Here is a 60,948-nt window from a genome sequence, read left to right as displayed (position 1 = left end):
ATTGTAAATGAGCAGAATTTTATCATCCCTCTGCTTCCATTTTAGATTTACCCTGTACTCTTATTTACAAGCTGAATACCAAGTGCTAGAGTAATCAGTAGGTGATCAATAACACCAAGAGAGGCTCCTTGGGCTGCAGCCATTTGAAGTCAATCTGTTCCCTTGCACACAGGTATGGAGGCTGTGTTTTGGAGGAAAGGTGCTGTGGGAGAGCCCAGCATGGTCCCCTTTGTGCAGATGGAACCAGGGGTCTGGCAAGCCCCAGCCCTCCCCCTGTGAGCCACCAGCCTGGCCATGAACTGAAAGCTCAGCACAAGCCATGGTTTGGGGTGCTGCTGTCATCATATTGCAAAAGTCCCATACCTTCCTGGTGATTTCTCATGGGCATCTCCTCACCACACTGACTCCTTCTTCACAGCACAGCCAACAAACTCCAGCTCCCTTCTCAGCCAGCTACCCCACTGTTTTATAGCACTCATCCTCACTGGAGACAGCTGTGCCCTGTTCCTAATCTTTGGGGATTAGCACAGCTGCAACTCCTCAGGGGTGAGACTGCCTCCTGCACTATCTTTATTTTCTTACATTCTATCCCCCCACAGGGGTGGGATGCAGTTGAACCTTCTCCAGTGGACCCCCCCCCCTTCAGGGCAGGGGGACCACAGGCACCAGCTCTGCTCCTCCTGACCCCAGTGCAAACCAGGAGCTCCCTCAACACAGGGATGTGCCTGGGGAGGCAGGACCTGTCCCTAGAGCCACAGGAAGCTTGGGCTGGTGTGCAGGGGAACACATCATCCCCTGTCTGCTGCTAATTAGCACGACTGCCCTCCATGGGATTGCTAATCTTATTATTTCCTACCGCCCTCTCTTTTGCATTCATCTTATCTGAAGATGCTGGCAACGCCAGTGCAGTTCTAATTCAAAATAAAGATATATATCTGAGTTTTTAAAAGGGCTGCAGAGAGGACACAGAGAAGGCTTTTGCCATCTCTTTGTTACTCTGTAGTTCAGACCTGGCAAAAGCCAAGTGGCTGAATTCAGATGTTACCTCTTGTGTGAGCACCCTGAGCAGGGGGGCCAGGACACGGGTACTTGCCTGAGCTGCCTGCCCACCGCCTCCCCCTTCCAGCTCCCACAGTGGCTGCTGTGAAAAATGCGTATTTTATGACTGGCTTTTTGCAAATATTAAAATGAATATTATATGTGTTATGTTAGAAAGTTATGCTGTATTAATTTTCTTAAGTAGTGTGTTAAATATAGTTTTAGGTTATAACAAAAAGTTAAAATAGAAACTATGTATGTGGGATGCTTTTTTAAAGGAAGGAATGAGGTACTCACATGGAGATAGCAGCCACAGGACACCTAAATCTTTCAGAGAAAGAGAATTTATTGCTCCATTATCAGAAGAAATGAACTTCTTCCCACCTTGCTCAGGCCTGAAGACCCCGTCAGGATTCAGAGGAAGCAGCTGACACTGCCCAGACAGAATCCTGTGTTTGAATGGAATTTATGCATCATGTATGAGATGTATGAATATGCAACAGGCTATTGCTTTTAAGGGTTAATCCTCTGTTAACGTGGGTCCTTTTTCAGGCTTATTTTGCCCAGAAAGAGGTACCCGGATGTTCATAACTCTCAATTCTTATTGTCTTGTATTGTCCTAATCCAAATTGTCCAAATTAATATTACTCTAATTATATTACTATTTTATAACCATTTTATTATTATTGAACTTTTAAAATTTTAAAACCAAGTGATTGGTGTTTTTCACACTGGGAAAGTGCCTGCTGGGTCCCAGCCTGTTGCTGCCTCCCTCTCCCCTTGCTGCCTCCCCCTTTCTCAGCAGCAGCAGCAGCAGCATCTTCCCCAGGCCATCCATCAGCACGGATTAGCCATTAGCACAGTCACCCATTGGCTCCTGTGGATGGTGTTAGCATTCCAGCCACCACAATGAATGGCCTGACATCGGAACCCTTTTGGATCACGGGGAGAAGCCAATCAATCCTTTCACTCCCCTGCCTGCTGCCAGCACCCGGGCTGGAGCATGCTCTGATCCCTTAATGGCATTTTGAAACACCGTCAAGAGAGTGGTGCATTTCATTTCCCTCTGTGCATGGCCAGCGCCAGGAGGGTGTTGTCACAACCCCTTGGTGGGACAGGCTGTCCCCTGATGCTCCTGACTGTCCCTGCACCCCTCTGCATCCTCCCAGGGATGCACAATTTAACCCCCCTGCAGCCACCTCCTGCCATGGGAAGCACTGCAGGCAGTCCAGCCTCCCAGGCAGGCAGAGGAAAAAGGAGGAATGGTGTGCAAAAAGGAAAGAAAAAGCCTTAATTGGAGTGCCCTGTCTCTCAATTCACCTAAAGCCATCAAGTTCCCAGCAGCAGCGTGGCTCTTGCTCAGTTCCCTTCTCTCATGTACAAATATAGCACAATAATTAGATGAGGGCTCTTTGCCCTCTCATTGGCATCTTGTCCTGTGTGGAGCAGGGTCAGGCAGCCAGCAGGGTGTGTGGGGCTGGGCACAGCATCCTCTGAGCTCACAGCCTCAGCCCAAACACCCCTCCATCCTGGGAAACGGGGGGGACAGCCCCCAGGTGTGGGAACCCAGAGCACAGGGAATGTTTCTCTGCCTGTCCTGAGATGTCCTGACCCCCAGGAGAACACTGCTTTTAACCCTCACCCACGGAGAAAGTTCCAAGGCTTTGGGCTGAACTGGAATCTAGGAAGAGTGTTAAATAGATAGTGGTAGTGTCCTAGGTTACAATATAAAGATATACTCTATTCCCATCCTCAAGAGCTGCTGAAACCAGGAGGGGCATAGTTTTTTTCCTTATCTCCTGTTAATAGGCCCATCAATGCCTTTCTCCACAACTCAGAGATAATTCCCTCCAGGAGCCATTTCTGTTTAATGGACCACATTGGACCACAATGGATCACATAAATCAGAGAATGATATCAGCCCACTGTGAGATGCTCCACCCAGGGGGAGGAGCTAAGCATCCCCACCTGGATATAATCCGGGATTTGGGACAGAACAGTCAGTCTTTCCACTGGATTCCCAGAGGAACAGTTGCCTTTTCCACCGGATCTTCAGAGGAAGAGACTCCACCCTTCTACAGCATCCCTGCTCCCACAGAACCACCCCTGACACTGCAGGAGGGCTGAGCCACAATTCCAATGGTTCTGCTGCCAACACCCTGACCCACAGGGTGTCAGGCTGGGTTCTGACTCTGTCAGTGGTTTTTCTTTTTATTATTGTATGTATTTTGGTTTTCCTTTTCCTAATAAATTGTATTTCTGACTTGGAGTCTCTCACTGCTTTCAAACCAGAACATATAGTTTATCACAGGGTGAAAAACTCAGAGTTTGGGGTTTTTAGTTTGGAGGTGGATAGGAGACAAGATGGAGGGTTTTGGTGTTGTCTGATCTCCTTCCTGCTCTTCATCTGCTCCATTTTCTGCAGTGTTGGTGGCACGGGGTGATTGGTTAGAAAGAGCCCCAACGCAGATGTTGTGTGAACAGACAAATAATTAGTTAATTGGTAGAAAGATAGAAATAAAATACATTCCAAGAGTTAATTGGACAAAATAGTTTTACAAGACCTTGAACCTGTGTGTCTTGTGACTTTTGGTGCCTTTCCCTTTGTACTCTAAGTCTGACATGCAGACCCTGTGCTGAACTGTTGATGAGAGAAAAATAAACAACAACCTGAAGACTGAAAAAACCAAAAGTCTGTTTGTTTCTCAATCCTGGCACAGAACTATTTAGGGGTCTCCCCATCAGGGGATCCTAGAGGGAGTTTGCACACCCAGACGCTCCCAGGGACACCACACAGCTGGGTTTGGCTGCTGGGTGTGGGTGACCAAAAGGATCCCATGGTGTTTAAAGCACTGTGTCCTCCAAAGAGTCTCCCCAGAGAGCTGTCCCAAAGCCACGATCAGTGGGTGGGATGAGTGGAAGGACAGTTTCCCTGCCCACTGCCCCATTTCTGCAGGGAGCACAGCTCTTGCTGGTGCAGTCAGTGCTTGCTGAAGGAAATCCTTGCAGCAGTTTCTGCTCCTGGGGCTGTGTGTAAAGGGAAACAACAGGCTGGGGAATGCTGAGGCTGCTCCCAGCTCCCCTCAGCCTGCATTAAACACAAGTTATTTCAGGACAAACCCTCCCATCTCCTGGTTTACAACACTCACGTTCAGAAGTCTCGAGCCCTTTGGGATCCAGAGCAGATGCTTGGTCCCCTCACTGAGCTCTGCTCCCACCCCCAGGAAAGAGAAGCAGAGCTGCTCTCACACAGTCAGGGGACTCTCAGCTGCTCTCTCCTCTGGGTGGTGGCTGTGAGAGCTTTAATGTCTTTGTACCCACCTAGAAGAGTTTTCCACTCTATAATGATGATCAAAGTGAAGGAATTGCCAAAACTGAGCTCGACATCAAGGCAAGCAGTGTGGGGCCTGATGTTCTCCTGGAGATCACATCTCAGCTGGGCAGCAGGGCTGGGGAGAGCATTGCAATCCTCCTGTGAACAGCAGGACTGCAGGGCTTTCCTCTGTGCAGCTGTGGAGAGGCAGCCTGGATGGAAGGCACCAGCTAAATATAAACTCTGATTTAAAAGATAAGTGATGGTAAGTGGTTTCATTGTTTGGGAGCAAGGACCTCCAAACCATTCACTGGAAAAGACTCAACCAGCCTCAGCAGAGCCAGTAATTAAAGGTAACTAGCCCAAAGCAGTCACAGCACAAATAAAGCAAGGAAGGAAGATTGCACTCCTGTGGTGAGCTGACCTTGGTTGGATGCCAGGTGCCCACCAAGCTGCTCTATCCCTCCCCTCCTCAGCAGGAGAGGGAATGGGATGGGGTGGGAGGACAAAAGCAGGTGGAAAAACCACTCCTGGGTCAAGATGAAGGCAGTTTAACAAAGTGAAAGGCTCAAACCAGCAAAGATCCTAAAGCTCAAACCTCCTAAAGATCTGTGTGCCCAGGGAGGCCACCCCTGGCCATCTCAAGCACCCGTGGCAGTGCTCTGTCCAGCTGCCACCAGGCTGCCCATGGGCACCCCACAGGGAGAGCCATCATCTTGGTCATGCTCAGCCTTTTCAGGTCCTGGACTGGGCTGCAGTGTCTAAACAAGGTGAAAAAAGAGATTTAAGACAGTAGGAGGCCTGTTGAAGAGGATGAAAGGAATAATGTGCAGAGATGGAGAGAAGAGACAGCACTGGGAAGGGAAGGGAAGGGAAGGGAAGGGAAGGGAAGGGAAGGGAAGGGAAGGGAAGGGAAGGGAAGGGAAGGGAAGGGAAGGGAAGGGAAGGGAAGGGAAGGGAAGGGAAGGTCTGGCTCTGTGAGCCAGTTGGGTGCTCACAGCCCAAGGGAAGCTGTACATGTTCAGTGTACAGCAAAGCACATCCCCTGAGCTCCTCCCAAAGCTGATTTGCCACCCATCCACTGGTCAGGAGTCCCCACAGGTCCTGGGGTACTTCACTGTCCCTTGAAACTCCTCTTCAGAGCATCCAATGCCCTTTATCTGAAAGGCAGCTTTGCCACAGGAGGAGCTCCTGGTGCAGGCCAAGGAACACCTCCTGGGCTGCAGCAGGTACAAATCCCCAAGCATCCCAAATCCCCAGCTGAGCTCTCCAAACCTCTGCCAGCCCTTTTCTGCACAAGGTAGAAGCACTAGGCCAGGGAAACTCAGATTGTAGCATCTCTCCTGTTGAGGCAGGCTGAGAAAATTTTGATTGCTCAGCCTGGAGAACCTCTTCAATGTGGAGAATGCCCTTCCAGTAGCTAAAGGAGCTCCAAGAGAGCTGGAGAGGGACTTTAACAAGTGCATTGAGTGATAGGAAAGGGGGAATGGCTTTAAACTGACAGAAGGCAGGTTTAGATTAGACATAAGGAAAAAATGGTTCACAGTGAGGGAGAGGCCCTGGCACAGGGTGCCCAGAGCAGCTGTGGCTGCCCCATCCATGGAAATGTCCAAGGCCAGGCTGGATGGGGCTTGGAGCAGTCTGGGATAGGGGAAGGTGTCCCTGCCATGGCAGGGGGCTGGAGTGAGGTGGTTTTTGAGATCCCTCCCAACCCAACCATTTTATGATTTAATGCAGTAGCCTCAATCCTTCCTTGGGCTTTGCAAGCCAAGTCCCTGTGCTCTCAGCCATGCCCTGCCTCCTCTCCCTCCTCTGCACTAAAGCTGGACCCTGACATCAGCAAAACTAAGTACCTGTCCAGGAGAGGAAAGCAAGATTGATTTGACTCCAAATGCTGCCAAGTGCATAAAGCCAACACACTGGGAAAAATAAGGTAGGCAATTTCATCCTGGTTGCCTTCAGCAACAATGACATTAGGTGTTATTTGATACAAGAGAAGAGCCAATATTTCCAGACTGAAGGGCAATTATTTAAACCTGGGTGTTTAGAGGGTCTGGAAGCTGTTCAGAGCAGGAGCACTGGAACAGCTTCTGACTTGGGATTGTGTGGGCCCAACACTGTTCTTGATGGCTTCATCCTAGTCCAGACTTCACATTTAAAGCAAGCTTGGGGCAAAGTTTCCAAAAGCAATGCTATCTCGATTATTCTCCACCATCCATAACCATCAGCTGGATCAGCACTAAAAGTCAAGTGCCAAAAGTTTTTGCCAACCCTGTATTTCCAGCTAGGAGCACAGGAAGAACCCTGCTCACCTCGCTGAGCACAAGCTCTGGAGCCCCAGCCTAATAATGTAAATGTCAGTGGCTGAACCTCCAGCCAGCCTTTGTCTCTGGCACAGGAATGCACTGCTGGGGCTGTGAAATATTAAATGAGGCATTGGAGTCAAAAAAGAACAAAATTACAAATCCAGAGGCTGCTTTCCAATGCCCCTGGGCTTGGCTGGGGCTGCCTGTGATGTAACCAGGGATGGATTTATGGCAAAGCCACCAAGCAGGGGCACAGGGGCTGGCAGGGGACAGGGTCCTGCATGATGGTAAGAGTGAGGAAAACCCAAGTACGGTTGGATTAGATGATCTCCAGAGGTGCCTTCCCACCCTAACAACTCTGTGATTTGGTGATAGCGGCAGGATATTGGGATAGGAATCACAAATAAATTCCAAGCAGTTTGTCTGTTTGCCTGGGTGAATTTACCACAAGAACTGGAGAAGTTGCCACTGCAGCCCCACCTCAGCCCCTCTCTGGGCTGTAAGGAACCCTTAGCAGCTGTCTCCCTGAGTATATATTGCTCTATCACAGGCTCATGTTGTGCAACTGCTCCTTTTGATTTCTGCCCAGCATCTTTTAGGACTGATCCCTTCACTTCCAAAACCCTCACAGGTATTTTTGTCACTGACTCTTCAGACAAAATTATTTCTGCATAAATAGTCCCTGCTCTCTGCTTGCAATCATTGTGCTTGGACTGGAGAAAAGAAGGTCCCTGCAGCCAAGACACCTCTCCTTGAACCTGAGAGCACCATTTCTGCACAGTGCCAGACTTCCTTCAGCCTCACTGGGTCTGAGTGAGTGAAATCAGTCCTTCCCTGTGCAGCCAGATGCTGTATTGTGATGCTAGCCCAGAGAGAAAGCAAGCAGCTTAGCTTTACTGACAAAAGTCCTAATGGAATAATTAAACTCAAATAATTCAATTAACACTGCAATTGAGTAATTGCATTTGGAGCATGGCTGTAATTGAGCAATATTTGTATCGTCCCAGCCATGAGGATAGGCAGAGTCTCCTTTCAGCAGGCAGAAGGAGACAGATGGTGCTAATAAAGGGCAGGAGATGGATGTGAGGTCACCAGATTAAGTGTGCTTCCTTTTTTTGGCCAGAGAAGGAAGTCAAACCACTGTGATCCCGTTGCCTTTAAAAGCCTAAGTAACAGAAATAGAAGAGACTGCAGGACTGCAGGAGTCTGCTTTACCATTAATTACTTTTTATTGAAAGCTCCCAGCCTGCTTGGCATTGCATCAGCAAGAGGGCAGCCGTGTCCCTGCCCACAGAGCCCCTGATCTCCATCGAGCTCAGACAGCAGCAGCAAGTGCTGAGACCTGGGGAGGAATGTCTGCTTCCCTTGGCAACTGAACCAGCCTGCAGAGCTCAGGCCAGGAGGCAGCAGACAGATCTCGGTGAGATAAAGCAGAGACAGGAAAATAAACCAGCGATTTGGGGCTGCCTCACTCGTGCTGGTGTAGCTGCAGCCTGAGATTGCTCAGAGCAGGGAGCGGCTCTGGGGCAGGTAAATTCCACCCCTGACACCCCCACTTGCACTGGAGCCCACTTTGAGGAGTGGCTGCTCCACTGCCCACTAACTCTTCTTTCCCTACAAAGCAGAAGCAGCATTGCAGCAAATGAAAAAGCTGCCTCCATTTACCTGTGAGTACAGGGGCTGCAGGTGCTGCATGTGGGTCTTTCACACAATTCACAGAATCACCAGGTTGGAAGAGACCTTCAAGATCAGTGAGTCCAACCCAGCCCCAGCCCCTCAGCTAAACCCTGGCACCCAGTGCCACATCCAGGCTTTGCTAAACACACCCAGGGATGGGGACTCCACCACCTCGCCAGGCAGCCATACCAGAACTTTATCACCCTTTCTGTAAAAGCCTTTTCCCTGCTCTCCAACCTGTATTCCCCTGGTGCAGCTTGAGGCTGTGTGCTCCGGTTGTGTCAGTGCTGCTGGAGACAGAGCCCAGGCCCAGCTGAGCACAGGCACCTTTCAGGAGCTGCAGAGAGTGATGGGGGCACCCCTGAGTCTCCTTTGCTCCAGGCTGAGCACCCCCAGCTCCCTCAGTGGCTCCTCTCAGGGTTTGTGCTCCCAGCCCCTTTCCAGCCTCTGGATGTGCTCAGTGTCCCAAGGTCCTTCCCAAGCTGAGGGGCCAGAGCTGGGCACAGCACTCAGGGTGTGCCCTCACAGTGCCAGGGACAGGGGCAGGATGAGCTCCCTGCCTCCCTGCTCCTGCTGGGCACACCATTCCTTTGCTCTCAGGCTGATGAGCAGCCTTGGGGAACACAGGCAGTTGGGCTTTCAAGGATTAGTGTCAGCCAAACCCCAGCTGTGGCTCACAGCTTGCCAATATTTGGGGATGGGGTCTTTCCTAGGAATTCAACTTTATCTGGTAGCCTGAGGCGCTGGGAATGGAAAAATTAACAGCTTGGTTAACCCTTTCCAGTCTGAGAAGTCACTGCAAGCATGATGTCTATCTTCTCATCTTCTCTAGCTATTCTGAGCTAGGCTCTTGGCAGCTTTGTTAGAGTACCACAAATCTGCCACTCTCTTCCTTCCCCAGAGCAACTGCAGTTGGGTTCTTTAATTTTAATTTTTTTTTAAATTTCCTACTCCCAAAGCTTTCTAAGCAATTTAAACTTGTTTGGCAGATTTTATTTTTTTTTTTAAGAAAGAGGCAGCTGATGCCAGTATGCTGTTTGCAGCTCCTCTCCCCTCCCACTCTCAGCAACATCTGAGCTTGGTGGTTAATGACTATGAGACCTCTCTGCCTCTGTCAGTGTTAGCTGGAATGATGGGTTTACACCATGCATGTCAACAAGCATCTAGATGGAAAATAAACCTACTGATGCTCCCACTGTTGGGGAAATGAGTGTGCTGATTCAGGCATCTCAATCCACATGGATGACAGGCACATCCTGCTCTGCAACAGAGCTCTGATCACTGAGGGCCCTCTTAGATCCTCCTGTGTGCACTGAGGGACAGATCCATGGAAAACAGGCTTTGGTAGCTCAGCACCTTGCTCTCATTTGACAGAGGTTGTTCATACAAGCAAAATTGACTCTGTTTAACTTTTCCCAGGCAGGAAAAGCACGAGACCACCTCCATGTAGGAGAGGGCTAACACCCCCAGCTTTTCTTCCAGCCCATGCCTCAGGAGGGCATTTTCACAGAATTCACAGAATGACTGGGTTGGAAGAGACCTTCACAGAATCACAGAATAATGAGGTTGGAAGAGACCTTCAAGATCATTGAGTCCACCCCAGCCCCAGCCCCTCAACTAAACCCTGGCACCCAGTGCCACATCCAGGCTTTGTTAAACACCCCCAGGGATGGGGACTCCACCACCTCGCCAGGCAGCCATTCCAGAACTTTATCACCCTTTCTGTAAAAAAATTCTTCCTGATATCCAACCTGTATTCCCCTGGTGCAGCTCGAGGCTGTGTGCTCTGGTTGTGTCAGTGCTGCTGGAGAAAGAGCCCAGCCCCAGCTGAGCACAGGCACCTTTCAGAGCTGTGCAGAGTGATGGGGGCAGCCCTGAGTCTCCTTTGCTCCAGGCTGAGCACCCCCAGCTCCCTCAGGGGTTCCTCACAGGGTTTGTGTTCCCAGCCCCTCTCCAGCCTCGTTGTCCCCTCTGGACGTGCTCAGTGTCCCAAGGTCCTTCCCAAGCTGAGGGGCCAGAGCTGGGCACAGCACTCAGGGTGTGCCCTCACCAGTGCCCAGTACAGCCATGGCCATCTCCATTCCCACACTCCCACTTGGATTTGCAGCAAGGGGAAGCAGAAGCAGGTCAGTTCCTTTGGGCACAGTGTCCTGCTGCAGACCTGTGGCAGAGTAATAATAAAGCCTCTTAATGGCGTTATTATAAAGCAGAGCAATAGGGCTCAGGAGCTCAGTCCCTGGGTAGGGACCGGGTGCCCGAAGCTAGCTCGCTCATGCCAAGGCTGCAGGGCTGCCATCTAGCAAGCATGGTGATTATCAGCTCTATAGTGATTGCAAGCTCTCAGGATTTCAGCTCTGCTTGCTAGGTAGTGGTGCCCTGGGCTGGAGGCTGCAGCAGACTGGAGAGAGAGGAGAAGGAGAAGGCGCAGGCTGTTCCACAGAGATGGCTTTATTTGGGGAGGTCCGTGAAGGGTCTCTGCTCTTCTTCTTTCTCCCCTAATGGGGTACAGTATGCTTCTTTTATAGGGTTGGAAAGGATCCAAGCTTGACCAATGGGTAAGGGGTTAACATGACATTGCCTTATAGGGTTACAGAGATAGGTTAAGGGGTGGAGACAGGAAAACAGGAATTTTCTTTTGCTGTTTCAGCATTCCTATTGTTCATATCCTCCATGGTGCTTTTCCTAAATCTGTGGAGTTTACTACGGAGTAAGGCACAGAGCTGAGCAGGGGCTCCTTTTCCTTGAAGGCACCGGGCAATGCAAGGGGACAAACACGTCCTTGTGACGGGAGAGCCGCGTGATGGTGACGAGTCTGCTCTGACTCACAGCCCAGGAGATGCTGTGATATTGCACCACTGGCCTGCTCTGTCCACCTGCTCTGAGCACTGAGACACAGCTTTAGCATTCAAGGCCATATTTACTCTAGGACCTCATTTTCCCACCACAAGAGCAATCCCAAATCAAGGGGGAGAGTTGACCTTGCTCGCCACAGCAGCTCGTCTTCTAGTTAAGATCCTGCACACAAACTCATCAATCCAGCTCTTTCAGAGCTGCTTCAGATGGCTTCAGGCTCTGTGTGCTTTGGTTTTATCAGCTGTTTGGCATCAGCCCCATCTCCAGTTCCCTCCAGTGAGTACCAAAACATTCTGCTTCCAGGTGACAAATTCCATGGACAATATGCCACACTACCCAGATGGGTTTCCCCCACCCTTTGGTGGGCATTTAAGCAATTCTCTTTCTTTTTTGATCCATACCAACTTTCTTCTTTTTCTGTGCTGTACTCTGTTCTATTACACATTTTTATACCAAAAAATACTATATAACAAACCTGTATAGAAGCAGTATTTAAGCTGGTCCATGATCCTTCCAAGGAAAACAATTTCAACAGAAAGGATTTTAGTTTGACAAATGCTGCCCAAGACCTGCCCTGATCATCCTTATGCTGCACTGCACAGCTTTCATTAACTTATGAATGAATTCCTGTAGTTTCTCATGGCTTCCTTCAGATGTTATTATGCCAGCTCCCAAGGACATAAACAATTCTCTTGATTTAAGAAAGTAGGCTGAGATGTTGCTTGGCTGTGGTTTGGGGAAAGGCAACAACATTGGAAAACACATTTCATTCAAGAAAACAAGAATATTAGTTCCAAATAGAAGCAGTGGTCCAATTTAAATAAACTCACCAAGCATAAACTTGGGAACTCATGATGCAAGAGAACAGAAATGGGATTTTCTATTACTTCAGGCATTCTCTTCATTCAGCATCTGTATTACAGCAAGCAGTTAATCACCTTCAGCTCTCTTATCCAAGCACTGGTTCAAGACAACCTTGCAGAATCTTTCTGAAACTTTTCCCTTCATCTGAGGGATGCCCCACCCCTGGTCTGAAGGCAGCACCTGGCTCCAGAATAAGAACAATTCTAATGCCCTCATTTATCTATTTACCTACTGATCTTAGAGCAGAACCTTGTGGTATTTATTTGTGTTTATTTTTGTGGGTGTTTGTTTTCTTGTTTTTATTTTTTATGTTTTAAAAATAAACATGGGTTGCTTTAAATAGGGAAAAGGATGGAGGCAAGCATGCATATGCATGTAGGCCTAAAAGTAGATGTGACATCCCCTGTTCCAGGTCAGGGCACAGCAATCTGTCACCCAGGCACACTGCACACACAGCTCTGCTTACCCAGAAATAGGTGCTGCAAGGACAGCACAGAGACTCAGGCTGTTGGGAGCACTTGAGAGGGTTCATGAACTCCCAACACCAATTCCCCTTTCATCTGCTGTTGATAAAAGTAATTGCAATGGGCCACCTTAGTCTGACTCCCAGAGTGAGACAAGGTTCCCAGCCCAATAAATCTCCATGACTCAAGTGCTCAGGCCCTCTTGGAGACCTCATAGCTATTCCAGGCACAGTCCCCTTCCCACAGCTTCCTTTGGCACAGGAATTTCAGTGCTGGTGACATTCTAACAAAGGTATCTCATCAGCCCTGAGCTCAGGGTGGCTGGCTGCTCTGAACTTCCCTTTCAACACAGCGGCTTTAAAGAAACTTTGATCATGTCTTTCTTCTCCCACTTGTGCTTTTGCCCAGTTCACATCACTCCCTCACTTTCAGCATCTCAATCCACACCCACCATTTAGTTTGCCCTAAACACAGTTTAAGGCTCATCCAGTTTCTCACAGTGCTGCTCCTCTCCATTTACCTCAACCTGGATGGAATTCTCTGGCTCCCTAGGGCTCAGCTCAGGTGAGAAAAGGTATGGCTGACTATCCCAGATGAAGTCAATCCCTCATCCTCCTCTATATATTTGTCAGCTTGCCCCAGTGCCCCCCAAGAGCAGCTTTGGGGACATAAGTACAGGAATCTGGGTCAGGAGATCCCAGTCACAGAAATGCCAGGGGTGTTAAACTCTCATTACCTGGGCCCCTGTGAGGGGTGGAACCCACCCAGAGCTCACAGTATTTAACTCAAGTATTGGTGCTTACATTTCCTAATCTGTCCCTGTTTGGCAAATGTCTGCCTTGCCCACATCACCTGATGAGTTAACAAAATCAGCTGTGTCCATCTCCATTCCTATCCTGTTCCTTCTTACACAGCTTTCTGACATGACAAGAGTTTTCCAGAAGAGGTGTGTGGCTCTTTTTCTCTCTGCTCAGCAGCTGCAGGAGACAGGTTGCCAAATAGAATCAGAGAATTGTTTCAGTAAATACAACATAGCACTCTTGGAAGTGTTTGCTGGGTTGTGATACCATCAAGTTAAAATGGCATGGTTAAAAAAAAATATTGATCAGCATCAGAAGTGAGTTTCCAGGCTGCTGAGCTGCACAAAGGAGACACCCAATTAAAGAGAGATGGTCTCTAAGGACTGGAGGTGGACAGTAGCTGCTGTCATTCTGGCAGCTTCCTATGATCTTCTCTTCAGAAATGAGTGTGTGGAGGCAGAGAAAAAAAGATGAAAGGGAGGCCTTGAGATGAGAAAGCCCCAAATGATCAAAGATTCCCATGGATTGAGAGAAGTACTCCAGAACCAAAGGCATTCCTCTGTTGCCTGTGTCACTGTTGCCCCGGAGTAGATTTCAAAACCTTCTTTAAGCATTCACCTGGGATGTGGGGACACACATCAGGAAGCAGAGAGAAACTTTTCAGGCCTTGGGGAAGGCTGAAATTCTGAATGATTCTGACTTTTTCTGAATTGGTGCATTTCTTTATAACGAGACTCACTGGGGATGTGTGGCTACCTTTGAAGCAAGCGCTCAAGAGGCCTCTCAATTCTGCCAACACTCCTCACAGCCTGCAGCATCTGCTGCTTTTGTGCCATGGTGCTTCACTAGGAGTGCCTTAACACCCTCCAGGTTCTGCTGTGGTGCTGCTGCTTGTGTCCCCTTCAGACAGGACACACATCAAGGGAGGACAGAGCTCTTCACCCAGCTCTGATCTGAGTGAGGGGAAATGAATCACACCCTTCACCCACATTAGGAACATCCAGGAAGGGTCAGATATGCCAACTGCAATCTGCCAGGAGGCTCTGGTGAGAAATGTCCTAATGTGAGAACAATCAGGGGAGATAAAGCACTTAGGAAAGGAGAGAAGAGATCAGAGTCTCCTGAAAAGAGCACAGAACAAACAATCGTGATGGAAGGGAAAAACAGAGATGCTGCTCAGCATCCTCTGATGAATTCGTCACAACCTGAAAGTGAATTTTGCCCGAAGGAGAAAACAGAATGAAGAGAGACACCAAGACAGACACCAAGAGAAAAATCATCTCCTGTTTGTGAAGATCACAAGAAAAAAACAAACCAGCCCCCAGCATATTCCAGGCACCTTCCCTGGAGCCAGGACCACGGGCAGACAATGCCTCTGTCTGTGGCAGCAGCTCCTGAAGGGGATCCCAGGGAACAAGGAGCAATCCAAGCTGCAGGTGCTGCAGAGCAGAGGGTGAAAGTCCACAGCAACAGTGGCAGGTTGAAAAGGAGCTGCTGCAGCAGGAGGGAGACAGATGTGTCTGTACACGTAGGTACAGCTCAGTCATTTTAGATAAACTCGGTCTGGAGGGAAGGATAAACTGATAAAGCAGTGTTTCACACAGTGCAAGAAGTACACAGAGTTTGGATACAAACTTCAATCTGAACAGCAGAAAAATGAAGCAGTCTTTTAAGACAAACAGAAGGGGTATATGATGAACAGCAGACCTGGAGGAAGATGAGAATGAGAGCCTGCAGGTTTAAGGGAAGAATCTAAATTTAAGTTCTTGTGCTGTCTCAGGTGTTTACATGGAGCAACTCATCTGGGTTTTCTCTTCCTCCAGCAATAGAAGAAGGCAAGTGTCTTGGCCCCAGGGCAGTAAGTGGACAAAGGGGAATATGAAGAGAGGTGAAATTCAGACAGTGAGTTGGGCTGTGTATTTTAGCACACCACCATCATTCTGAGAGAAGGCAGGAACAAGTCAAAATGGGGATGGTGGCTCTGCAACCACAACTGGAGGACAGAATATGTGAACAAGGTGAGATGAGAACCTGCAGTTTATTGGGATGCTGCTGCAAACAAGCCTCTATCTCAGTTCCACATCTGCAGTACCCTCCACTTAACTGCAATACATTTAATCAAGCTGCTTCTTATGGGAACCAAATAAAGCTTGATGATGCCTAATGGCTGGGGCTTAATGGCTGGGTTGTTTAACTGGGCTCATAATTTTGATTAATTAAGATGCTTGCAGGTGTTGGAGAGGCACTTCCACATCAGTGTTGATGTTCAGAGGCAAAGGGGGTTCCCCTCCTGGAGGATTTCTGCCAGTGCTACTTCAGCAAAGCAAAGCTGCCCTCAAACCCATGCAAAAGTCAACCCTTGTAGCTGGCAGTAGCCTCCAGATTTCTGGGAATTCTGACAATCTGCAAGTCGTTTTGGGAGGAGATATGGAAAAATCCAAACCCCAAAACTCAAACTTCTGCCTAGGGCAGCCTCTGTGTCCTTGATAGGAAGGAAGTGAAGATGTGAGAAGCTCCTCTCCAGGTGATGGTGCTGCTTTCAGGCAGGGGATCCAAGCAGCCCAGCAAACTGCCCACCCCCAGAGCAGTGTCCCTGCTCCAGTGAAAAGGGCAGCAGAGCTTATCCTGAGTGGAACACACAAAGCCTGGTTATGAGTTTGTCCCCTGTGTTCCTCTATCCTCACTCTGTGATTTCAGCTTCCCCCTGCCAGGATATCACCCTTTTCCTACAGTGTCACCAGCTCCCCATCATGGGTGACCTACAGGAGCCTGGAGGGGGATGCACAGAGAGAGTGTCCAGCAGGTACAAGAAATCACATTATAACCTCTCTCTTAAGCAGTACAAATTTGTATTTCCCTTTTCTATTTCTTACAGAACATACTTACCTCAGGTTTTTGTCTCCTGAATGCTGATAAAATGCCCTCAGGTTAAAAAACATTTGGAGATAAATTATGGTATGGATACCAGTGTGGCATATGCTCATTTCCATAAGAAACTAACACTGGAGGGAGGCACAATGAGCCAGACTCATCACTATTTTCAGTATCAAACACTGACATTAAATTAAGCAGAGCTTGATGATTTAAGGCTTAGTAAATTACTACTGCCAAATATAAAGGCAATGTAACCTTGTGGATAGAGCACTGGAGTAGGGCTCAGAAGAGTTGCACCCTGCCATGGATATTCTGAATTAATTTGGACAAATGTTACCTTCACATGCACATCAATACTGGTCAATCTTCCACTTTTCTTGTAATGTGTATAAGAAATGCAAAAATGAAGCAGCATATTGTCTAGGGACCACAAAGACAACCTTTTTCCAAGAAACAGCTTGTTTGGCAAGCACAGGAGGGAAAAACTGAGTCAGGAGGAATGATGTCAGCCTTTTCTCATACATCCACATTGTCCTGCTCAACCACAGCTTTGGAATAAGAGACACTCAGATCTAATTTATGGAAGCTTAAGCAGATACCAATTGGAGTAGCCCCTGAGTGTTATCAGCATATTTCATAGCTTGTGATGAATCATAAATGAAATATCTGCTTTCCAGTGCATTAAGGCTAAAGCAGAAGTTGATTAGGATTATTCTGACCCAAGCAATGGTTCACTTTTCAGGGAAGGGGTTGAAATGTCCAGACATCAGCCTAATTTGTCCTGGAGTTATAATGCAGGGGATTACTAACATAGAGTGACTGCACCTTTGAACTCACTGTCAGTGTCTGCAGTCCATCATGGAGCATCCATCTTCTCATTACAGCCTGCCTCAAGTTTAGCTGCATGGGTGCTGTCTGCAGCCTAGCTGGTCAATTATTTTCCTCTACTTCTACCCCCAGAAGAATGCAGGACTCAAAGCCATTTGACTCTGAGAGTACTCACAGGCTTTTGGTTAAGTGTGCCATTAACATGCCAGGGCCTGCTTGTCCTCTCCACTTTGATCATTGAGCAAGTACCTTTGCTTCCTGCAGGACCAACAATGTTAAATTAATATATTTGCCCAGCAGCTACTGAGAGAAACAGCCTGGTTACCCAACTCTCTACCTCCAGATTGGACCTGAAGGCCAAAGAACAGATTTTGCAGCATTTCAGCCCTTTGAGAGAAGCTTTGTTATGCAAAATTCCTCTTATCTCAACTTTTATGAGGTCTCTCAGAGCATAATATAGAGAAGGCAGACTCAAAGATAACTGGAACTGTTCCTTAGAACCTATTATTTTATTAATCAAGAAAGATCAGAAAAATAGGTGGAAGGACAGCAGATGACTAGACAACACTGAACCATAAATTGTCAAAAACCTGTTCAAAAGAGCTGAGATGTTCAGCAACCCAACTATAGCTGGTTAACTTGTTCTGCCAGTGTAAAGGAGCCTCAGGTGTGGATATGGATCCCTGCAGAATGATCTTCTCACCAAGAAATAGGCAAGAGAAGATCCTGAACTGGCCCCAGTCCCAGCACTGGAGACCAAGCAAGGACAGTAGCACTTGCAAGGCTTGAAATGGTACCAAAGCAGCAGACATTGCCCAGAGCCTCACTGTGCTACCTCAGCCATGACCACACAAAAGGCTTCCTGTGGCTTTTGAAACTGAAATCTCCCACTTTCTGACTCACAGGAGCTGTTCCAGACTGCAGGAAGCAGAAAGTGGACCAGAGCAGTGGAAGGGTCAGACAGCATCAGCTGCTAGAACCTGTGGGTGCTGTGCTCCTCCTGACTCATTTCTCCAGAGACTTTCCCCTGGACTGCTCAAGGGAAGCCATTTACTATTTCAGAACAAGTTCAAACTAGAACATTTAGTTTTTGCAAACTTTCTCTATCTTTCTACCCATCAGAAAAATTGATGAAATCCAACTTCCTTGATAGTCTCAAGGTGACTTCCAAGATCTCCTCCTCAGAGAGAAAACGAGCTCTGCCCTCCTTGCTGTTCACAGGGTAGGGGAGGTGCAGCAGCAGCTTGCTGTAAAAGAGGACACAGGAGATGTCAGTGTCTCAGACCAGGTGAGCAGTTGAGGTATCATTGCAAATTACTCCTGCAATTCCTCAGTCAGTATGCCAGGAAATGTTATCCCAACAGATCCCCTGTTGTGATGGGTGGTGGGGTTCCTGCAACACCTCATGCACAGCAAGACTGGATATTGATAGAAATATTGAAATATTTCTGTCACTTAAAAGCAGCCTGGCTTAGAAGCAACCCCAGAACCACAGAGCTGGAAGCAGTTGCTTGGAATCTTTTTACCCATCTGTGGGAGAACAAAGTTTTTCAGCATGTAGAACTTGACATCTTGATTGTTTCCTTCATACTGAGAAGACTTGCACTTATATTTGTGAAAGCAGCACTGGTTCAGGCTGTACCCAAGCAACCATCAGATTTATGGTGAACTTTTTATTTGCTAGGCTTGTGACTAGAGACAGCTGGGTGCTGAGAAGATAATGGCAGATCTGAGTCACCAAAAAAATAGAATTGCAAAAGGAAAAGGATGCTGAGGTTTTCTACATCTGCAGCATTGCATTAAGCTACTTCTTTTACTGCCCATAGGTTCAGCAAGTCATTAGCTGAGCAACTATTCCTCCCAATTTTCCAGTTTCAAAACTAACATTCCCAAACCTTCTTCCACTCCTGTTGCATCCTTGGGTTAAAATCAAACACAGGGTAACTGATTTTGCCTGGTTTTTGGCAGAGAAAAATGGCTTTTCTGTAGTTAGTCTGCTGGGGACTTATTTAGGCCTTAATCCATGGCCTGCACCTGGAATTTATCTGCAGAAAGCTGTTCTCATATAAATCTTCCCACACCCCATTCAGTGCAGCAAGTCAGCCCAGAGAGGATTAAGGTTTCTTATAAAAGCAGTCTTTGTGAAGAAGGACTTTGAGCAAAACAGACATGGGAATTATCAGGAAATCTCAGGCAGAGGAATTGCACACTGAGGGAGAGATGGAGGAAGAGTGAGAAATCCAAGAGTGTATTATCAGTTATCTTTGTAGGCTTGAAATAGTCCTATTAAAAAAATCAAAGGAAATCTCTTTAGAAAACCTTGTAACATTTCCATCTCTGCATTTGTGCTTGGATATGTTCATAATTCGGTTTTCAGCTACCGAAAATTTATCTGCACTTTTTTTACCATCTTTGGTCATACATATTTGTACAAATTAGTGCTTAGGAATACTAGACTAAGTCTTTCAAGACCTTGGGCAGCTTTTTGCCAGGTGTTTTGAGTCCCTGATACTTGCTGTTTAAGTAGCCAAAATGTGTCCCAAAGCTTTTTACTGGACAGTATCACAGATTCAAAGCCAGCAGATTGAGCACCTATGGATGGACTATGAGTGGTTTTTCTGTACTTATTTTTCACAAGCAATTATTAATAGTACAATCTTTAGCTTTGCTTTCCACACAGACTGCAGTTTAAAGCTTGGCTAAACCCCATTTCAAACAGGATATTAACTGGACTTCTATCAATTGTGCTGCACTTACTTTTTGGGAGTTCGAAGGTCAAGAACCTTGTCCTGGATGTCTAATGTGATGTCTGAGTACTTTGTCTCTGGCAGCTTGATTTTAATCTGAAACGATGGGCAGAGGTAAAGCTGTGATTACATATGTTGCCCTAAAAGCCATAAAAGAGCTCATTTTCATGAATATTTCAATGCTAGTAGCAAAGAGCAACGTTTTGAGTAGGTAATTTGTATCAGAGCAAATCCGACAGTGATAATGACTGCTTTCAATAGCTTAGTGATGTGTATTGATATCCTATTCTCTTCCAGTTCCTGAGCTGCTAATGTGCTTGACAGGTGTTCAACACTCAGCAAAGCCTCAGGCTTTGTGCATTGCAGGGACAGTTTGCTTCTGCTAGAAAGATAACACAGCAGTTCTACCTGTCCTGGAGCTCAGAAACCAGGGAGGTCTTTGATTATATAATGATGAGGCAGGATCTGATAGCTGGAACTTTAAAGGCTGTCAGCATTGTAGCATTTTGCTAGCCCACACTAGCAAAATGCTTGTAAAAAATGCAGGAAGATGAAAAAAAATCTCCTTCCCAGCCCCTCTCTTCTCCAAAAGTGTGTCCAAGATGAAACTTCATCTCAGAGCTACATTTTATTCCCTTTAAGTTTATATGGGGCATATGCATTTGCAGAGATTGCCTTGAGCACACTTGGTCCTTGAGGAGATACACAAGTTCCTCAGGTTAGCAAGTGTAAATGTGACCTAAAAATGCTTGGAGAACCGCAAGAAAATGCTACAGGAGGTCAATCAAAGGCAGCAGTGGAGCTTTGTGTTTACATTCTGCCCCTCAGAAAGATGGGGAGGTGGGAAAGGCAGAGAAAGAGCACAGAGAAGGGACCAGAGCTCCAGGCTCAGCTCACCACTATATCTTCACAGCAGGCAGTGGAGGGGTCTTTCCCAGTCATCCCAAAGAAGACATCCTCTGTTCCCACGTGCTGCTTGAAGGAAATCTCATACCTGCCAAAGAGAAGCCATTGCCTAGGAATACTGGAGCAGGAGGCTGAAGGAGACTGTGATTCTCAGAGGACTCTAAATCCTCCTCACACTGCCTCTCCTCCTTTGCAGTCTCCCTTCAAGGCTCCAATCCATTTGCACTGGGTTTCTGTTCAGAGCCATGACTGGGACAGCTGGAAGACAGGTTAAAATCCTTTCCTCCACCTCCCAAAGCTCTCACCATGCTGCCTCTGCTCCCCTAACCAGCCTTGGCAGGACCAGGAAATGCTTCTTAATGCCTATCAGCAAGTCAAACACCACAAACTCCTGGGAATTGATTTGAAAAGGGGGATGCCACAATAACATGTGTTCTGTTCTGTCCTTTAGCATATTCTTGCAGCCTGAGCATAACACTCTTAAGCCAGACCGTAGTTTTGCATTCAGCTAACTTTAATTTTCTTCTCCTTCACTTCTACAAAATGTGGAATCACGTATTCCCTTGCTCTTGGTAATTAATGAATGAGGAAAGGAAAACTGAATTTGTATTTATAACATATGCTACTCCTACTAAGTTCAGCAAAATTACTGGGGTGGATCACTTGTCTAAGCTGTTAGAAAATCTTTCACATCTCCAGTGTGCATCTGCATATGTAATAATTCCTAAGTCAGTGACAAATGTGTCTAATAGCTCTGGATGCACCTCTGTAGCCATCTGTTTTCCTTTTAGCACATTTTCTTTGCTTCATTTGATAAACTATTGCAAAGAGTTATATTCTCTCTCTTCATTTGTGCAACAAGGGTCAGAAGTGCTTGAGGCTGGAGAAGCACTGCAGAGGGGAATGGTTAAAGAACAGCACAAGAAAATCTCCTCTGTGCCTACAATACAGACAGCACGTTCTGTACCTGACAGGTGACCATTTCAGGGACAACTGTGCATGAGGGTGAATTCCAAATTATCTTCAGAAAGGCTGAGTCGCTGCTCAGGTGGGTCTCAGGTCCTGTGTTTAGCTGGGAAATTGAAAACCCCATTTTCAGAAAGGTGGGTCTCAGGTCCTGTGTTTAACTGGGAAATTGGAAACCCCATTTTCAGAAAGGCGGGTCTCAGGTCCTGTGTTTAACTGGGAAATTGGACTCCTCATGTCCTGACCTACATGCAAGAAAAAGTGAAGATTCTGGTGCACAATGTGCAGCTTCGTGGGCTACAGCCTTTAACACTTCAGGACATGGCATTGAAACAATGACTGGAAATGCAAAAGCTGCTTTATGGACTGACCTTCAGGGCTTTCTGACCTCCACAAACTCCAAATCACATGCCTGATTTCAAGAATATTTTTTGCTACTGTTTTTCTATGAGCAAGGGAAAAAGCTCTGGTTTCAAGTTGTGCTTTGACAGACTAAGATTGAATGACAAGATTTAAGAGCTCAAAATTGCCTGCACACAGCTTTTCTTCTGCAGTACTATTTGTCTCTAAAGAGCTTAAATCTTTGAAATGCAAATATACATTGGAGTACTTTATGAATTTATGAGTATGGAAAAATGGATGCATCTCAGTTGCAGCAGGAAAAAGCAGGTATTTCACACAAATGGCATATTTTAAAGTTAATAAATCATTTTTCTGACCTACTTCCCCTCCTAATCCCACTTTATACAAGTAACTGACACTGCACATAAACTTATGCTGGAAAACCAACACTAAGTTTCTGTTCTGAGATCAGAAGATTTCAAGAGAGGGGTTAAAACCATTCTTCACATATTGCTTTAGATGCAACACTGATATCTCTCCTTTCTTCTTGCACAACACAATCTTTTCAGCTGGCTGCAGATGCTGTTTAACTCTCATTTCCATTAATGCTATGTGAAGCCCACACAGGCAGTCTCAGCTTTCTTACTCTGGCTTTTCTCTAGGGTCCCATGTATCATCAAATTCAGATCCTTCTGGGACCTCCTCTGTATTCCAAATGGTTTTCTTGTTTTCAGATTTCACTTGAAAAGTACCTGTAAGTGAGGAGAAAAATCTCACTGACACATTTTGAAATGTCTCTGTTCCTCAAGTGTTGCTGAAAGCTTAGAATATTTTTCAAGAATGAAAAAAAAAAAAAAGGAAGAAAAGCCTTTTCTAAAGCCTGGAAAAGTATTTCTAGGCTTTAGAAAAATCTTTGCATTAAAAGCATTCTAGGTAATGATTACAGTCTTCGTCACCTTACTCTCTTATGAATGAGGATTTGCAGAGGGAGGATGTTTTCCTTTCACTTAAATCTTCTTTACCCAACCTTTATTTCCTGGAAATCCTCCTTTCTGGCATATAATATCTAGCACTTCAAAATCAGTAAAGTGTAGAGGGATGAAATACTAATCTTCCACAAGCCCCCTGACATGAGATTTTCAGTGAGCAGAGTCATTCACAAGAGGATCACCTCCTCACACAGAAATCCAGCTCTTCCCATTAATTACTGGGCACAGCCCAGACAAGGTGCTGAAGACACGTGAAAGTTTTTGGGCAGAATAGTATGGTTTATGTCTGTCCTGCATGGAAAAACATTCTTTTAGTAAGCTGGTAAATGTGAAACTTGAGGATTTTAGAGTAGAATCTCTGGTTATTGTGGGATAGCAATAAAAGCAAAAATAATCTATTATATTTGCCACAGTTCCTTTCCTGCAAAACTCACCCTGGCCCTTGTGGGCCTTTCTTAGGGCTCAATAATGTGACAGCCTCAGCTCCAAAAAAACTTAACACTAACTTTGCCAAGTCTCTACCAAAACTGCCTTCCTGTCTTTCCTGAGTTCTTACATGGAGCTTTTGCTGCTCAGTTATGATCCCTGCAGCCCCTGACCAGGCTGTGCTCTGAACTATTATCACCTCCACTGGAAGCTGCTCTGGCATTACCCTTTCTGCTCCTCTTTGCATGTTTTAGAGTTAAGCTTTCAGGAAAGGAATGATTTTACAGTGTAATTGTAAGGAATGTCATGCTATGCCCATCTCAAACATCAGTGACCCCTCTTTTATAGCTGTTACAGTTTGCTGTAACTGAATTGTAAATTCAGCAGAATTTAAAATTTAAATTTTAAATTAAAAAAAGCTGAACAGTACATGAGACTGAATGCCAAGACACACAAATACTCCTCCTTACTGGTGGTCTCCTTCTTGACTGGTCCAACACTCCCAGGAGTCATGGCAGCAACAGAACAGCGTGGCTGCAAAGAAAGGCAAGAGCATCTTAAATCAATTTTTATAGAGCCAAGCTTGGTTACAACCATGATGTCAGTAAATACAACACATCATCTAAGGTCAAACAAATCCCTGATAGAATTGAAAACACATTATCCCACAGTTTCATGAGCGAACCACTGAAAAATCTCTTTTCTTCACTCTGACACAGCAGAAAGTGACCTTGACACACTGGGTTTAAGCAGGACTCACAGAAGCCCAGCCATACAGACAGATGTGCTTTGTGAGTTTTGGTTTCCATGGCATTTTGGCAGAATTTCCATGCTTTGCCTGCCATGAAAATATTACAGGAAACCAAGGGTGCTACATGAAAGCCCCATTACAGCATTTGGATTGCTTTTTACTGTAGAGATCATGAGGCAAGAACATTTTCTTCTAATTATGAATCAATTTAGTGCTAATAGGCCAATGTGAGGCATTTCTCTATATATGAAGATTCCTTGGTTCAATAAAAGTGCCTCATATGCACAGAGCATTAAATTAAATCAAAATAAAGATTTCAATTTACCCAGATTGACTCAGACTTAATTGACATCTCTTGTGGCAACTTTCCATTTCTGTCTCTGAAGTGTCATTCATTTTATTAATAAGATGTAAACAAATTCCTTTTAAAATCAGGATGTTTACTGCAGAGATGTACAGCAATAATGCAGGGTTTAAAAGGCAGGCATTAAAGAGCTGGAGGATAGTTGGGGTGTGAAGGACCACATCTGTAACCCTCTGAAATAAAACTTCAAGGGTCTTGCACCCCTTCTATCCCAAATATCACACTACTGGGGCTGGTCAGCTCTTTGTTGAGGAATGATTTGGAGGAACACTCAGGCGTTTGCCATTTTTGTTATCTGGTTTTGTTTTTTTTTTTTTTTTGTTGTTATCTGGGGGTTTTTTGTTTGTTTGGGGTTTTTTTTTGTTTTTTGGGGTCTTGGGTTGGTTTTTTGTTTTGTTTTTGTTTGGTTTTTTGTTTTTGTTTGGTTTTTGTTTTTGTTTGCTTTTTTTTCGTTTGGTTGGTTTTTTTTTTCTGTTATTCATGTCATAATATGATCTGTTCAAAATTCTGAGGGACTTGGCAAAGTTTTGAGCCTTCACAGAGGCCTTCTACATTGTTGGCACCTTTGGGGCTCCTGGGAATATTTCTTCCCAGCACACAGGCAGGCCTGGATAAAATCAGGTGTTGCATGTTGCAGGAATAATGCATGTTCTCCAAACACTGTTATTTTCATCTGCTCCTGAGAGGAATTGATACAGAAGAACACATTCAGATATTTCTCTCATTATTCATCCAGATTATGCACCTTAGAATGATTTTTCCCCTGCCCCTATTTTACAAACACCAAATACCTATGGTAATTTAGTGATCAGTTATCTCTGCAGTTCTTCAATGTCTGACATATGCAATTAAAACACTCAGTTGCCTCTGGATATTTTGGTCCTTACTCAGAAGCTGAGCAGCAAATTTTTCCCCTCATATCTGGCTGCAATTGCCTTCATGTCCAGCAGAGTTCAGGGGAAAGTAGGGGAAGCCTGAAGTATCTGAAGCTCTTTCAAGTCCATGTTCTCTTTTCCTTCAGGCTGAAAAACTAAACCTCCCTCATATGTTGTGCTCACAGTGTCTCCTTGTTGTCCTGGGGCATCTTGCTCATTCTCAAGAGCTTCTTACTCTGAAAGGGTCCTCAAGCTGTTTCAGTCAGACCAAAACCTTCTAAGGTTTTCTGTCACAGACATATTTTATGAAAAATCCTTTCCTTAGGATTTTTTCTCCTGAGAAGCTGAGAGGCCTCAGAAATGAAATGTAAACAATGATTACCTGCTGCTGTGGAATGCAACAGGAGCATCTGTGATTAGTCTCATGTGGTTGTTTTTAATTAATGGCCAATCCCAGTCCGGCTGTCTCGGACTCTCTGGTCAGTCACAAGATGTTATTATCATTCCATTCCTTTCTATTCTTAGCCAGCCTTCTGATGAAATCCTTTCTTCTATTCTTTTAGTATAGTTTTAATACAATATATATCATAAAATAATAAATCAAGCCTTCTGAACCATGGAGTCAAGATTCTCATCTCTTCCCTCGAACTGGGACCCGTGTGAACACCACCACAGTTTTCATTCTGCTTTTACTCACTCTGGAGAAAAAGAGATTTGCTACTCTTTGATTAACAACATAAGGCTATGGTACAATATGTAAAAGAAGCAGCAACTCCCATGAAAACTCACCACATCATCATCATCACCATCATCATCCTCCTCTGGAGCATCACGCAGCAGTTTGGCGAGGCTCTGCAGAGAAGAGCCCGAGAACACGCTGTCCAAATCCATAGCCACTGCTCACCTGGGCAGGGAAAACAAGTGGCAGATGAAGCAGGAGCTAAATGTGCTTGGAACAGCCTGTAGAGCACAATTTTCCTGCTATGCGTTTGGGAAGGAAAAGTTTAGCCAAGTTCCTGTGTGTGTGATGACAAAGCATGTAAAATGGAACATAAAATCAAAGAATACGCTGAGTGGGACCCATCAGGATGGGTGAGTCCAGCTCCTGGCCCTGTGCAGGACAGCCTGAGCCCCAGCATGTGCCTGGGTGTCACCACATTTCTCTTCACAGAGAAAAGCAAGGCACAATTCCTCCTAAGAATATTTCTGGGTCTCATTCTCTGAACCTCAGAGAAAGGAAAAACAATTTTTATCTCAATGGCTGTGCCTGTGTTGTGCCAAAGTAGAATGCAATATGGAGATTGTTTACCCAAAGTGATGGTGTTTTGTTCCCTTGGCCTTTCAGGGTCAGGTGTGTGTGTGTGTCAAGACTATTGGGGGACAGTCACGAGATTCTGTGCAGTGTGTGCAGGGTTGAGTGCTTGGCAGATTCAGTTTAGATGTAATGTAACATAGCATAATATAATATAGAAAAATATTGTATAATAAAGTAATTAATTTGCCACCTGATAAGATGGAGACAGAGGCATCATTCTCTCCCCTCTTCGGGGGCAAAAAATAATAACACTACTATACCTGGGAGCACTGTCCAAATGCTCTTTACAGCCCCGGGGCTGTGACCACTCCCTGGGACCCTGTTCCCGTGCCCGACCACCTCTGGGGGAACAACCATAGCAGATACCAACCTAAACGTCCCCTGAGGGAGCTCCCGCTTCTCCCGCGGGTCCCGGTGTGCCCCTGTCCCTCACTACGCTCCGGTCTGTCCCCTGTCCCTCGCTCCGCTCCCGCAGCCGCGTCCCTCATCCCCACAGCAACGCCGACACGCCCCGCCCCTCACGCCCCGACAGCCAATCGGAACCGACATCCCGCGAGTGGCGGCCGCGCTGACCAATGGCCGCGTAGAGCGGGAAGACGCGGGGGCGGGCCGGGCGGGGCGCGGTGACGCCATCGCCGCGCGCGGGCCCCGTGCCGGCGGTGCTGCCGGAGCTCGGCTCGTGTTGTTGCCGCCGCCGCCAGGCCATGAGCCAGTTCAGCTTCGGGGCGCCTGCGCCCGGCGGCGCCTTCGGCCTGGGCGCGCCCCGAGCCGCCGCCGCCACCACGGCCAGCAGCGGCTTCTCCTTCTCCGCGCCGGCGCCCGCCTCCACCAGCTTCAGCTTCGGCAGCGCGGCGCCGGCGGCGGGCGGCAGCCAGCCCGCCGGGCTCTTCTCCTTCAGCAGGCCGGGCACGGCCGCGCAGCCCTCCGGCTTCAGCTTCGGCTCGGCCAGCGCGGCCCCCGCCGCCCCGGCAGCCGCCGCCTTCCCGCTGGGGTGAGACCCGGGGCCGGGCGGGGACGGACACAGGGACAGAGGGACGGAGGGAGCGGGGTCCTGTGGGTGCTGGGCGAGGGCTCTGCGGGGAAAGCTGCTCGGAGCGAGCCCTGGCCCTTGTGCCGGCTCTTCCCAGCGCCCCGCAGGGCTCGGCGAGCCCCGGCCCCGGTCCCGGTCCGTTCGCACGGGAGCCCCCGCAGCGTGGGGAAGGAGATGTTCCGCGATCCCGGCTGGAAGCGGGCTGGAGACGCGAGCACGCAGAAATGCTGAGGCTCTGCTGCCCGATATCAAACGTCTCGTTCTCTCTGACCCGGATCCGGAGTGCTCGGAATGTTTTCCCGGCACTTTGGGAGGGATTTGCCGATCAGGAAAGGCGGCGAGTTCTGGAGCGGTTCTGCAGAGCTGCTGCTGGCAAAGCTTGCCAGATGGGAGCTGTGGGAAGGGAGCTCAAATGGGGACGAGCAGGAAAAAACCAGCCTTGTGTAAAGGGAAATGGAAATGGTGAGCTGAGAGAAGGAGCAGCTTCACGTGTGCTGCCATAAAATGCCCAGTGGTACCTGCGTGGGTGGAGGTAATGAAGGGACAGGCAGTGGAATGAGCCCTGAGGGGGGATGGCAGGTGACAGCAGCTGGATGGAGGCTGTTATCAGAACTGAGACACAGCCTGGCCAGCTGTGCATCTCTTTGAAAGGCGGTTTCTGCTGTCAGCAAATGGTCAGGGAGAAAGCCAGCTGTGCACTTGGGTGGATGTGTGTCTCAAGCAGAATGGCTTCCTTTCTTTTCTTTTCTTGCCTAGGGCAAACACCCCAAAAGTGACCTTTGGAGCCAGCACTGCCACTCCAGCTCCTGCAGTCACGGGGGGCTTTTCCTTTGGTGCCCCTGCGGCAACCAGCACCCCCTCGAGTCAGGCAGCAGCCCCGTCTGGCTTTGCCTTTGGCTCTGCTGCCAGCAGCAGCAGCAGCAGCACAGCTCCCTCTGGGACACCAGGAGGCTTCACCTTCTCCAGTGGCACCACGAGCCAGGCGGGCACGGCCGGGTTCAGCATCGGCACCGCGGCCGCGCCGGCCACGTCGGCAGGGCTGAGCTTTGGCACGGCCCCTGCGGCTGCTGCCAGCACCAGCACGGCCACCCTGGCAGCTGCCACCCCAACAGCAGCGCCCTTCAGCCTCGGGGGGCAGCCCACAGGTGGGTGAGCAGCCTGGGGCTTGTGGAGAGACACACTGGGACGGGGGAACACAGTTTGGGGTCCCTGGGGTGGGGCTGTGCTGTGGGCACACAGTTTGGGGTCACTGGGATGGGGCTGTGCTGTAGGCACAGTTTGGGGTCACTGGGATGGGCTGGCCCAGCCTCATCCCCAGTGGGCACAGCTGGGAGCAGCAGGTGAGCAGCACTGGCAGCAATGAGCCATGGAGTGCCCAGGTGTGCTGAGCAACCACCAAAGGGAGCACAGGGCACACAGGGGCAGTGCATCAACATGAGGGGGGTAAAGGGTTGGGCTAAAGAACAAGAAGGGCAGATGCTTGCAGCCTTCTGCAGTGGTTTGGTGTTTCTCCGTGTGGGTTGAAGCTTTCTGTGTTTGTATGATGGTTCTGTGTGTGTCCTGGCTGTCTCAGCTGTGCCCTGTGCTGTGACACAGCCTCGGGGGCAGCTGCAGCCTGGGAGCCTTTGCCATGGGGGTGTCTGAGGGTGCAGTGGGGGTTTGGCTCTGCAGCCTCTGGCTTGTGCTGGGGCAGAGAGCAGCGAGGGGCTGGGGCCAGAGGTGTTTCTGACAGGCCTGTCCAGGGGCTGCAGTGCTGGGGAGCAGTTGCTCTTTAGCCTGGAAGAAGGAATTCCATGTTTTCCTTTTGCTCCTGCTTCCAGGTCTGACCTTTGGGGCTCAGCCTTCAACAGCAGCCACCAGTACAAGCACAGCAACACTGACCACAAGCACCAGCCAGGCCCCCACCCTGAGCTTTGGAACCAAGCTGGGAGGTAGGAAGCTGTTCTAGAAAACAATTCCCCAAGGCTTTGGGGACTCTTCTCTCCTCCTGGCTATAGTTGCCTGTTGGAAGCAGACAAATCTCTTATACTGGAGTGTGGGGAGGGGCCACAAGTGTTTGTTCCTGTGGGTTTGCCCTGGCAGTGGGGATCTGTGACAGCTCCCAGAGCCATAGCACAGTGTGTACTGTGGTTCTGATTGTGTCCCAAATGCCAGATTCTGTTCTGTGCTTGTTTGGGGAGCACAGGGGAAGGGAGGCACAATCTTAAATGGGCAGATTGTGAAAGACAGGGAGTGGAGGGAGAATAAGAGGGAAAGGAAGTTAAAATGCTGACATGGCCAAGAACGAGGTGTGGCTGGGCAGTTGGTGTCACCCTCCCAGCAGGGTTGTTGGGCAGGGGGTGGGAGCTCAGTGTGCTCTGCTTGTACAGCTGGAGCTGTTTGTCCCTGCAGTCACATCCACAGCTGCCAGCACGGCCTCCACCACCAGCACCACCTCAATGCTGGGCTCCACGGGGCCCTCCTTGTTTGCATCTGTGGCAACTTCTTCAGCCCCAGCCTCCTCCAGCACCACGGGCCTCTCACGTGAGTCTCTGCAGGCAGCTTTGTCCCTGGGGCAATGAAGGGGCAGCCAGGCTGCTGCTGCTCCCCTGGGGCTGCTGCTGCTGCTGCTCCCCTGGGGCTGCTGCTGCTGCTGCAGGGGGAGTGGAGCAGCCTGGGCACAGCTTCTCCAAGCGCCCTGCATTCCCTGGCTCATGCAGCCTGCTAATGGTGTCTTCTCTTCACAGTGGGTGCCACCTCCACTGGTTCCACTGGGACAGGCAGTCTGGGAACACTTGGCTTTGGATTAAAGGTTCCTGGAACCACAGCTGCCACCACAAGCACTGCCACTGGTAGGAACAGCATGCTGGAAGGCACTGAAGAGAAGGGAGACTGAATTCAGTGCTATGTACAGGTGTAAAGGGCCATGTTAGAGTAGGAGCAGAGCAGCTGTGATTTGCAAAGCCCTCAAGTGACTGAAAACAGCACGGTCTGTCTTTCTCTGATCCTTTTCCATCTCTTTGTGAAAACACAGATGTTCCCTCATCCACTGCCGAGGTGCAGGGGAGGAGCTGGGTGTGCTGGCAGTTCTTGGTTCTAGCAGTAAAACATGGGGCTATTGACAAGGGGCTGGGCTGGGGATGTTTTCATTCCCTCCTTGACAGATGTGGGATTTGCTGTCGTTCCCTTCAGAGGGATCTGCTGCAGCTCCTCCAGTCATGGGCACCCTGGAGCTGCTCTGTGTTTGAGAGGTGCCAGCTGTGTCCCCTTCTGCTGCCTGACTTGAGTCTCTTCCTGCAGGGACAACCTCTGCTTCTGGCTTTCCCTTGAACCTGAAGCCATTGACTACCACTGGTGCCATTGGAGCTGTGACCTCCACAGCTGCCACAACCACCACAGCCAGGTGGGAGTTTGCTGCCATTGACCCTTTGCTGCCTGGCCAGGAGCAGCTGCAGGGCTCAGGCTGGGCTCTGCAGGAGGAAGGGGAGATCAGTGAGAGTTGTGGTGTTTGTCTGCCCTGACCTCGTGTCCTGTGCTGCCCTGACTCCTCTCAGTGCCCCCCCAGTGATGACTTATGCCCAGCTGGAGAGTTTGATCAACAAGTGGAGCCTGGAGCTGGAGGACCAAGAGAAGCACTTTCTGCATCAGGCCACACAAGTCAATGCCTGGGACCGCATGCTGATCGAGAATGGGGAGAAGGTGAGGAGGCTTCCAGAGCAACCTCATTCTGCTTGCTTGGCTCCTGCAAGGGCTCTGTCACAGGTGCAACAGGCATCTAGAACACGGTACAAATAGCTGTGAGCTCCCCCTGGGTGCTTCTCACAGTCTCTGGGTGTCTGCTCTGGCCTTTAGGCCTTGGAGTCTTTTCTGTGCCTTTGCTCTGTGATACCAGGTTCTCCTAGGGGGGATCATTCCAAGTTTATTCCATCATTGGGGTGGAACAGGGAGGAGGAATAAGGGAGGATCATTCCTCCCTTACTCCATCTTGGGTCTGTAGATCTTTGTGACCATCTCTTGTTTCTACCAGAACTTGGATTGTGCTGCCTTGGTTTTCAAGGTGTAATGAAATGTCTTCTGTTTCCAGATTACTTCACTACACAGAGAAGTAGAGAAGGTGAAGGTTGACCAGAAGAGGTAGGAGACCATGAGCACTTGAAATGATTTTATTTCTTCTCTGCATGGTCCTGCCTGGCTGTGGGACAGCTCTGCAATGTCTGCCACATGAAAGGGAAGCAGTTGGCATTTCTCTTTGCAGACTGGATCAGGAACTGGACTTCATTCTGTCCCAGCAGAAGGAGCTGGAGGACTTGCTGACCCCTCTGGAGGAGTCTGTGAAGGAGCAGAGCGGGACCATCTACCTGCAGCACGCGGATGAGGAACGGGAGAGGACGTGAGGCACCGACTGCTGGGGATGGGGATGGGCGCTGTGCTGGGCTCACAGCAGCCAGCAGCACATGGGGCTGGGATGGGGGACAGGATTGAACAAGCAGTGCCTGCTGTCACATATTTAATCCTGTTCTATGCATGGCAACTTAGATTTTGCTCATAGTCCTCCACTCCCTTGCTTGTCTGTCCCCATGTGTAGATCAAGGGAGACGGGCTGGGAGTGCCTTTGTGTGGGTTTGGAGCCTCTCTGGCTGCTGTTCCAGGTCTCTGCTGCTCTTTGCTGCAGATTTGGGAGTTCATTCTGATTGCCCACAGTTGCTGTGACTGCAAGCAGCTCTTCAGAGTTTTCTTTAACCATTCTGATCTTGTTTCCTGCGTGCTCTGCAGCTACAAACTGGCTGAAAACATCGATGCTCAGCTGAAGCGCATGGCACAGGATCTGAAGGACATCATTGATCACTTGAACACATCAGGAGGCCCAGCAGACACGAGTGACCCTGTAAGTGCAAGCTTTTATTTTATATTGCTGAAGAGGCAAAGAATATTGAAATAGCTCTAACTCTTCATTTGTCCCCCTGTGGATACTCCACTCTTACTTTATGCTGTTTTTAATATCCTCATAAAACAAGATCTGAATAACCACCTCCTTCTGATACCTCTAAATTGATTTTGATGCTCCTTATAGCTTTATTAAAAAAAGGCTCTCAGTCAAAATTTCCTTTCAGTATTGCAGACTGAGTTTTTCCACATTCATTTTGAATTTTGCCACCTCAAGCCTGAGGTGAGGAATGTTCTGCTGGTTCCTAGGTCTAAATGAAAATAAGCCAAAGCCACAGACATGTCCTCTAAACTGTGCAGTTTTCTTGCTGGTATGGAGGAGCAAAGGAGCAGCATTGCTGCACACACTTCCCTGGCCAAGTGGCTGCTGCCTTAGGGGAAGCTGAGCAAGGAGAAACTTGCTTTTGACTCCTCTTGCTGTTTATGCACTCTCACAACTGACTTGCACCTTCTCTCTCTGCTCAGCTTCAGCAGATCTGTAAAATTTTGAATGCACACATGGATTCCCTGCAGTGGATTGACCAGAATTCAGGTGAGCTTTGTCCTGCAGCCCTTTGGGAATGTGAACGGGAAGCAGGAGCCTGTGTGTGAGTGTTTGTTCATCCTTGAATTCCTGAGGATGCCTGAGGAGTGTTCCTCCTCACCTTCAGTGGCACTCTCCCTTCTGGGCCTCTGCTCAGAAGTTACTCCTGGGAACTGTTGTTTTTTACCCCAAAAGCTCTCCTTGAAATGTGTCACTGCAAAGCAGAGAACTTAAAAACCTTATTCATTCTGTCAAACTAATGTTAAATAGTTCAACTTCTAAAAGAGTGTGTGGTTTGCCTGTGATGAAGGAAAATTGGTGAGGGGAAGTGTGTGTGTTGAGTGCTATCATCCCTTGAATCTGAAAATGGGAAGCCACATCCAGGTAAGATGGAGCAGCCTGCCTTGATCTGCAGGTGGGGTAACTGGAGGAATAATGTGGGAATTTCACAGCCTCAATAGTCTGAGATCCAGTGCACAGAGAGATGCACTCAGTGGTGAACATTTGACAGTGGAGTCTTACTAAAGACAGAAAAAAGGAGTTTTTCTCCCTGGGAGAGTGCCTCCTGGTGAGGGATTCTGGAATTCTGTGCCGTTTGGATTTTAACTGCTAGCAGCCACACGGGGGCACGGCAGAATAAAGCAGCTCTCCTCTCAGCAGCCCGAGTGCACTGCCTGGCTGCAGTGCTGAGAAATGCTCACACCTGGGGTAACTGCCTGTGTGAAAGCAGGCCTGCTATTCTCCGTGTTCACACAGAATTATTGGCTTAGGTCAGCGTCTTATTAGGTGTTTTCTTTCAAAACACTTCTGCTAAGCTCCACATTCCAAACATGCCTTTTTTAGGAAATCTGGTATAGCTCCTGTGCCACCTGAATGCTTTACAGAATGTGTGTGAAAATAGCTATCTGTTTCCTTTAAATTTTCCTAGAAAGGAGACCCATTTTTTCCTCTGCCAGTCAGTAATGAAGAAGTTTTCTTATTGGCAGTGCTTTGGGTTGTGCTTTCCTCCTGCTTTGTCCACTGTCAAATCTGAGTGGCTGTCAACAAGAAAATATTTTTCATTCTGCAGGCAAAACTGTGCAGGGTTTTGTTCCGGGGTGACTGTGACATTAATCCCTTGTTTCTGCCACAGCTGTGCTGCAGAGGAAGGTGGAAGAGGTGACCAAGGTTTGTGAGAGTCGCCGCAAGGAGCAGGAGCGCAGCTTTAGGATCACCTTTGATTGAAACATTCCCAAGTTCAAAGGATGGACATAAAACTTCCACAGAAAACACAGGTGTTTGGGAGCTAAGGACTGAAACGATGACCTGGCTTTTGTTTCCTTTTTTACAATAAAATATGTTGTTTGTTCAAAGCCAGTCTGTGGTGTTGGACAGGATTTCACCTGCTCCCATCAGAAACTGGATGAAGTGTGTGCTCTTTGTGCTTTAGCTCTGCCTGCAGACTGGTGAGATAACAGAAATGCTGCCTTGGAGGGCTCTGTGTGGTTTTCCACGGCCTGGTTTTGGGAGGAGGCTGCAGGGGTGGCTTCTGTGAGAAGCTGCCAGAAGGTTCCACCATGTCCAGCAGAGCCAGTCCCTGGATGAGTTGCTGGCCAGGACTGGGCCAGTTAGATAGGGTGGTAATGCCTCTGTGAAACAGATTTAAGAAGAAAGAAAAACTAATTTGTGGCTCAGTTGTAATTGTGGCCAGAGAAGAGTGGGGTGAAAACCTATGAGGGGAACAACTCTGCAGCCACCAACGGAAGGAGGGGAAGAGATGTTCCAGGCACCAGGGCTGAGATTGCTCTGCAGCCTGTGGTGAGGACCATGGTGAAGCAGCTGTGCCCCTGCAGCTCATGGGGATGCAGAGATCCACCTGCAGCCCATGGAGGGGCCTCAGGGCAGAGCAGGGGCATGCCTGAGACGACACTGTGAGCCTGTGGCTGAGGTGCTCTGCTCCCAGGCTGCAGCAGCCTGTCCTGGAAGGACTCCATGGCAGAGGGACCCACACTGCAGCAGTCTGAAGGGGGCTGTTGCCCGTGAGATGGACTCACATCAGAGATGTTCACAGAAGTCTCCTGTGGGAGGGACCCCAAACCTGGGGTGCTGAACTGACCATGACCCCCATTCCCATCTCCCTGTGAACTGACCATAACCCCATCCCCATCTCCCTGCACTGCTGGGGCAGGAGGGACAGGTGGGGGGAAGGTGTTTCTAAGGGCTGATTTGTCTTCCCCTTATCCTTCTCTGCTTTGGTTAGCAATAAACTTATATTTAATATCTCTACTGTGAAAAATGTGTATTTTATGATTGGCTTTTTGCAAATATTAAAATGAATATTATATGCGTTATGTCAGAAAGTTGTGCTGTATTAATTTTCTTGAGTAGTGTGTTAAATATAGTTTTAGGTTATAACAAAGTGTTAAAATAGAAACTAGGCTGTGGGAGATACTTTTTTTAAAGAAAGGACTCACACCGAGATACCAGCCAGAGAGCACCTCAATCTTTCCAAGAAAAAGAATTTATTGCTCCCTTATCAGGAGAAACGAACTTCTTCCTGCCTCGCTGTGGTTTAACGACGCTGTCAGGATTCAGAGGAAGAACTTGACACTGACCAGACAGAATCCTGTGTTTGAATGGAATTTATGCATCATGTATGAGATGTATGAATATGCAGCAGGCTATTGTTTTTAAGGGTTAATTCTCTGTTAACGTGTGTTCTTTTTCGGGCTTATTTTGCCTAGAAAGAGGTACCCGGACTGTCCGTAACTCTTTGTTTCTACTGTTTCCCATTGTCCTAATTCAAATTGTCCAAAATTACTATTACTCCAATTATATCGCTATTTTTATAATCGCTTTATTACCATTAAACTTTTAAAATTTCAAAACCAAGCGCTTGGCGTTTCCCCCATCTCGCTCGGCCCGTTTCGCCCGTGACGACATCTGACGAGAGCGATCTCTTCCGGTGCTTCTCTCAGCCCTGCCTTCCACGTTCCCTCCTCCGCTCAGCTGCAGAGGGGTGCGGGTGTTTCTGGGGTGTGCCTGTCCCCTGTCCCCGCTCACCCCACGGGCGGGCACCGCTCGCTGCAGCAGCCCCGGGGCTCCGCTCCGTGCCCGGCCCCGCTCGGTGCCGCTGCCCCGGCCCGGCCGCTCCTTCCGGGGCGGCTCCCGGTGCTCCCCTCAGGCGCTGGCGGTGCGGAGCGGCGGGGCCATGCGCCGGTGAGCGGGGCAGCCACGGCTCCCGGGTGCCCAGAGAGCCCCCACGGGCTGCGGGGCACGGTGCCAGCCCCGGTGCTCCGGCCGGAGCGGCGCCGGGCCCGGAGCGGGGGGAACGGGACGGAGCGGGAGCACGGCACGGTCCGGGCTGGGCTGGGCTGGCTCTGGCTCTGGGGTGGGTTTCGGGTTTCGGGACTCTCTGCTCGGAGCGGGTGACCCCGGAAAGGGAAAAGCGCTGCTGAAATTCTCGGTTTCGCTTCGGCGTCGCGGTTTCGCTTCTTTCTTGCCTGACTCATTTGAAACTAGCCAGACAGCGCTAGATGCCAGATCCTCTGTTTGGATGGAAGTTATGCATCATCTTGCACCTATGTGCTAGATGATTTTGGTCAATAAAAATGATGGCATGCGATTTTAAAGTGAACAAACAACCTCTCCACCAATACAAAAACACCCGAAGACTAATTGGGGTACTTTAATGTTCTCAAAGGAATCCCAAATCTGTTGACTTTTCTAGTAATGTTAAAGGGAGTTTTAGTCAAGTAGTTTTGGTTCCTTGTTTTTTTAAATGCCGTAAAATCAGCCCAAGAGGTGGAGGAGCTGTGGCAGGGATGCGTTTTGAGCAGTGTTTCCCCCATTGCCCATGGCTGTGCTGTGTTTGTGTGCCCCAGGGTGAACAGCAGCCTGTCCAGCGATGAGCTCCTCCTGGAGGACCTGGAGACAGAAGGGGAGAGGCAGCTGAAGAGCCTCCTCCACCACCAGCTGGACACCAGTGTCTCCATCGAGCAGTAAGTCCTGATCTGGTGTGCTTTGGGAGGGAGCAGCCCCGTTCTGCCTCCGTTCCTCAGTGCTGAGCTGTTTGTGCTGCTGTGTTCCTTTGGCTCACAGGTGCAAGTCCAAGCGGAGATGCTTTGCCCCTGCAGCTTTTTACAAACCCTTTGGGGAAGAGGCTGCGGGGGCTTTGAGCCTGTCACAGTTCCAGGCCCTGCAGGAGAGTGACAAGGAAACTTCCTCTCTCCGGGAGCTGGGGCTCTCTGACTCGGAGATCCTGCTCTGGAAGAACCAGGATTCAGCAAGGAAGGTGGGTCTGGTGTTTGCTGGGGTCCCCAGAAAGGAGGAATTGAGAATCTGACTCCATGTTCTCAGAAGGCTATATTATATATTATATTATATTATATTATATTATATTATATTATATTATATTATATTATATTATATTATATTATATTATATTATATTTTTTCAGACATCTTTTATGAAAATTTTTTTTCTTTAGAATTTTTCTTATTGAGAAGCTGAGAGGCTTCAAGAACAAAATGTAAACAATAGTTATCTGCTGCTGTGGAATGTAACAAGTGGATCTGTGATTGGTTTCATAGAGTTGTTTTTAAATAATGGCCAATCACAGTCAGCTGGCTCAGACTCTTTGTCCAAGCCACAAGCTTTGTTATTTTTTTTTTCTATTCTTAGCTAGCCTTCTGATGAAATCCTTTCTTCTATTCTTTTAGTATAGTTTTAATATAATATATATCATAAAATAATAAATCAAGCCTTCTGAAACATGGAGTCAGATCCTCCTCTCTTCCCTCATCCTTGGACCCCTGTGAACATGGTCACTAAAAATATAATATAATATAATATAATATAATATATATAATATAATATAATATAATATAATATAATATAATATAATATAATATAATATAATATAATATAATATAATATAATATAACAATGCTATACTAAAACTATACTAAAGAAAGAGAAAGGATACAGACAGAAGGCTTAACCAAAATCATAATGAAAAACTCCTGACTGACTCCTCAGAGTCTGGCACAGCTGATGGTGATTGGTCATTCAGTAAAAACAATTCACATGAAACCAATCAAACAATGACCAGTGGGTAAACAATCTCCAGACCACATTCCAAAGCAGCAAACACATGAGAAGCAATCAGATAATTATTGTTTTCATTTCTCTCTGAGGCTTCTCAGCTTCCCAGGAGAAGAAATCCTGGTGAAAGGATTTTTCAGAGAATGTGACAGTGAGAAGTGGGCATGCTCTGCTCTCGCCTGGGGGTGGTCAGCTTCCTCTGGCCCTGTGGCACTCTGGTAGAAAATTCCAGTCCTTTGTAAGCCATTGGTAAAGAATGGCCACTCCTGTAGCCCAGCACTATCCCACATTTTTTCTGGCCTCTTTTCTTTGGTGGAATGATCAGTGTTAAAAGGTGTGGTGGAGACAGGAGTGGGTCTTTGGAACACAGTAGGATGTGAGGATATTTCTGCTTCTGCCTTGATCTCAAACAAATCATTTCACCTGTTTATACCTGTGTGTTAAGGATTTAAATGCTAGAAGAGAAGGAGAAAATACTTCAAAGCACCTCAACATCCTGCTTTGAGTATCCTGATAGATCCCTGGATCCCATTGCTGATTTGGGATGGCTGTTTGTAGGGAGTGCTCTCCTTAGGGGCTTGCAGGTCCTTCAGGGGCCCTGGGACAGCCACATGAAATAGTGCAGAGCTCTCAGACCGAGTGTGGTGGCACTGCCTTGGCTCCTCCTTGGGTTTCTTCCAGCAGGTTTTTCCCCTTCCCCCACCCTCACCCTTATTTTTTCACATTCCAGAGACAAGAGGCTTTTGTGGTTGTCCTATGTCAGGTGCACTGGAGCATCCTGCTCTTAATTTGCCAAACTAGAAAATGCAAACCAGGACTTGGGCTGATCCTTGGCTTCCCTTTGCATCCTCTTCCTGAGTGATAGCTGTGTGCAGGAGAGAGTTGTCTGTGGTAATCAGGGGCTTGCCTCTTTTCAGCTGAAGTCATTACTTGCTTTGGTGTTTAAATGCAAATCCAGCCCTGGTGTGGCCTGATTAAAGCTTGGTGCAGAGAGGAGTGGTGTTAATTTAAGAATGAAAATCAATGTCGTCAGTACCAGCTGTTATATTTAGTATGAAATGTATTCTGGGACGTTCAGAAAAAATTATTTGTATGGAAAACACTCCTCTGACAGAAAAAAAAAAAAAAAGGTGACATCAGGCTATGTCTTCTACAGGTTCTGAGAGGAGAATATTTATGGAGAAAGCCTAAGTCAGGTAGTGATGTGCAGCTTTGGAGGTGGAGGAAAGATTCCACCATGAGTGATGAATAATGTCAGCTGAGACAGAACTTCAGATTGCCTGGGGAGCTCCTGGCAAAGCAGTGAGTGCAGATTTCTGTTATTTTCAGCTGCTAAGTGGCAGCTTTTTTGAAAACAAAGTACAACAAATTATTTCCAGGAATTGCTTTTCCGTATAAACAGCCTTTTGTGCCTGGGGGAAGCTGTGAAACGGTGAATGGCAGAAGCTGTGCAGATGTGGGGCAGAGGTACCATGGGAAGCTCTGTTAGGCTGTGCTCAGTGCAGGGAGAAAGCCTGGTTTGTTGCCCGAGGCAGAAGGATCTGCCACAGTAATTCTCAAAGTGAGTTTGAGAACAGAAAAGGCAGCCCCAGCCCCATGGAAGCGTGTTCTGATGGAGCAGAAATGCCCTTCCAGCAGCTGGGGTGTGCTTTGGCAGCATGCAGTGGCCCCTGCAGTCAGGTTTGTTTGCCCAGGGATCCTCATCTCTTCCCTCATCCTGGGACCCCTGTGAACACGGTCACAGGTTCCAATAATTATAAAGCCTAAAAACACCCTACAACAAGTCATAAAATAATAAATTAGTCTTCTAAGAACATGGACTCAGATTCATTCATTCCTTCCAACGACGGGGGTCTCAGAAAATAGCGGAGTTGCTGATCGCAGCTGTGTTGTTTTGCAGGGTTGGGGCTGTGCCCTTTGGCTGGCTCTGGGGAGGAGCCCGTGCTGTTGCTGATCCCAGCTGTGCTGTTTTGCAGGGCTCGGGGCTGGGGGCAGCCCCCGAGGCCACGCAGAGGCGGCTGGATGCCATCCGGGAGAAGCTGGAGGAGCGGCGCCGCATCCTGGCGCTGCCGCAGCGCTTCGCGGGCAGCAAGCAGCTGAGCCGGCGGGAGATGGAGATCGAGCAGGCCCTGTTCCAGGGCACCGACCGCCACTCCTTCCTCAGGGCCCTCTACCACCAAGGTGCTGCCCCCACCCAGGGCTCCTCCTGCACACACAGCCAGCCCCACGCGTTTCTGTCTGGCCTTCTGTCCCCGAGGATGTGGTTCTGCCTTGGCGCTGTGTGGGAGGGGATATTTTCCTCTCTTACAGGAGCAGGCAGAGTTGGTTCTCTTTTATGAGAACTTAGAGGTTTTTAGAGTGCATTTCTGGGTCTCCTTGAGGTGTTGCATGTAGTGCAGAGCAGCTTGGGGTGTGAGAGGGGAGCTGGGGTGATGCTTTGGTGGAGCCTGGAGGTCTGAGTTAAGCAAAGTGCCTGAGTTAAGCAAAGTGCCTGCTTTTAAAGTGTGTCACAGACATCTTTTCATGAAAATCCTTTCATTAAGATTTTTTCCTGCTGAGAAGCTAAGAAGCTTCAGGAACAAAATGTAAACAATAGTTATCTGCTGCTGTGGAATGCAACAGGTGCATCTGTGATTGGCCCAGTAAATGTTTATAATTAATGGCCAATCGCAGCCCAGCTAGCTCAGCTCTCTGTCTGAGCCACAGACCTTTGTTAATTCATTCCTTTCTATTCTTAGCTTAGCTAGCCTTCTGAGAACCTTTCCTTCTATTCTTTTAGTATAGTTTTAATGTAATATATATAATAAAATAAAAAATCAAGCCTTCTGAAATATGGAGTCAAATCCTTATCTCTTCCTTCAACATAAGACCCCTGTGACCACCGTCACAAAAGTGCATTTCTGGGTCTCCTTGAGGTGTTGCATGTAGTGCAGAGCAGCTCGGGGTGTGGGAGAGGAGCTGGGGTGATGCTTTGGTGGAGCCTGGAGGTCTGAGTTAAGCAAAGTGCCTGGGTGGGACTGGAGATTGTTCCTTATCTGCAGGGGGTGAAGGAAGCAAAGGCACAGAGCAGGTAAGAGGAGGAATGACTTGTTAAAGCCTCATCCCTGAAGGGGAATTGGGTCCAGTTGAAGGCTGGGAGATGCTGCTCTCACATTTGTCCTCATTTCCATTAAAGAGAATTGAAAGAGATCATTGATGAGTCCATGTCATCATGTCATGGACCTTTTTAAACCCAGGAGCCTTATCTGATGTCCTTGAAAGCCAAATGTTCCTATTCCAGGTAGCGGTACAAGAAGACAGCATGGCCCATCCTTGCTGCACATGCAGAGGAGGAAGGTGTGTTGAAGGAGTCACTAGAAAGTGCTGAAATGTGGCTGCAGATAGGCAAGTGAGGGCATCTCTGGAAAGAGCTCTGATGTAGCACAGGTGGAGCTGCTGCTCTCTGCAGGTTCATCCTGAGTTGAGGAACCAGCACTTGCTGGGACTTCTTGTTTTAAACAACCTGCAGGGCCTGGGCACAGAGGCTGGGGTGAAACAGGGTTTCTCCTTTCTGTGTCTCTTCTTGCAGTCTGTGTGTTTTCCAGGCTATTGGTGATAGTTACCACGTATCTCTGTTATGAATTAGATGACACTCAGAAGAGGGGAACAGATGAAAAGGACCCCATGGTTCATCTGGAGAGTGTTTACCAAGAGCTGCTGAGCAAGAAGTGCCCTGAAAAAGTCCAGTCTGCTGCAAGTGACCCCTGCTCGTCCCCCACCCCAGAGGGGTCTAGACTGAGGAGTCATCACTTCCAGACCAGGAGGAGCAAGCAGAGCAGGCAGCAAGTCCCAGTGTGTCTGCAGCAGAGCCCCAGCAGTCCCCTCCAAGGCCTGTGGTTATCAAAGAGCCAGTTGAGTTTGTCCCAGAAGAGGAGATCCTCAGGAACCGCCTCTCAGAGGAAGAACTCCGGAAAATCCCCAGGTTCTCATCCTACCATCCAGGGGAGCCCAGCAGGGTAAGCTGACATGAACCAGGATTTACCCCTGCTCAGCAGGATGCCCTGAAGCTGTCAGTAGGCAAAGGCTCCTCTTTGCTGTTCCCTTGAAGTTGCTGGGGTGATCATGCAGGCCAGGGGGGAGAGGAGCCTCCACTGTGGGGGGAAAAGGGAAAAGGGACCTTGGGCTCTGGTGGGGAGGCACCAGTCTGGCTAAGAGCTGTAGCTGTGAGCCCAGCCCTCCCTGGCTCCAGCAGGTCACCTGTCAAGATGTGCTCTGTTTGGGCCTGGTTGAGTCCTGCTGTCACTTTATTCAGACTGTTCCTGTCTAGTAGCTGGAGATAATTGCATTTTATAAATAAACAGAATGAACTGAATAAACTGTTTTATAAATAAACTGAACTAGATAAACTGAACTGTTTTATAATAAACTGAAGCTGTCAGCTCTTGATGCAGGCAAGCAGGGTGGTGCCTTGAGTTCAGAGCTGCCTTTCTCTGTACACCCACCTGTGCTCTAAATGCCATCATTAGTACGTGGGTGTGAGGGCTGAGCTAATTCACACCTTGAGCTGTACAGGCTGGAAGGTGTGTTTGCATGGCAAAGGCTGGCTGACCCAGTGTGTCCCTGTTCCAGGTGCTGTATTTGAAGAACCTGGGCCCCCGAGTGACAGTGAGGGACCTGGTGTCCCTGTTTGCCCGGTTCCAGAGGGAGGACAGCCCCCTGATCCAGTTCCGCCTCCTGAGCGGCCGCATGAGGGATCAGGCCTTCATCACCTTCCCTGGTGAGTTGCTGCCTTGTGCCTCTCTGTTCTTCCCTGACTCCCAAAGGTGTCACGTCCTCCTGCAGGGCACAGTGCTGCTGCCAAGCCTGCTTTCCAAGGAGAAACAGTGCCATGGTCCTTTCCCTGGGTTGGAAGGGATTTACCAGGGCAGAAGCGATGCAGTCTGTCATGTGCAGTGTTCATTCAGCATGTCAGAGCAGGCTGAGTGGCCAGCAGATGGGAACACCCATAGGATGACCCTGTGTCCCCCTCTCTTTGCAGACACAGAGTCAGCCCAGAGAGCCCTGCAGCTGCTGAACGGGTACAAGCTGCAGGGGAAGCCCCTGGTCATCGCCTTTGGGAAAAGCAGGAAGCACTTGCCAGAGGCTGACTCTGCTACCCCCAGCTCCTCTGCTGCAGAGAACCTTCCTGCCACGTGAGGGATGGAGAACCAGCAGCCTTGTGGAGTTCAGTGAGTTGTGGGAAAGCTGTGGCTGAACCAGGGACAGTGCAGGACCAGCAGTCTCAGTATGGGGAAAGGAGAGCTGGGGCCTGGGCTCTGCTTGAGAGCTGGGCAGTGCCCACACACATTGTGGCAAGGAGGGAGGGAAGAGGCCAGGTAAATAAATGCACTGATTGTGCTATTTCCTTAGTGTGTGCTTCTTGATGTTTATAGTCCTAAGTCTTCTAGGGCCAAGTGTGCTGCACTCTGCTGCTGCTGCAGGGCTGTGTACACACCTCACTCCTGGGAGCCTCCCAGCTCTGCTGGATCCCATGGGGCCAGAGACTGCCCCAAGCCCTCCAAAGCAGCATTTGTGTATCTCAGCAGTCTGCAGGCACAGTTAAAGCAGAGAGACCAAACTTCCCCCACAAACTTCAGGTAGCTACTCCTGTCCAACACAAGAAAGATCACCTTTGGGAACAAACAACACATTTTATTGCAAGAAAAGGAAACAAAAGCCAGGTCATCATTTTGGATTTCAAAACCTGCACAGAAAAGAGAGGTGTTTATGTCCATCATTTGAACAGGGGAGTGTTTCAATCAAAGGTGATCCTAAAGCTGCGCTCCTGCTCCTTGCGGCGACTCTCACAAACCTTGGTCACCTCTTCCACCTTCCTCTGCAGCACAGCTGTGGCAGAAACAAGGGATTAATGTCACAGTCACCCCGGAACACAACCCTGCACAGTTTTGCTTGCAGGACAAAGAAAAACATTTTAGGAAGGCTTTTTTGGTAAAACAGCAGCAGTTGTCAGGAGTAACTTCTGAGCAGAGGTCTCTAATCAGGCACAGCAGGAGAATTCAAGGCCAGAAGGCAGAGTGCCACTGAAGGTGAGGAGGAACACTCCTCAGGCATCCTCAGGAATTCAAGGATGAACAAACAGTCACACACAGGCTCCTGCTTCCCGTTCACAGTCCCAAAAGGCTGCAGGACAAAGCTCACCTGAATTCTGGTCAATCCACTGCAAGGAATCCATGTGTGCATTCAAAATTTTACAGATCTGCTGAAGCTGAGCAGAGAGAGAAGGTGCAAGTCAGTTGTGAGAGTGCATAAACAGCAAGAGGAGTCAAAAGCAAGTTTCTCCTTGCCCAGCTTCCCCTAAGGCAGCAGCCACTTGGCCAGGGAAGTGTGTGCAGCAATGCTGCTCCTTTGCTCCTCCATACGAGCAAGAAAACTGCACAGTTTAGAGGACATGTCTGTGGCTTTGGCTTATTTTCATTTAGACCTAGGAACCAGCAGAACATTCCTCAGGCTTGAGGTGGCAAAATACAAAATGAATGTGGAAAAACTCAGTCTGCAATACTGAAGCAAAACATTTACTGAAATAAAAAGCTGCTGAGTACAGCCATAAGGAGTATTAAGATCAATTTAATGTAAATAATAAAAAAAGAAGCTTGCACTTACAGGGTCACTCGTGTCTGCTGGGCCCCTTGATGTGTTCAGGTGCTCAGTGATGTCCTTCAGATCCTGTGCCATGCGCTTCAGCTGAGCATCGATGTTTTCAGCCAGTTTGTAGCTGCAGAGCACACAGGAAACAAGATCAGAATGGTTAAAGAAAACTCTGAAGAGCTGCTTGCAGTTGCAGCAACTGTGGGCAATCAGAATGAGCTCCCAAATCTGCAGCAAAGAGCAGCAGAGACCTGGAACAGCAGCCAGAGAGGCTCCAAACCCACATGAAGGGACTCCCAACCCCTGTCTCCCTTGATCTACAGACAAGCAGGAGAGTGGAGGATGTCCTGCAAGGCTTTGTGTGGACTGAGGAAAGGAGCAAGCCTGGATTCAGGATTCCTTATCACTTGAACCAGACAAACACTGCCTTTAATTACCCAGCCGTGATGCATCACTAAAGCCTTACGAGGGAGCCTGTGCCACACATAGTTCACTGCTCTCACCACTGCTGGCACTGAAGAACCATTAACTATCGGAAATTATGCCAAAATTAGTAACCTCTTCCCAGACAGCTGATTACACCAACACCCAAAGAGCTTTTCAGGCTGATTCAAGGGCTTCCACTTACTATTCTAGTTTCTAAAGAGTAAAATCTAAGTTGCCATGCATAGAACAGGATTAAATATGTGACAGCAGGCACTGCTTGTTCAATCCTGTCCCCCATCCCAGCCCCATGTGCTGCTGGCTGCTGTGAGCCCAGCACAGTGCCCATCCCCATCCCCAGCAGTCAGTGCCTCACGTCCTCTCCCGTTCCTCATCCGCGTGCTGCAGGTAGATGGTCCCGCTCTGCTCCTTCACAGACTCCTCCAGAGGGGTCAGCAAGTCCTCCAGCTCCTTCTGCTGGGACAGAATGAAGTCCAGTTCCTGATCCAGTCTGCAAAGAGAAATGCCAACTGCTTCCCTTTCATGTGGCAGACATTGCAGAGCTGTCCCACAGCCAGGCAGGACCATGCAGAGAAGAAATAAAATCATTTCAAGTGCTCATGGTCTCCTACCTCTTCTGGTCAACCTTCACCTTCTCTACTTCTCTGTGTAGTGAAGTAATCTGGAAACAGAAGACATTTCATTACACCTTGAAAACCAAGAAGTCAGCGCTGCAAAGAAGAGAGGTGGGAGGGAGAGAGCAGTACTGTTCAAGTTCTGCTGGAAACAAGAGATGGCCACATAAAGATCTACAGACCCAAGATGGAGTAAGGGAGGAATGATCCTCCCTTATTCCTCCTCCCTGTTCCACCCCAATGATGGAATAAACTTGGAATGATCCCCCCTAGGAGAACCTGGTATCACAGAGCAAAGGCACAGAACAGACTCCAAGGCCTAAAGGCCAGAGCAGACACCCAGAGACTGTGAGAAGCACCCAGGGGGAGCTCACAGCTATTTGTACCGTGTTCTAGATGCCTGTTGCACCTGTGACAGAGCCCTTGCAGGAGCCAAGCAAGCAGAATGAGGTTGCTCTGGAGGCCTCCTCACCTTCTCCCCATTCTCGATCAGCATGCGGTCCCAGGCATTGACTTGTGTGGCCTGATGCAGGAAGTGCTTCTCTTGGTCCTCCAGCTCCAGGCTCCACTTGTTGATCAAACTCTCCAGCTGGGCATAAGTCATCACTGGGGGGGCACTGAGAGGAGTGAGGGCAGCACAGGACACGAGGTCAGGGCAGACAAACACCACAACTCTCACTTCCTCCTGCAGAGCCCAGCCTGAGCCCTGCAGCTGCTCCTGGCCAGGCAGCAAAGGGTCAATGGCAGCAAACTCCCACCTGGCTGTGGTGGTTGTGGCAGCTGTGGAGGTCACAGCTCCAATGGCACCAGTGGTAGTCAATGGCTTCAGGTTCAAGGGAAAGCCAGAAGCAGAGGTTGTCCCTGCAGGAAGAGACTCAAGTCAGGCAGCAGAAGGGGACACAGCTGGCACCTCTCAAACACAGAGCAGCTCCAGGGGTGCCCATGGCTGGAGGAGCTGCAGCAGATCCCTCTGAAGGGAACGACAGCAAATCCCACATCTGTCAAGGAGGGAATGAAAACGTCCCCAGCCCAGCCCCTTGTCAATAGCCCCATGTTTTACTGCTAGAACCAAGAACTGCCAGCACACCCAGCTCCTCCCCTGCACCTCGGCAGTGGATGAGGGAACATCTGTGTTTTCACAAAGAGATGGAAAAGGATCAGAGAAAGACAGACCGTGCTGTTTTCACTCACTTGAGGGCTTTACAAATCACAGCTGCTCTGCTCCTACTCTAACATGCCCCTTTACACCTGTACATAGCACTGAATTCAGTCTCCCTTCTCTTCAGTGCCTTCCAGCATGCTGTTCCTACCAGTGGCAGTGCTTGTGGTGGCAGCTGTGGTTCCAGGAACCTTTAATCCAAAGCCAAGTGTTCCCAGACTGCCTGTCCCAGTGGAACCAGTGGAGGTGGCACCCACTGTGAAGAGAAGACACCATTAGCAGGCTGCATGAGCCAGGGAATGCAGGGCCCTTGGAGAAGCTGTGCCCAGGCTGCTCCACTCCCCCTGCAGCAGCAGCCCCAGGGGAGCAGCAGCAGCAGCAGCCCCAGGGGAGCAGCAGCAGCAGCAGCCCCAGGGGAGCAGCAGCAGCAGCAGCCCCAGGGGAGCAGCAGCAGCAGCAGCCCCAGGGGAGCAGCAGCAGCAGCAGCCCCAGGGGAGCAGCAGCAGCAGCAGCCCCAGGGGAGCAGCAGCAGCCTGGCTGCTCCTTCATTGCCCCAGGGACAAAGCTGCCTGCAGAGACTCACGTGAGAGGCCCGTGGTGCTGGAGGAGGCTGGGGCTGAAGAAGTTGCCACAGATGCAAACAAGGAGGGCCCCGTGGAGCCCAGCACTGAGGTGGTGCTGGTGGTGGAGGCCGTGCTGGCAGCTGTGGATGTGACTGCAGGGACAAACAGCTCCAGCTGTACAAGCAGAGCACACTGAGCTCCCACCCCCTGCACAACAACCCTGCTGGGAGGGTGACACCAACTGCCCAGCCACACCTCGTTCTTGGCCATGTCAGCATTTTAACTTCCTTTCCCTCTTATTCTCCCTCCAGTCCCTGTCTTTCACAATCTGCCCATTTAAGATTGTGCCTCCCTTCCCCTGTGCTCCCAAACAAGCACAGAACAGAATCTGGCATTTGGGACACAATCAGAACCACAGTACACACTGTGCAATGGCTCTGGGAGCTGTCACAGATCCCCACTGCCAGGGCAAACCCACAGGAACAAACACTTGTGGCCCCTCCCCACACTCCAGTATAAGAGATTTGTCTGCTTCCAACAGGCAACTATAGCCAGGAGGAGAGAAGAGTCCCCAAAGCCTTGGGGAATTGTTTTCTAGAACAGCTTCCTACCTCCCAGCTTGGTTCCAAAGCTCAGGGTGGGGGCCTGGCTGGTGCTTGTGGTCAGTGTTGCTGTGCTTGTACTGGTGGCTGCTGTTGAAGGCTGAGCCCCAAAGGTCAGACCTGGAAGCAGGAGCAAAAGGAAAACATGGAATTCCTTCTTCCAGGCTAAAGAGCAACTGCTCCCCAGCACTGCAGCCCCTGGACAGGCCTGTCAGAAACACCTCTGGCCCCAGCCCCTCGCTGCTCTCTGCCCCAGCACAAGCCAGAGGCTGCAGAGCCAAACCCCCACTGCACCCTCAGACACCCCCATGGCAAAGGCTCCCAGGCTGCAGCTGCCCCCGAGGCTGTGTCACAGCACAGGGCACAGCTGAGACAGCCAGGACACACACAGAACCATCATACAAACACAGAAAGCTTCAACCCACACGGAGAAACACCAAACCACTGCAGAAGGCTGCAAGCATCTGCCCTTCTTGTTCTTTAGCCCAACCCTTTACCCCCCTCACGTTGATGCACTGCCCCTGTGTGCCCTGTACTCCCTTTGGTGCTTGCTCAGCACACCTGGGCACTCCATGGCTCATTGCTGCCAGTGCTGCTCACCTGCTGCTCCCAGCTGTGCCCACTGGGGATGAGGCTGGGCCAGCCCATCCCAGTGACCCCAAACTGTGCCCACAGCACAGCCCCATCCCAGTGACCCCAAACTGTGCCCACAGCACAGCCCCATCCCAGTGACCGCAATCTGTGTGCACACAGCACAGCCCCATCCCAGTGACCCCAAACTGTGCCTACAGCACAGCCCCATCCCAGTGACCCCAAACTGTGTGCACACAGCACAGCCCCACCCCAGGGACCCCAAACTGTGTTCCCCCGTCCCAGTGTGTCTATCCACAAGCCCCAGGCTGCTCACCCACCTGTGGGCTGCCCCCCGAGGCTGAAGGGCGCTGCTGTTGGGGTGGCAGCTGCCAGGGTGGCCGTGCTGGTGCTGGCAGCAGCCGCAGGGGCCGTGCCAAAGCTCAGCCCTGCCGACGTGGCCGGCGCGGCTGCGGTGCCGATGCTGAACCCGGCCGTGCCCGCCTGGCTCGTGGTGCCACTGGAGAAGGTGAAGCCTCCTGGTGTCCCAGAGGGAGCTGTGCTGCTGCTGCTGCTGCTGGCAGCAGAGCCAAAGGCAAAGCCAGACGGGGCTGCTGCCTGACTCAAGGGGGTGCTGGTTGCCGCAGGGGCACCAAAGGAAAAGCCCCCCGTGACTGCAGGAGCTGGAGTGGCAGTGCTGGCTCCAAAGGTCACTTTTGGGGTGTTTGCCCTAGGCAAGAAAAGAAAAGAAAGGAAGCCATCTGCTTGAGACACACATCCACCCAAGTGCACAGCTGGCTTTCTCCCTGACCATTTGCTGACAGCAGAAACCGCCTTTCAAAGAGATGCACAGCTGGCCAGGCTGTGTCTCAGTTCTGATAACAGCCTCCATCCAGCTGCTGTCACCTGCCATCCCCCCTCAGGGCTCATTCCACTGCCTGTCCCTTCATTACCTCCACCCACCCAGGTACCACTGGGCATTTTATGGCAGCACACGTGAAGCTGCTCCTTCTCTCAGCTCACCATTTCCATTTCCCTTTACACAAGGCTGGTTTTTTCCTGCTCGTCCCCATTTGAGCTCCCTTCCCACAGCTCCCATCTGGCAAGCTTTGCCAGCAGCAGCTCTGCAGAACCTGCTCCAGAACTCGCCGCCTTTCCTGATCGGCAAATCCCTCCCAAAGTGCCGGGAAAACATTCCGAGCACTCCGGATCCGGGTCAGAGAGAACGAGACGTCTGATATCGGGCAGCAGAGCCTCAGCATTTCTGCGTGCTCGCGTCTCCAGCCCGCTTCCAGCCGGGATCGCGGAACATCTCCTTCCCCACGCTGCGGGGGCTCCCGTGCGAACGGACCGGGACCGAGGCCGGGGCTCGCCGAGCCCTGCGGGGCGCTGGGAAGAGCCGGCACAAGGGCCAGGGCTCGCTCCGAGCAGCTTTCCCCGCAGAGCCCTCGCCCAGCACCCACAGGACCCCGCTCCCTCCGTCCCTCTGTCCCTGTGTCCGTCCCTCTGTCCCTGTGTCCGTCCCCGCCCGGCCCCGGGTCTCACCCCAGCGGGAAGGCGGCGGCTGCCGGGGCGGCGGGGGCCGCGCTGGCCGAGCCGAAGCTGAAGCCGGAGGGCTGCGCGGCCGTGCCCGGCCTGCTGAAGGAGAAGAGCCCGGCGGGCTGGCTGCCGCCCGCCGCCGGCGCCGCGCTGCCGAAGCTGAAGCTGGTGGAGGCGGGCGCCGGCGCGGAGAAGGAGAAGCCGCTGCTGGCCGTGGTGGCGGCGGCGGCTCGGGGCGCGCCCAGGCCGAAGGCGCCGCCGGGCGCAGGCGCCCCGAAGCTGAACTGGCTCATGGCCTGGCGGCGGCGGCAACAACACGAGCCGAGCTCCGGCAGCACCGCCGGCACGGGGCCCGCGCGCGGGGCGATGGCGTCACCGCGCCCCGCCCGGCCCGCCCCCGCGCCTTCCCGCTCTACGCGGCCATTGGTCAGCGCGGCCGCCACTCGCGGGATGTCGGTTCCGATTGGCTGTCGGGGCGTGAGGGGCGGGGCGTGTCGGCGTTGCTGTGGGGATGAGGGACGCGGCTGCGGGAGCGGAGCGAGGGACAGGGGAAAAATGGACCGGGGTGCGGGACAGGAGTGCGGGAGTAGGGGACAGCAGGACCGGAGTGAGGGACAGGGGACACCAGGCTGGAATTGCGGGACAGGAACACGTACGTGCCAGTATCTGCCTCTCATTCGCACAGGCGACATTAAATCAGGAACTTTTTTCAGTGCCTGCTTTCTTTGATCACTGCCTGACCTCTTTTTTCCTGTTTAAAGTAACAGCCTTTCATTCCAGAGGAATCCATCCATTTCAATGAGATCATTTCTAGAGAATTGGGTGGGTTTTAGTTCAATGTGCTGATTGAGTCACATTCCAATGCAAAACATCAATAGAAAAATTAATTTCCTCTGGAGAACTCCTGACCTGTTGCAGAACAAGAAGTTTTGCTTCCTTACCAAAAATTTCAGCTTAATGCTAAGTGGGAAGAACTGCTAGAGTTTGGACAAGTATCTGGATGTTACTGAAGGAAAATTATTTTCTCTGATCAACAAATTCCAGGGTGCAACCAGTTCATATGGCTCAATGGCTGTTAGCTGTTGAAGTTCAGCATTCCATAAAGCCAGATAAGATAGCCTTTATCATTAAGTAGAAATTATTCTTGGCTCCGGAGCCAAGAAGTAAATTTTTATAATTCAGAAACCAGATAATAAAGGAGCTTTTCAACAGAAGGAAGCAATGTCAGCAGCTCTCTGAGGATGGAGACCTATGAATGTGTTGGAAAGTTCAGTGAAAACACCTGTGCAGTTCAACTTGTGGCTGCCAGAAAAATGATAATTACATTTCTATTCTAAACCCCTACATGTCAGATTTTCGCCTTGTGCTTCCAGACACCAACACAAATGGACAGTGGTGCCTAGAGAGAACTTCTCCTAACACTGTTTCCTTGTCACTCCTGACTGTGCTGGTGCCTTCCCCTGGAATCAGCTGTTCCCAGTGCTCTGTGCTGCACACAGGGGTTAAACTGCATTTCTCTGTGTGCTCCTCTGAGATTACCCCACCTTCTCAGGTGCCCTTGGGTCAGAGATACCAGGCTCTGCAAGTGGAACCAGTGCTGAGGACTATGCTCCATTGAGGTTGGAAGCACCAACAAGGTCAAGTTGACCTGCATTCCATATCAGAATCACTCATGTGGAGAGAAAAAAGACAGTTTATTGTCATAAGCACTCATTTCTGGGGGAACAGAAGGCCCAGTGTATGGACATTGGAAGGAAGGACAGGTTACACAGGAAAATGAGGGAGATGCTGTTCAACAGTTTATGTGGCCAGAGCTTGATTAGTGTTCAAGTTTGCCAGTGCTGTGAAAGACAGTAAAAAGGACTTGTTAAAACATGCTAACAGCAAAAGGAGGCTCAGAGATCACATCAGTCTGCACTGATGAGGTCAGACACCTCGCAAACAGGGACATGGACAAAGCAGAGATGTTTAATGCCTTCTTCACGTCTGTCATTAACATCAGATGGGCCCTGGGACCCCTGGAGCTGTGATTAGGGGCAGGATAAACTCCCAGCCAAAATTGAACGTGTTTGAGGCTTGCTGCTCCAGCTGGATGCACACAAGTCTATGGGGCATGATGGGGTTCATCCCAGGGTGAAATGAAAATGCTTGGGCTGTCATCACAGCATCTCTCTCCTTATTCTTCAAGTCTTGGGAGCCTGGAGAGGTCCCTGCACACTGGAAGCTGGCCAAAGTCCTAGTTTTCCAGATGAGCAAGAAGGAAGACCCTGGTATTTACAGTCCTGTCAGTCTCACTCCAGTGCCTGGTGAAAGAGTTATTTTTCTGGGCATTATTGAAAATCACTTGAGAGACAACACAGTCTTTTGGCTTCCAGCAAGGAGCAGGCTTCTGGCTGAGAAAATTTCTCTGGATAAGCCTCTCATTCTTTTCAAGTTTCGGGACGGGGGGAGGGTGAGAGCTGAGTTTATTTATAGGCGTGTGTGTGTGTGTGTGTGTTTCCCACTGCTCTCTCTCACGCTGCAGAGCTCGCTGCCCGTGTCCTGCAGAGGGAGGTGACCCGCTCCCACACGGTGGCACTGCTGGCCTGCCTGTGTCCCGCACGTGTCCCTGCCTGCCCACGAAGGGTCCTCAGAATGGCCCGGTGGACCCTGGCATCTCACAGAACGCCAGCATCGTGGCCCTGTGCAGCTGGCTGGTGAATCACAGAGAGATCTGGGTCACCTTCTGCTCCTCCCTGCCGGATTTTGGGGAAGGGGAAAGGCTGGGTTACGCCAGCACTGAACACATGGTGTGGTGAGAACTGTGCTGCTCATCCTGCTCATCCCTCGCTGCCTCGGGACACTCATGGGGTCAAACCCCTCCTGTTGCTCCTGTTTTCCCTGCCTCAGCTCCCCCCCAGACCCCTCTTGTTTCTCCTCGCTGCTGCCATGCTGGGCCACTTTTCCAACACCAGCTCCATCAACACCTTTTCCCTCAAAGCCTGCTCATCTCTCCCAGCACCCCTATAACTCCTCTGTAGCTCCACATTTTTCTTCCCAGAGAAAAGCAAGGCACGATTCTTCCCAAGAATATTTCTGGGATTCACATTCTCTGAACCTCAGAGAAAGAAAACACAATTCTTATCATTTGCTGTGCCTGTGTTTGTGCCAAAGCAGAATGCAATGTGGAGATTGTTTACCCACAGTGATGGTGTTTTGTTTCCTTGGCCTGTCAGGCCCAGGTATTTCTGTGTGTGTGTGTCAGGACTGTTGAGTGACAGTCACGAGTTTCTGGGCAGTGTGTGCAGGGTTGAGTGCTTGGCAGATCCAGTTTTAGATGTATAGAATAATATAGTATAATAAAGTAATTAATTAGCCTTCTGATATCCATGGAGTCAGATGCATCATTCTCTCCCCTCCTTGGGGCCATCACAGCATTGCAATACTCCTCCATGACCTTTTTTCCTCCTGTGCTTTCCTTTGTGCCCACATCCCTTTGCTCTTTGCCCAGGGCTGCCTTTGAGCAGCTCTGCTGGGCCAGAGCACAGACTGGAGGTGGGGAGGCCTTTCCTTTCCTGAAGTCAGGCTTTGGATTCTTTCATAAACGGCTCAGGCATCCAGGGCTGTGTCAGGTGCAGGGTCTGGCTGTGTTTCTGGACAAACAGCTGTGGCCTGCAGGACCAGCATGGCTCTGCTGTGGCCACACTGGACTCTCCTTGTGGCTGACACCCTGCCAGGCTCGGGCTGAGCTGGATTTTGGCCTTTCCACGCCGTCAGGGCATCCATTGGTCTGACCAGCCCACGCAGCTGCTAAACTGGGTCCCGCCTGTGTTTTCCTCCGAGCGGACAGTCTGTTTGTTAAATAATGTAGCGACACGAGGTTCCTTGAACTCAATTTATCTTCCCGGGTAGCCATGGGAACAGCCAGCGGGTGCTGAGCCGGGCTTGCCTCAGATCTGCTGCAAGGAAGCTCTGGGGGAGCCTGCCTGAGCCCTGCTCCCTCCATCTCCAGCTGATGCTGTCCTGCCTGGCAGCTTCCCTTGTTTAGCCTTGTCTTCTTAAACTCTTCTTACTCTTCTTCAGCCAGCAGCATGGCTGTGGTCACCAATTGTTGTGGTGTTGTGAGGGTCCCCAGGACGAGGTGAGAGATGAGAATTGACTCCAAGTTCTCAGAAGGCTGATATATTTATATTATATTATATTATATTATATTATATTATATTATATTATATTATATTATATTATATTATATTATATTATATTATATCATACTATATTATATCACACTATATTATATTAAAATTATACTAAAACTATACTACAGAATTAAAATTATACTAAAACTATACTACAGAAAGAGAAAGGAAACATCAGAAGGCTAGACAAGAATGAATAATAAAAACCCATAACAGACCCAGGGAGTCTGACACGGCTGGCTGTGATTGGCCATTAATTAAAAACAATTCACATGGGTAAACTCACGGGGTAAACAATTCTCCAAATCACATTCCAGAGGTGCAAAACATGGAGAAGCTGAGGCTCCTCATCTTGCCAGGAGACGAAATCCTGGCAAAGGGATTTTTCATAAAATATCATGGTGACACATGGCTGTACTTTAAACTTGGAAATGTCGAGGATGATGGGGCGTTTGAGGAAGATGAGGGGTTTGGGAGCAGCCAGATGTGACAAAGGGGAGAGGCTGCACTCAAAAGATGCTGCATGTCCCTGTGCTGCCTGCAGTATATGGTTTATGGGAAGAAAACAAGGGCAAGTGCAAATAGTTCAATACTGTTCAAGCCTGAGGTGGTTTCTAGTGCAGAAGCATCTTGAAACCTGATTTCCTCCTTCACACCTTAAAATGACTGGCTCCAAGGAGCTGAGGAGAGCCCACCCTTGCAGTCACACATTCCCTGTCCCTCCTGAAGTGCATTCTCTCACCCAGGCCGTGGGTGTGGGGGAGAGGGTGCGTGGGTGGCCAGCCCAGCATCCCTCCTTTGACTGAAACTCTTCATTTTACCTGGGAAGGCATGAGGCCATGTGACAGAAAGCAGTGCTCAGGTGATATCACCAAACGTGTGCTGTGTGCATTGCCTGAGAGTCAGAGTTGAGCAACACAGTGCTGTGGACAGAGATCCCCATCCTGCATGGTGAGGGTTGTGCCACATCATTTCCTCCTGGAAAGGGCTGCATTTATAACTTCTTACAACTCACCAGAAGGGACTTTCTCTGTTGCTATTGCAGGCAGAAAGGACATATCTATAAAGCTGTGGGGTTTTTTGCAGTCTGTAGGACCTGTGTCTGTCTCTACCATTCCTGATCTCCTGCTTGGTTGAATCCTGTTTAGTTTCCAGGTCATCTTTTGAGATTTCAGAGCTGTTTCTGTGACCTCTCTTGACTTTTTCAGATTGTGTTGTTTACTGTGTTTCCAGGTCAGTGCTGCAGGTGGGAACACTTGGGATTGAAGGTGTGCCCCTTGTCTCCCTCTGTTCATGGTTTGAAAGCAGCATTTCTTACCTTCATTCATTGTTTGGTGTTTTGCTTCTGACATCTCTCCAGCCAGTCCTCAAACCACAGGCCCACACTTCAATCATATTCAATTTTCAGTAGAGCTGTTGAGGAGATTGAATCTGTACTAGGATATTGCAATGAGCTGAAGTTTTACTTTAGCAGTGTTTGGGATGCTTGCACCAGTTTTTATGGTTGCATGAAATATATTTTCTGAAGTACAAAATAGCCAATGATCTTGGGAGCATCCATGCTTCTGACCATTCTGGGAAGTTTTATCCCCAAAGCCAATCATGCTTTGAGGCATCTACCCTGGGTGGGTGAAAAGACAGACCTTTATTTTCTTCTCCAGAGCTGCTTCTAAAGCAGGAAATGTCCACACCTCCTTCAGACTTGATCTCAATGTTCTTCACGGCACATATGCGTAATCTTAGCTGCTGCTGCTCCTCCTCTTTGCATCTTTTTTTATTCCCTCCCATTTAAGTAGCTCTGTGATCTGAACTTTATCCCTAACATACTTGACCTTATTTTTCAGCAGATTATTCACAGACATCCCCAGAGTTTTTCATGGCGTGTGTCAAGCCCTTGGGCTAAAACTTGTCTCCTGGTTTATTCCTGCCACCCAGGGAAAGGAGAACATGGCTGAGTGATTGTCATGGTTTAACCCCAGCTGGCAACTCAGCCCCACGCAGCCACTCACTCCCTCCCCGCCGGTGGGATGAGGGAGAGAATTGGGAAAGTAAAAGTGAGAAAACCTGTGGGTTGAGATAAAGACAGTTTAATAACTAAAGCAAAAGTCGTGTATGCAAGCAAAGCAAAACAAGGAATTCATGCACTGCCTCCCATGGCAGGCAGGTGCTCCAGGAAGGCAGGGCTCCATCGATTACTTGGGAAGACAAACCCAGAATGTCCCCCCTTCCTCCTTCTCCCCCAGCTTTGTGTGCTGAGGGTGATGCCATAAGGTCTGGGGTGTCCCTGGCTGTGCCCCCCAGCTCCTCACTGCTGAGGGTGAGGAGGAGGACAGGCCCTGGCTGTGTGCAATCCCTGCTCAGGGAGAGCTCAAACACCCCTGGGTTATCAGCACAAAGCCAAACCCAGCCCCACAGCAGCTGCTGTGAAGGAAATTCAGTGTGACCAGCCAAGCCCAGCACGGTGATGTGCAGAAAACAGACACTGAGGAGTTAGTGAGAGGAATGGGCTGTACTGACTGAGGAGGTGGTGAGCAAAGGGCAGCTTTGATGCAAGCATCCATCGGCAGAGAGCCGTGAGCCTACGGAAGCGTTCAGCAGCCTGTGAACAGCTAGCAGGCTTCATATTCTCACCTCTCTGTGTCTGACATCAGCAGCAAGATAAAAATATATGCTCCTTACAGCAATACATGGGTCTTTTGGCATTTCTTGAGCTGATTTGTTTTCCCCAGTGTGAGGAAATAACACACCAAGTAGTTCTGTGATGGAGCGTTTCCTAAATGGATGTAGCTTGGCAAGCTGCAGCTATTAATTTTCCTTGGATAAGCTGGTATCAGAGTAGCTGGGTTTGAAACTTGGCACTTCTCTTCTGCGTCTTTCAAAACTCTCTTGAGGATGCCTGTGCCAGGAGTTGCTGCCAGAGTAGTTTGGGGGATTAAGTTGTGTAGTGGAGATAAACACATATTGGAGGTGAGGAGGTCAGAAAGGCATCTTCAGAGATAAGGATGGTTGGTAAAGCCTTCTCCTCCCAGTGCCCGCTGTGCCAGCACCGTGCTGTGCCCCATGAATTCCTGTGGCTGCACCCAGCAGCCCTGGCAGGGCTTGGGGGGACCCAGCCTGTCCTGCCCTTGGTCCCAGCATTGCATGGGGGTGTGCAAGAGCAGGCAGGGGCTGCAAGGAGCCAGGGAAGAGCAGTGGTGTGTTTCTCCTCAACTCACTCTGCTGAAGGCACTGTGGCTCTCTTTATCCCCTCACTGAGCTGGGAGCTTTAGTCCTGCATTTCTTGGGCAGCCTCCCTCTGCCTTGCAAAGATCTTCCATGGGAAAGGGCAGCTGCACTCAGGGACAGCTGAGGGTAAACTTGTCTCCTCACATAGGACTGGGCTGCCTTTACACTGTGTTTTGCACTGCTTATTCCCCATGAGGATTTTACTCAGTACTGAAGTTGGGTGGATTAGCTGCACCTGTGACTGTGAGGTAAAACAGTTTTCAGCTGCAGAACCCCAAGGCAGGAATAAGCCCTTGGCACTCTGGTCACCCAGCACAGCAGGGAGATGGGGCTCCCTGAGCTTTGGGAAGGAGGCCATAACCCCCAGCAAGACCCTTGTTTGTGAGCAGGCCCTGGGGTGTCAGCTACAGGCACAGGGCTGCCCAGGCAGGTGGAAATTTATTGTGTGCTAGCAGGATCCTGGCAGCTCCCTGGCTGGCCTATGGGGACTTTGCTCTGGGAGCCACTTCCAGGGGCTTTGCCTTGCAACAGGGGGGTCCTTTCCCTTGCCAAGGATATCCCTGGACCCAAAGCCTGCTCTCCTTGCCTTGAAACAAGGAGCTAATTGTTTTTCTCTGTGATATCTCTCCCCTGCCACCTCCCCAGCAGCATGGAGGTGGAGTGAGCCTTGCCCCAGCCAGCAGCCAGGCCTGGCATGAGACATCCTGCCAGCTCACCACCTGGAAACATTAAAATAAAGGGTGTTTGGGAAGGGCAGAAGGCTGAGGAGGAGGTGCTCAGTCATGGGAGGATCAGAGGCTCCAGTGGTTGGTAAGATGTGTGCCTGGCTCCTGTGGCAGTGGGGAAGAACCAGAGACAAAGAGCAGCGCCCTCATTCCTGTAAAAGTGGGCTGGAATTGTTCAGAGGGCATGTCAGCATCACAGTGGTGCATCCAGGGATAGCTGAGGTCAGCCTGTAGCTCTGGAATGTCTGCAGAGTCTCTGGGCTTTTCTATGCCCTGAAAAATACTGAAGGCTGAAATTGTGCCCACAACCTCAAAAGGAAAAGGCTAAAAATTTGGGTAATGAAAATGCATCTGTTGGAGAAATCTTGGGAGCACCTGCCAGGTAGAGCTGGTGCTGTGGGACTTTGCTCCAGTGACCTGAGAAACCTAGAGAGACAGCTTTTCTGGGAAAGCAAGTTCAAGGCAATCATGCTGCTTCTGACGTGAGTCTTGTTCTGCTCTCAGCCCTTTTTAGCAGGCTGGACATCCCAGAAATAGTGGGTGTTGTAAGTTCTGTGAAAAAAGACACCTGACTTGGGGAAAGATTAGCTTGCCAGTGAGGGAAAAACTTCATTCAAAGCACACCCTGATATCCTGAGTGGAGATAGAAGGCAGCCCCAAAGCTGACTGGTTTCTCTGCTTATGGGAAGATCTGTTCCTTCCAGACTCGTGGTGCTTAGCAGGGAGCCTGGAGGGGCTCAGCTGTGCCTGGGGTCTGAGCATCTTCTAGGCATGAACCTTTGTTAGCAGCTGCCAAAATGTTGGTGCCCTCAGGCTTGGAGGTGCCAGGATGGCAGGGATTGCTTGGGGTGACTCTCTAGACTTGCTAAGGTGGTTGCAGCTCTGTTTGTTCATGCAAAGGCGTTTGGGATCCTCTGGTCTTCCTCTCTCTGTCCGTCACAATTTATCTGCAATTCTCTAAACCAGTTCTCCAAATCAGATTTTGGCAGATTTTGGAGATGGAGTATGTTTTTCCCAATACTTTAAAATCTGTGGAAGACCTTACGTTTTACCACTATAAAAGCATGCCTTGCTCACTGAATTGGTTTGGGTTCTACTACAAAGCCTTTTTTTTTTTGCTGCTACAGATTGCAGGTACATGAGGCTTGCTGAGATCACTAATTGAAGCTCCTCCAGTAGAGATTGGACTCCAATTATTATGGAACAATCTGATTGTGATGTTAATGTAACGCCTGGAAGATCAAACATCCGTGTCCTCTCCATGGGTATCAGCTTTTCTGAGATAAACACCTTTTATAACCCTCCTGATAGATTTCTGAGCTGTTGTTCAAACAGGAAGGTGCTTTCTAGCAATCTCCAAAGGCCTCTGTCCCCTGCAGTGTCATGGAGTTCATTCTGCCCTCATATCTTTCCTTCAAGACCAAAAGATCCTTTAAGGTGCCTTTAAACAGGTCTCACCTAGGAGGCTGTGGACAGCCATGAATTTGTGCAGCAGTTTTTCCCCTGATAGGAGGTGTTTTCCAAAGAGGGGCTTGTTCCTCACCTCCAGTGCAAGCAGGACAGAAGAGCTGGGCACCAACAGCCCGTGCTGTGTGCCCTGACTCCAGACAGGGCCATCCCCACGGCCCCAGGAGGTGAAATGTGAGTGCAGTTGCCAGCTGAGCACCACAGATAGCAGAGGTGAACCCATGAGGCTCTTTCCTGGGCTCAGGAGCATGGCTGGGGCAGGGAATGCCTCTCCCACTCCTGCCAGTGTGTGACTTGAGCCCAGCCTGGCAGTCAGGATTTGGGGTGTCCAGGGCAGCCCCTTTCAGCTGTGTATCCTCTGCTGCTCCTGAGAGGCTGCTGCAGAGCCATGGGCAATGTTCCACACCAACCCTGGCTTGCTGAGGGGCCAGGAGGGCTCTGACACGGTGTGGGAGGCAGCTGGGAGTGTGCTGTGGCTGGGCAGAGGGTGGAGGAATGTGCTGGTCCTTTCCAAGTGCCTCAGCCCATCAGGAACCTGGCCTGAACCTCCTTCCCCCTCCCTTCCCTCCTATCTGAGCAATTCCTGGGGGCTGTGGGCAGAGATGGGCCCTCCCAGCACGTGGCCTGATATTCCCCAGAGAGCTTGCGTGGATTATTTGCTGCTGCTCCAGGTCAGCTGTGCCAGGCAGAGATGAGCAGCAGGTTGAGAATGCCAGAAGGAGCTCTGCCTGCCTGGAGGGCTCCAGGGAGGCAGGAGGTGTGTGATCCTGGTGGCTCTAGGGCAAACCTGTGCCCTTTTTCACCTGGGCATCCCTGCCCAGTGCTCTGCATGAGAAGAGGCTCTGCTTGCCCCTGGGGCAGTGCTTGGTGGGCAAGGGCTGGATGCAGGGCCCTTGCAGATGGGCTGGGTTGCTCCCTCTTTGGAAGAAGTTGTGACTTTCTGCACATTTGTCATGACCAGCTGATGAGGTTGCAGTCCCTG

At 49.6% G+C, this 60,948-nt stretch overlaps 4 protein-coding genes across 4 annotated transcripts; 2 read left to right on the top strand and 2 right to left on the bottom strand.

Moving 5' to 3' along the window:
• Positions 1-17,495: 17,495 nt before the first annotated feature.
• Positions 17,496-27,160, bottom strand: DNAAF6 (dynein axonemal assembly factor 6). The gene is made up of 7 exons (XM_036402213.1): positions 27,069-27,160; positions 26,173-26,287; positions 23,864-23,927; positions 22,625-22,730; positions 20,662-20,758; positions 19,775-19,860; positions 17,496-18,264 (listed from the first exon to the last, which is right to left on the bottom strand). The coding sequence occupies exons 2-7, from the start codon at positions 26,272-26,274 to the stop codon at positions 18,129-18,131; spliced, it is 591 nt and encodes a 196-aa protein (XP_036258106.1). The 5' UTR covers positions 26,275-26,287; positions 27,069-27,160; the 3' UTR covers positions 17,496-18,128.
• A 211-nt stretch (positions 27,161-27,371) lies between these two features.
• Positions 27,372-34,530, top strand: LOC118698800 (nuclear pore glycoprotein p62-like). The gene is made up of 12 exons (XM_036402342.2): positions 27,372-27,689; positions 28,485-28,873; positions 29,549-29,659; positions 30,120-30,251; positions 30,455-30,559; positions 31,008-31,110; positions 31,262-31,406; positions 31,792-31,841; positions 31,963-32,097; positions 32,481-32,592; positions 33,117-33,183; positions 34,307-34,530. The coding sequence occupies exons 1-12, from the start codon at positions 27,403-27,405 to the stop codon at positions 34,396-34,398; spliced, it is 1,728 nt and encodes a 575-aa protein (XP_036258235.1). The 5' UTR covers positions 27,372-27,402; the 3' UTR covers positions 34,399-34,530.
• A 1,630-nt stretch (positions 34,531-36,160) lies between these two features.
• RBM41 (RNA binding motif protein 41) lies at positions 36,161-43,638 on the top strand. Its single transcript, XM_036402458.2, is given in 8 exon segments — positions 36,161-36,372; positions 37,038-37,154; positions 37,255-37,447; positions 40,236-40,440; positions 41,885-42,016; positions 42,019-42,254; positions 42,868-43,015; positions 43,277-43,638. Coding segments are annotated over 8 exon segments (1,197 nt in total). The 5' UTR covers positions 36,161-36,364; the 3' UTR covers positions 43,435-43,638.
• A 270-nt stretch (positions 43,639-43,908) lies between these two features.
• On the bottom strand, positions 43,909-50,696 carry LOC118698850 (nuclear pore glycoprotein p62-like). The gene is made up of 12 exons (XM_036402397.1): positions 50,381-50,696; positions 49,177-49,565; positions 48,275-48,385; positions 47,684-47,815; positions 47,252-47,356; positions 46,700-46,802; positions 46,414-46,558; positions 45,939-45,988; positions 45,683-45,817; positions 44,899-45,010; positions 44,437-44,503; positions 43,909-44,124 (listed from the first exon to the last, which is right to left on the bottom strand). The coding sequence occupies exons 1-12, from the start codon at positions 50,665-50,667 to the stop codon at positions 44,033-44,035; spliced, it is 1,728 nt and encodes a 575-aa protein (XP_036258290.1). The 5' UTR covers positions 50,668-50,696; the 3' UTR covers positions 43,909-44,032.
• Between the last annotated feature and the right edge of the window lie 10,252 nt (positions 50,697-60,948).

Source organism: Molothrus ater, chromosome 14, assembly GCF_012460135.2.
Source record: "Molothrus ater isolate BHLD 08-10-18 breed brown headed cowbird chromosome 14, BPBGC_Mater_1.1, whole genome shotgun sequence".
Taxonomy (NCBI): Eukaryota; Metazoa; Chordata; class Aves; order Passeriformes; family Icteridae; genus Molothrus; species Molothrus ater.
The sequence above is the reverse complement of the archived record's forward strand: the minus strand, read 5'-3'. Positions and strand labels throughout refer to the sequence as shown.

What these genes read in the sequence shown, in the direction of transcription:
- LOC118698850 (XM_036402397.1), bottom strand. Translation starts at nt 50,667, where the DNA reads ATGAGCCAGTTCAGCTTCGGGGCGCCTGCGCCCGGCGGCGCCTTCGGC. An exon ending in CACCACAAGCACTGCCACTG is followed by an intron (nt 46,803 to 47,251) that starts GTAGGAACAGCA and finishes CTCTTCCTGCAG; the next exon opens with GGACAACCTCTGCTTCTGGC. An exon ending in CAGCAGACACGAGTGACCCT is followed by an intron (nt 44,504 to 44,898) that starts GTAAGTGCAAGC and finishes CTCTCTGCTCAG; the next exon opens with CTTCAGCAGATCTGTAAAAT.
- DNAAF6 (XM_036402213.1), bottom strand. Translation starts at nt 26,274, where the DNA reads ATGGATTTGGACAGCGTGTTCTCGGGCTCTTCTCTGCAGAGCCTCGCC. An exon ending in ATGGTGATGATGATGATGTG is followed by an intron (nt 23,928 to 26,172) that starts GTGAGTTTTCAT and finishes CTTTCTTTGCAG; the next exon opens with CCACGCTGTTCTGTTGCTGC. An exon ending in GACCCTAGAGAAAAGCCAGA is followed by an intron (nt 20,759 to 22,624) that starts GTAAGAAAGCTG and finishes TCTCTTTGGCAG; the next exon opens with GTATGAGATTTCCTTCAAGC.
- LOC118698800 (XM_036402342.2), top strand. Translation starts at nt 27,403, where the DNA reads ATGAGCCAGTTCAGCTTCGGGGCGCCTGCGCCCGGCGGCGCCTTCGGC. An exon ending in CTTTGGAACCAAGCTGGGAG is followed by an intron (nt 29,660 to 30,119) that starts GTAGGAAGCTGT and finishes TTGTCCCTGCAG; the next exon opens with TCACATCCACAGCTGCCAGC. An exon ending in CAGCACCACGGGCCTCTCAC is followed by an intron (nt 30,252 to 30,454) that starts GTGAGTCTCTGC and finishes TTCTCTTCACAG; the next exon opens with TGGGTGCCACCTCCACTGGT.